General features: G+C 41.7%; 6 protein-coding genes across 6 annotated transcripts; 3 read left to right on the top strand and 3 right to left on the bottom strand.

The window, feature by feature from the left end:
• Nucleotides 1-321: 321 nt before the first annotated feature.
• On the top strand, nt 322-4,928 carry tada1 (transcriptional adaptor 1). Its single transcript, XM_033651183.2, has 8 exons — nt 322-442; nt 974-1,065; nt 1,162-1,227; nt 2,665-2,759; nt 2,970-3,182; nt 3,517-3,668; nt 3,793-3,949; nt 4,630-4,928. Exons 1-8 carry the CDS (start codon nt 360-362, stop codon nt 4,780-4,782), a joined length of 1,011 nt encoding a protein of 336 aa, XP_033507074.2. The 5' UTR covers nt 322-359; the 3' UTR covers nt 4,783-4,928.
• Nucleotides 4,929-9,589: 4,661 nt separating this feature from the next.
• LOC117271897 (transcription factor Jun-like) lies at nt 9,590-11,756 on the bottom strand. Its single transcript, XM_033650430.2, has one exon. It carries the CDS (start codon nt 11,359-11,361, stop codon nt 10,402-10,404), a length of 960 nt encoding a protein of 319 aa, XP_033506321.1. The 5' UTR covers nt 11,362-11,756; the 3' UTR covers nt 9,590-10,401.
• Nucleotides 11,757-17,310: 5,554 nt separating this feature from the next.
• fggy (FGGY carbohydrate kinase domain containing) lies at nt 17,311-33,384 on the top strand. Its single transcript, XM_033650429.2, has 16 exons — nt 17,311-17,460; nt 17,800-17,993; nt 20,258-20,369; nt 20,964-21,115; nt 22,156-22,244; nt 22,653-22,768; nt 22,933-23,061; nt 25,703-25,806; nt 27,153-27,260; nt 27,613-27,674; nt 28,015-28,177; nt 29,268-29,342; nt 29,441-29,561; nt 29,682-29,776; nt 30,900-30,961; nt 32,889-33,384. Exons 2-16 carry the CDS (start codon nt 17,811-17,813, stop codon nt 32,968-32,970), a joined length of 1,653 nt encoding a protein of 550 aa, XP_033506320.2. The 5' UTR covers nt 17,311-17,460; nt 17,800-17,810; the 3' UTR covers nt 32,971-33,384.
• Nucleotides 33,385-36,056: 2,672 nt separating this feature from the next.
• Nucleotides 36,057-38,398, bottom strand: LOC117272300 (peroxiredoxin-6-like). Its single transcript, XM_033651149.2, has 5 exons — nt 38,238-38,398; nt 37,498-37,654; nt 36,829-36,978; nt 36,557-36,703; nt 36,057-36,430 (listed from the first exon to the last, which is right to left on the bottom strand). The coding sequence occupies exons 1-5, from the start codon at nt 38,327-38,329 to the stop codon at nt 36,302-36,304; spliced, it is 675 nt and encodes a 224-aa protein (XP_033507040.1). The 5' UTR covers nt 38,330-38,398; the 3' UTR covers nt 36,057-36,301.
• Nucleotides 38,399-41,335: 2,937 nt separating this feature from the next.
• Nucleotides 41,336-47,101, top strand: LOC117272451 (polyisoprenoid diphosphate/phosphate phosphohydrolase PLPP6-like). The gene is made up of 3 exons (XM_033651387.2): nt 41,336-42,050; nt 46,297-46,718; nt 46,909-47,101. Exons 1-2 carry the CDS (start codon nt 41,672-41,674, stop codon nt 46,716-46,718), a joined length of 801 nt encoding a protein of 266 aa, XP_033507278.1. The 5' UTR covers nt 41,336-41,671; the 3' UTR covers nt 46,909-47,101.
• A 3,607-nt stretch (nt 47,102-50,708) lies between these two features.
• LOC117271595 (myocilin-like) lies at nt 50,709-55,580 on the bottom strand. The gene is made up of 3 exons (XM_033649877.2): nt 54,933-55,580; nt 54,276-54,380; nt 50,709-51,813 (listed from the first exon to the last, which is right to left on the bottom strand). Exons 1-3 carry the CDS (start codon nt 55,417-55,419, stop codon nt 51,011-51,013), a joined length of 1,395 nt encoding a protein of 464 aa, XP_033505768.1. The 5' UTR covers nt 55,420-55,580; the 3' UTR covers nt 50,709-51,010.
• Between the last annotated feature and the right edge of the window lie 14,916 nt (nt 55,581-70,496).

Genomic DNA, 70,496 nt, shown 5'->3' with positions numbered 1-70,496 from the left:
GAAAGACAAGTTGTTTTGTTTTAAATTGAGATAGTCCAGCTAAAATTAAAATGCGTATCTGTTAAGATTTAAGAACATGTCTGCTATGTATTTATTTGCGTTGCTTTAAGATTTGATAGAAATATACATCTATTATTCATCTAATATTATTCTTATATTATTATATTATCGTATTAGTAATATTTGAATATTGTTAGGTAAAGTTTGTGATAACATTATTTATGTAAAATTCATTGGCGGCTATTATTTTTCGTCCTGTTTAGGGTGGCGGTAATGCGCCTAAAAGCCGACCGCCATTAAACATCAGAAGAAGAGGAAGCAGTTGTCGTCGCCGGATGATGACGTCAGTGTAGGACTTCATGAACGCCATGGCAGCCCATGCTAGCGAGCTTGAGATAGCAAAGAAGAATTTAACGGATGCAATTGGTGATAATGTCAAACAGTGAGTAAAATGTTTTTTGTGTGTGAGTGGTTCGATGTTTGTGATGTTTTCTGTCTCGTTTCTGGGTTTGTCGCGGAAATGTTAAGTCATTTTTACCATTAGCTAGCTATGTGCAGATGAGCATCTTGCTAGCTCTTGCTAATGTTTCCAGCATCTCTCCTCAGCAACAGTTATCAGTGAGCCAATATTTGTGTATTGTTCAGTGTTTATTATGTTCATACGGGAAGAAGTGACACAGATAGCAAACGTGAAGTGTGACGTTGCTAGTTACGTTGAATTTAATCTGTTAAATCCATTTTAACGTGTGTGTAGGATGGTGTAAATACAGCTATCTTTATATATTTGGATATGTAAATTGAGTTAGCGTTAAACGAAAAAAAGATGATTTAAAAAAAGAGATAAAAGCTTGAGATGAAAGGCTGCATTATGTCTAGTAAAGGTTTGATTGTGAAATGATAACATTGTGAATGCATCTCATCTCTTGGAGTAGACTCTGCCCTGTATTGATGTTTTGTGTTTGTGTCCATACAGCTACTGGGCGAACCTGAAGCTGTGGTTCAAACAAAAGATCAGCAAAGAGGAGTTTGACATCGAGGCACGTCGCCTGTTAGCACAGGAGAATGGTTAGTAAGCAAGAATAATACTTTATATTGTTGAAAAGTTGATGCTGTCTGAGAAGGCGTTACTGATTATGTATTAACGTCCCTCTTCCTCTACAGTCCATGTCCACAATGATTTTCTCCTGGCCATTCTCACACGCTGTCAGATCATCGTCTCCACTCCAGGTAAGATTTTTAAGATAGCTTTTTTCCTCTGAAACTGCACATGAGCTTGCCTTTATCTTAAACAAACATTTTATTCTAACTTTAAGTACCATCATTTGTTGTAAAATAATCATCTTTGTTTATTATTTTTGTACATGTATTGATGTGATTTTCAGTTTCAGTTAAGTTTATACAAGAGAGGACAGCACAAATTAATAAATACATATGTTATAAACATGCCAGAATTAGCCTATTATTCATCTGTAGTCATCATCTTGGCCATGATGTTACAAAAAACAGGGTATACAGTTTAAAATGCTTATTTAAACACATCAATAAGAACAGGACATGCAATTTAAAAACTGGAAAAGGACGTACAATTTTTAAAGGCACTAGAGACAGTAGTGACAAATAGAACACTGCAAAGCAGGACATATAAATAGCAGCAGCAGAGAACAGTTTAGAGCTTATGTTTGTATGCGTTAATCATCCATTGTTTTAATTACTGAAAGATCTGTAAGTGTTTAGTTCTCTGATATGAATTGGATTTACATTCCACATTTTATTGTCTTTGGTGTTGGCGCAGTATAGTTTTCAGACACTTTGAAATAAGGATATCCTTGTTAAATTAACTACAGCAGTACCCATTCAAAATATACTTGTTTGGAACGATCTGATTGCTTCGCCTGTGTTTTTGCTGCTTACAAGTTTCTCAAGAACTGCAAACAACTCATTGCAAACAACTTCACACTCGATGCTGTGTGTCTTTCACCAGCCATGACATATTAGCATCACACACCCAAGTTGCAGCTACTCACGGTCAGGAAATGCCCTCTGGTTGACGGGAAAAAAACCCAAGAGCCGACTTTATCATCAGGCAAACAGGCAACTGCCCGGGGTCTCAAACAGCTATAGAGTTATAATGTTCAGATCTGAAAAAAATTGTGGGAGTGCACGATTACATCAGCACGTTATCTGTATTGGCCAATGTTGGCTTTAGAATGAACTAACAGAACTGGCCAGCTTTTTCTTAATTTGCATAGTTAATTAATATTTTATACACTGAAAAGTATTGTATGTCATGTCTCCATCTGCTGGTGAGCCATCAGGATAAGAGTATGCATCCCTAAAATATTGGCATATGTTACTATTAGTGGTCATTGTACCCTGGACAAAAGTCCCCAAAGCACTGAAAAAATATGCAACACAACGGTCCACCACTTACTTACTGTGCACTTATACCTCTACTTTAGAGGAGAACATTGTACAACTACATTAAAGCCCACCAGACACAGGTCTACCGCCCAAGACTTTTATTACCCACCCACTGCACACAAGCACGTTGTTTGTGATTTATTTTTCAAGAAAAATTTGTTGGGGAAATTATATTTTAAATGACATCTTCATTAGTGTTTCCTCACTGCATCTTGTGTTATGTGTTCTTCTACTGTCCTCTAGAGGGCGCAGGGCCATTACAGTGGCAAGGTGGCTCTGCTTCAAAGCCTGGAAAACCAAAAGGGAAGAAGAAATGTTCCTCTAGACAGAAATTTGATGTAAGTATTTATTCTCATATTCATTCATGAAGAAGCTGGGTGAGTTAACAGCAGCTCTGCCAAATTTTCAAACAAGATAATTGCTCAAGTAATGACTGGGTGAAAATGTTTTTTTAGAGGGTAGTGGCAACTAATTAAGCTCAAGATGCCTGAACAACTGCCTGTCTCTATCATGTTGATGTTTGTCGTATGTCTTGTTTGCACCCTCAGCATCGTTTCCAGCCACAGAACCCTCTGAGCGCCGCCCAGCCTTTTAGCCCACGGGAGGTCGGAGGTGAGGAGGAGGAACTGCGTCTCAGTGCACACACTCTGCTGTTGCCCACGCGGGGGCAGCTGGAGGCCCGCATGATGGTGACGGCCTTTGAGCTGGGGCTGGATAACATCACAGACGACGCCGTCAACAGCATGATCCATGCCGTTGAGGTTAGTAGCAACTGGAGGAAAGGCGTGTGTGTGTAACAGATCAGTGGGTCCACAGCTCTTTTGATAATGCTGAATTCGGTCATACTCTACCTGGATGGTCGAGTACTTTGTACCCCGCACATCACTGGACCAGATAGTATTCCTTTCGTTTCCTATATTGCCCAACCCAACATGGACCTGAACATTTTATTAGCAGTCTATATTTTAACATGCATGCAGAGACTTAAAATGAGCGGAGAGATTTATTTTCTATACAGCTTAATAAGTATGACTGACAGCTGTGTTTACCCAGAGGACTGAGCAAAGCTTGACTTACTGCCCTGATTTATTTCAGCACCACTTGAAAGACGTCCTGACCGCCGTCATCACCCGGAGGAAGGCGTACAGGTTACGAGATGGTCGCTTCCCCTACGCCTTCGGCAGTGATGTCACGCCGCAGCCTTATCTGAAAAACAGCCTTGCTGCTTATCACAGTGTTACTGAATGGTAGGGACAACTGTGTTAGCTCTTACTAGCTGATAAACATGGTCAGGTTTTATATAAGATCAGGAAGTCAATGTTGGTGTACGTTTTTCAGTCCATAATCATTTTTACCTTTTCCTCCTTTCAGTCCTCCTCCAAGCGCGTCCCTCGCAGCTGGCCCACCTCCTCAAGTGTCACCAGATGAGGCAGAGCAGCAAGCTGTTCACTTACTGGCTTGCTCTGCTGACAGTCTACCCGCACCCCTCCCTCCGATCAGCATGTTCGACCTCTTGGAAGCTTTACAGGTATAGGTACAGACACACCAAACTGTCATCAAAGAACTGGTGGCGATGAAGGCCAACTGTTGCGTCTCCTCACATGGCGTGTGTCTCGCTAAGTCACACTACCAGCACGTATATGTTCTGCACCTGCATGAGAGGAAATGATTCTCCATACCAGGAGGCGGCGGTAGTCTGTATATGTCATTAACAAATGGAAACCAGAAGACTGTCTGGGTAAATTCAAGATGCTAGAGTCACTTAGCACATTGATAACACAACGTTGGCAAACAATAACACAAATGGTTTCTGAACAGTTTCTGCTCAAGAGCTCAGTGGCTAAAAAAACTCTTGCCTAATATAATAAGTTTGTTTCAGTCTCCCTCTTGACTTCAGTATTTTGTTAGCTTTCCTCATTTCCATTTCTTGTCTCGTGCGCTGAGTTGAGTGATTTTTCTAATAGACCGGCTCCGATGCAAACTCCCTGCTGCTGTCAGGGGGTGACTAGTGCCAATGAAGTAAATATTTAAACAATATAAGTCATACTTTCTTGTTAATATTCTAAAATGTTTTAATTCATGTCATTAACTGTGCTTGGACCACTATGGTTACTGAATCTGTCCACATTAGTAATCCTGGCCTGCCCTCATGAAACCATCAGAGGTTTGTATTCTTAAATGTCTCCCTGTGATATTTGTCTGATTTAGGTTCACCACGGTGTGATGCCCTCCCACACTATGTACGCCCTAAACATGGAGCGCATCCTGTCACGGCTCTGGCACCCGAGCCACGAAGAACTAGAGCAGGACCACGTACACCGGCAGCGCCTCGCTGCAAAGGAAGGCATGCTCGTCAGCTGAGAGCCACTGACGCAGGACTTTATATGGACTGCAGATATCATCGGGAACAAACACAGAAGTAATCCCCACATGGAAACGGGTGATAGGAACAGTGTGTCCAGCTGGCTAATTATTTTAGTCTGTGCCACCAAGACATTTTGGCAGAAGACTAACTATCATTTGGTGGTAAAATAATGGAAGAATTTAATCTTAGGATACACCAGCAGCTACAAGCACCTGACAGGAACATAAGGTCCTGGGCCAGAGGTGTTAATTTTTCGGTGTCAGATATGCACCACAACTGTTAAAGGGACAGTTCACCCCAAAATCTAAAACACATATTTTTCCTCTTACCTGTAGTGCTACTTACCAGTCTAGATTGTTTTGGTGTGAGTTTCAGAGTGTTGGAGATATCGGTCGTAGAGATGTCTGCCTTCTCTCGAGTATAATGGAACTAGATGGCACTCAGCTTGTGGTGCTTCCAGAAATCATGACCCGGTTACTCAAGATAATCCACAGACCTTGTTGGGAGCAGTTTCATGTAGGAACTATTAGGTAGTAACTGCCGTACTAGCGTGCAGAAGGACGCAGGCATCTACACATGGACGAGAGGCTCATTACATTGTGAGATGTAGAAAATTAATGGCGTCCTTCTCAGCTGAGCTGTAACGTTAGCCAGCTCAGTGGTGCTAGGTGAGCTAGCAGTAGATGCACACTTTCTTCTGTGCCGTGATTCGGTTGACGGGTGTAGTTCAGTAGAAAGAAAATAGTTCCTACACGAAACTTCTCACAACAAGGTCTGTGGATTATCTTGAGTAACCAGGTCATGATTTCTGGAAAGACACATTGATGTTGAGTTTTTCAAATGTATTTTTTGGAGATTTGAGCACCACAAGCTGAGTGCCATCTAGTTCTGTTATATTGGAGAGAAGGCAGACATCTCTATGGCTGATAGGGTTTGGTATCATTTACATTTGAACCAGTACCTGAAATTCAGGACCAATACCATACAGTACAATGTTTTGGTCCCTTTTAGTAATAACATAAATGTAATTTTCGAACAAGTTTCAGGTGTGACGTATAAGACTAAGGGGCCGTACACATGCCGCATCTTTATCTGTCTGTTTAACATCTTCTTCTAAGTGCAGAGCTCTTCCAGGCGCTGCTCTGTAAGTGCTTATTGGGCCAAAAATATTGTCCATGGGACAGATGTAAAGCTCTGACAGCCCTGAACTAAAATGATCAACTTCTTCATATTTACCACAGTTTGATTTTTACAGAAGAAGGGAAAGATACCTGTCGGCTGTGATTGGTTGGTCCTCATCACGACATGTGGTGCATCCTGCTGCGTTCCAGAAGTTGAACTCCATTTATCTCAGGGCGCAGCCATTGTGCCCTGAAACATAGGTGTTCTGGAACACACGCGTGCCACAACGGCATTGCTCTGGCGTTTGAGCACGCGTGCCATGCATCTACATTGAAAACAATGAATTTGAGGGCTCAAAAAACGCAGCATGTGTACGGCTCCCGAGAGGCAGTTCTGCTCCTCTGATCTACTGTCTCTGTCTCTTTGTGGCGGCTTGTGATACTAGCCTACTATTACTAAAATACCATAGCAAGGAAAATAGATGCTCAAACTATTACAGTAACTTGGCAGTGCAGCGATGGTTTTTTGCTTGCTGGGAAGCCAACATAGCATTGGTGGAGCTCCATGGTGGGCTTCAAGAGGCTTCAGTCTCCTGTCTGAAGTTGAATCCGGTTGGCTTCCAGGCTCTGGGATGCTTCGTGGCACTTCTGCCTCTTATGTGCTCTCAGGTACGGATTTGGCACAGGTGGATTTAATGTACCAACTCGTTACCCTTGTAAGCACCAAGTTTGGTACCCAACTTTAATGGCTGATATCTCCAACGCTCAGCAACTCACACAAAAACAATCTAGACTGTTAAATAGCTCTACAGGCAAGAGGAAAGAATATGTATTTTTGATTTTGTGGTGGACTATCTCTTTAAAATATGTCCCAATAACACAGATCAATCAGTATCTAATCATGTAGCATTGTGTACATCAACAGGTCACAACATACTGCATATAGTCTTTAGGGCCCTGTTCTTGTTCCTGGCCTCATCTCGTCAGGTGCAGCGTTATGATGAGAATTATTTCATCTACAAGGAAGAATGATAAAGTTGGAAATCATCCCGCTCCAACAGGTACAACAGAAATGTCAATACAGCGCTGTCAGCACAGGATCCTGACAGAGGTCTAATCAAACATCAAGTGAAAGCACCTGTGTGTGTTTGCTGTGGGTGTGTAGGGTCCTTTAAAATGTGCCAGGCAGCTGTGTCCTGTGTCATCACGCCCGTCGTGAACTTGCCATCAAGTTGTCTGCGAAGTAATCCTGAAACATTTACTGGTGTCTGGTTTAAAGGCCAGCGAGCGTCCGTCAGTGTTGGTGGTCCTCCATGTGTGTACAGATTAAGCTAAAAGTTTTTTTTAACGTCTCAGTGCACTTGAATTTCATCTGTTTGCCATGTTTGTGTGCAGCATTTAGTTCAGGTTGAAATGTGTATAAAGTTGTACATTTTTTTTACGCAAACCTTTGTAAATTTGTAACTACAGACAGTAGTTTAGCAAATAAATAAAATGCATTTTTTACAAGTTACACACTCAAGTGCTGTACAAATTTGATGTACTTGTAATTTAATATTTTCTCCTCAGGCTGCTTTCTACTTCTATTCCACTACATCTCAGGGGTAAGTATTGTAGTTTTTACTTCTCTAGCTTTTAGTTATAATCCATCCTGTCAAACCTACTGTGACCAACAGAGATCAGCTGATGTGTTCAGTAGTCAAGTGGTAAGGTGGTTGATCTGAAATACAAAGGTTAAGAGTTTAAACACTGCTTTTGCCGTCCTGCAGGTGTCTGAATCTTTGCATTTTACAGGATAACTTAAGACACTTCTCACATAGTAGGACTGTTAGTGTACAAATTAACGGACATGGGATGCATTCCACATTTTGAACTAAATAAAAATTCAACATGGTTTCACAGGAGGTTATAAGCCATGTCAGATGTTTCTCAAAGTAGATTTATATACATCAGTAGAGCAACAGCATAAAGTAACAACGACCTAGAATAATTTTAAGGAAACATTTGTTAAAAAGTTTTTTGCGTCTTGAAACAAGAAACAAAAACAAGCATTTAAATATGTGCTGTCTGCTTGGACCCTGTTAAATGCTGCGTGTGGCTTTAATTGATTTAATTTGGTTTAACTTCAAACATACTTTAAAAAAAAAAGAAAAGAAAGAAATTACAATTAACTAATAATAACATAAAGTGAATAGTAATCCTAAAAAAAATTCAGAAAACAAATTCTCAAACAAAATAAATGAGCATTAAATACATTACATTATTAAATACATGTCCCAAAGGAGAAGGAAAAAGTATACACTATACAAAAAGTATACAAGTTATCAATAAATAATGGTAAAAACAAGTATTAATTTTTTTTTTGGTAGTAGTAGTAGTAGTAGTAGTGATAATAATAATAATAATAATAATAATAATAATAATAATAATAATATAGCATGACAGTCACAGGGAAAATTATTTTGAGTATTTTTACTTTCAATAATGTAAATATGCTCCTGACTAACTTGTAACATAGTATTTGGGTGGCATTTGTACTTAAAAAAAAAAAAAGGAATAAATAATTAGAAGAAATAGTAAAAATAAATAATAAAAATTGTTAATTGATGTTATTGTCAATAATGATAAATGACTAAATAAATAGTGGTTAATAAAAAATGTAAATTTTATTTTTATGATCATTAATGACAACAACAATAAGAAGAAATACTGATAATAACAGTCACAGGGGACATTATGTTGAGTAATTTTACTTTTAATACTGTAATTACTTTCCTAGTAATAAAGTATATTTTTACAGGGTGGCATTTGTACTTTTTAAAAATAATAATAGTAATAATTAGATATAAATGAAAATGGTTAATTGTTTCATTAGCAATAATAGGCCTAATAATACTAATATTTTATAAATAATGAATGAATTAATAATAATTGTAGATTGTATTTTTGTTACCATTAATGACAACAAAAATATTAATAATAATAATATAGCATAACAGTCACAGGGGAAATTATTTTGAGTACTTTTACTCAACACTGAGAATTTTTTTATTGTGCTTGATTGTACTTAAAAAATAATAATGAAAGTAATAATGATAATAATAATAATAATAAATGATTTTAAAAAAATACATAAAACAACAACAGCAATAATATAAAATAACAGTCACAGGGAACATTATTTTGAGTAATTTTACTTTTAATACTGTACGTTCCTGATTATATTTACATACTTAGGTTAAACTTTCAATACAGGACTTTACTTGTAACCGAGTAGTTTTAGTTTTAGTTTTTTTTTTTTTCTAAAGTAAAAGGTCTATACTTCCTCAACACAGTCCTAAAGTGTGTAAACAAATCTGCTATGCCTCCTAGGTCTCCTCTTTGAGTCACCAGCTGTAGTGGGGGGACGGTGATTCATACACACACACACACACACACACATACATATACACAGCCGTCCCACTGCGCATCGGAGACCTCTTGCCTTATTTGGCTACCTGCTGCTCACTTCCGACACCTCGCTGTCCAATGAGCGGCCGCGGAGCCTCACCAACCATGACACGCGCAACACGCTGCACTGGTGACTCAATATCCCGTCCGCCCCAGTTCCGTCAATAACAAACACTTGATGTAAAAGCTCTGTGAGACTGTATCGATGATTAATTATTCAGCAGACACAAAATTACTCACACGTCACGCGTGTCCAACAATTTTATTTCGTCATATTTACAGTCTGAAGTGCTCAAAATAAACAGCGTACAAATATTACAAAGTGTTATTTCAGGTCTAACATCAGTTACACCTTTATCACAAAGTTGTATGAACATAAGGGGTTAAGAAATAAGGCAGTTTCTTTGTCAGTAAACGCTACACACACGCACCAATAAGAGTCCTGGCGTAAAGGTGTGAGACTTATTTTGTTAGTGTTACTCTGTACATACTGTAAAGTCGCTGGTGGGATACTCAGTGCTGGACTCAAGTCTAAATGCACACACACTGCTACTTGACATAGTGGGAGATCTGCAGGGCAACGCCTCGTTCACATTGTGTTTCTGTCCATTTGCAATATGATCCCACGCAGGCTCTGGGTGTCTGTCAGGGCGCAGGGCTGCATGGGACTTAATCAATTTAAAATTAGCTGAAGGTGTGGATACATGCCATGCTACCTTGGCTCGACTCAATACACATTTCTTGTAGTTTCTGAGTGGAAAATAAACAAAGATAAAACTGACAGAAATATCTAACAAGTCCCATCAGAGGGGGTTTCCTCTGAGCTTTGTCCATCTGTGCAATAGTTTGGTGGCCTCTGCTCTGTTCATTCATCATCACAAGTCTTTTCAGTCTCTTTTCTTTGCTCTTTGTCTGCAGAAACTTAGTGGACACAGCCTGAGAGGATGATTTGGTGGAAAAGTCACGCAGGGATTCCCCCACATGGCTGAACAGGCCACTGTAAGCTGCATTTGGTCCCCAAGAAATGTCCCTTGGTTCTTGTCCCTAGTAAGCTTGGAGCTGCTGCGTCAAAATGAGCTGGCAGCCGCTGTTAACGTGGTCCATGACCTTTTGCTTGAGCAGAGCCAGCTCGTCCCGGAGGACGTTGGCGGAGGAAACCAACTCCGTGTTTTGGCTCTTCAGGTTTTTGACCCTGTCCTCCAGCCGGGAGATCCTCTCCAGCTTCCTTTTCCGGCACTTGGACGCGGCCACCCTGTTCCTCATGCGCTTCCTTTCCGCTTTGATGCGCTCCTGGTTCTCCATGTTGATGGGGGAGAGAGGCGGGGTGTCGCCGGACATCTCGGGCACCGTCTGCGGCTCCTCCTTGAGCGCGTGTAGCCGCGGGTGCTGCGCCGCCGCCGCCAGGTCCATGTGGGACGGCGGAGGGGCGGCTGGGTAACTCATAGGTGGGTGCCTGTCGCTGGCAGGTGCAGACGCAGAGCCCACACCCCGGCTGAAAGCCCCCAAGTTTGTGTACTCCGGTGGGTCGGCGCGCACCGTGCAGCTGTAGGGAATCCCGCCGCTCTCAGACGCAGCAGAGCCGGATGCCATGCTGGTGGCCGCGCCGGTCTGCGCGTCAGGGTGGACGGCGGGTGTCTGCTGGTGATAGTGCAGCTCCGCCAGTGCCCTCACAAACCCCTCCGCGAACCCCTCCTGCTCGTCGGTGATGTTCTTGGGACACACGAACTGGGTCGGGGTGGGAGTCGTCAGCCCGCTGCAGGACTGGATGATCAACCTCTCCAGTTCAGGCGAGGCCAGCTTCAGCAAGCCGACATCAGGGGACGTCAGGATGTCCAGGGCCTTGGCGCTCAGCTGGGGCTTGAAGTTTTTCGGGTCGTTTAGGTTTAGCGTCATGGTCTGTTTGAGGGTTTTGGGGTTGAAGCCATACACTGTCGGCCCGTCATGCTGAGAGCTGGAGGCATTCACGGCTTCGTCGTAGAAGGTCGCTTCCATTTTTCTGGACATAAAGTTTTTTTATTATCAGGCTCTTATTATCACCTTCAATAAAGTCTGTTCTCCTTTTCTAGATATAAAAAGTCCAGGATCAAGTGTTTACATGTGTCCTGTGACTCCCTGTCTCTCGACTGTCTTGTGATAGAGTCCGCCTATTGTTGAAGTTCAACTCACTTGACAACTTCGTGTCCTGAGAAAACTTTTCTCTCGTCAACCGCGCGATCATCCAACAAAAAGCCCCGGTTGTTCCGCCGCCGCCGAGCCTCCGTGTCTCCTCACCTCAAGTATCCGCTTTGATTGATCCTCCTCCCCCCAAAAAAAGCAGAAACAGTGCCTGGACGGGGATAATACTTTCTATCACTTCCAACGTGGAGACGAACTTTATCCACCTCTAAGCTGCAGCTCTACTGAAAATAACAATGATGTCATTTCTACGGCCTCTGATTGGCCCGGGGTGATTTAGTGGGTAGGGTTTGTTTAATGACATGCAGGTTGCTCTGACAACTGGCCATATCCCCGCCCCCCCGCGATGGTTTATGGGATTAGGTAATGCAGACGGTGGAGCAATGTACTCTGGGATTACGTAGTGTTTTTGAATATTTAGTTACCCGCTCGATTATTAGTTACCCATCCTGAGGAGAGGGCTGCTCCAGATGGCCTGTGCGGTTTCACCTCGATAAAGACAAATAAATGATATTTTAATAAGATGTTTCTGGTGAGGAACATTTATATAAAGTTACACAGATCACCAAATTAGAGCACATTAAAATGATAACTTACTATCAACATGAAGTTAGCTTTATAAATCTGGTTATAAATTCAGAAGGTCAGAGCTGATGGCTGGTGAAGGAGTTAAGGGTTAAAGACAGAAGACAGAAAATGAGGTCACACCTGCACCCAGAGCTCTTTTGTTGTAAACACCAGGGGCCGGTTGCACAAAACACCTTAAGTTAAGATTTTCCTTAAAGTCCTAGTTAAGGTGTCCTCAAATTGCACAAAACTTGAGTCTTCTCCTTAAGGTTTACTTAAATGCTCACCTAAGTATTTATGTTTTTCTCCTCATCTTATCTTGTCTCATACTTAAGGAGAACTGAGACCAGGGGTGTTAAACTCATTGTAGTTCAGGGGCCACATACAGCCCAGTTTGATCTCCAGTGGGCCAGACCACTAAAACCACCTCATTATAACCTATAAATATCAACCCTTTCAGATTTTTCCCTTGTCTTAAATGTAACAAACTTCATTCTGTCAACATTCATCCATTTACACAACAGATAAAGAACAGCTTGGATATCCTCCGAAAAATATGAGCAAATTTAACAGTATGTCTCAGTTTTTCAACATTCAGTCAGTCTACTATTCACTTTCATTATGTAGGCTATTAAGTCTGAGACAGATTCTTCTGCACTGAAACTGCTGGTTGACAATCTTTTGCACAATGTTCAGTATATTTAAATATGACCACAGTAAGTGTTCATTGTTATTTTTAGAAAGCTGTGTTCTGGTCAGGGTGAAAAGCCTCTGAAGCAGCATTTTACATTTTACATTGAGTATCTACTCACTGTTTAAACCTGACACCTCTTAGCCTTCATATGTGCATCAACATCTCGTGTATGAAGTCATACAGTGGGCCAGACTGGACCCTTTGGCGGGCCGGTTCTGGCCCCCGGGCTGTATGTTTGACCCCTAACTTAAGGCACCTCTGACATTATCTTAACTGCAACATGACCAAGTTTATGGTGATAAATGAAAAAACTAACACACCCTGAGAAGAGCGTTCTGCGACCAGGAGAACCCAACGGATACGCTTCTGATGTTGATGAATTTTCATTGCAATTTCTTCCTACAGTCATTTTCTGTCTTCTGTTATTTGTAGTTTGTGCTTTCTATGATTGTATTCCTCCAGGAGTATAATCTTTTCCTCCTCTGACCAGTACAGTTTTGTTGTCATCTTTTCTTCTGCCATTTTTTCACTATCTAACTATCAGCCAACTTTGTGAGACGATAACAGGCGTCACAAGTGTGAGTCCAAGCAAACAAACAATCTCCATGGAAACTTTTACTGTTGTAAAATCCCTTTCAATACAATAAATGAGTTTTCCTTAACAAAGCAATCCTTTTAAAGGATTCTGTGCGACTCTGTACGTCCCTCAGCTAAGGAGAAATTAGGCCTAAAGTGTCATACTTGCAGAGAAAACTTAAGATGTTTTGCGCAACCAGTCCCACATTTAAAAAAAAAAAAAGTCTTTCTGTTACAGTGCACGTTTGAAGTGCTTGTCTTTGCTCTTGCAAAGAGATGACGAGGAAGATACGTGACCACAGAAACACAATCAACTTTATCGGCCAAGTATAACAAGTACAAGAAACATGGGCGTATGATGAGACAATGGGGCCCTGGGCACAGGTATGCATGAGCACCCCTAACCTCTCCTACACCTTTGTGAGCATCCATACTTGTGCAGTGGTGTGTCTGTGTCACTCTGCAGTTACACCTCCAAAACACTAGTTGGCAGTGGTGTTTCTGTGAAGTGCTGTAAAGTTAAATTGATTAAAAACACACCTAAAACACATTAAACTCACATTAAACATGACTTAATAGCCACAATAATCCATATACAGTATATTACAAATAGCCCATGTCAGTCAAAACTCCCCTAGTTTGGAGAAGCACACTGGAGTCCGACATGGAAGCTAAGCTATCCACTGCTGTGGAGGGTGCAGAAACAAAATGTATTTTAGCCACCTAAAAAATCCAATGTAAAAAATCAATATCAATTTAAGTGTTTGCTATATTGAGAGTGTTTTCACTGCTTCACCTTAATGTCAGACAGTGATTTCCAACCGGAAAATGAAGCTGTTGCATTGTTTTCTTCAGAGCCAGACTCCATTGAGAAAAATGGTGATTTAACAATACTAAACACAGGAGCTGCTGGTGTAATGCTGGCTCGATTAGTTAGTTAGTTTGTGTAATTGAGTGACTTTGGTGTTTAAAAGGGTTAGTTTTGATTCACCAAAGTCACACAATAACACAAACTAACTAGCTGATTGAAACAGCAGTAGACCAGGAGCTCCTGTGTTCTGCGAGTTAAAATTACTGTTTTTCTCAGTGGCTTTGACAAGAGCATAGAACTGAGGCTGTTAAAGGCTTCCCTGTCGAAACAGGCTGTCTGATGGAAAGGTAAAGCAGTGAAAATACTCTCAATACAGCGTCCACTTAACCTGAAATTGATTTTTTTAGGAGGCTGTAATATGTTTTGTTGCTGCCCCTGTCCACAGCAGTACATTGCTTAGTGTCTGTGTTGGACTCCAGCCTGCTTCTCCAAACTAGGGGCATGCCAACCGCCATCTACTGTATGTAATACACTGACTATGGTAAGTACCGCATACAGCCGCAATAAAGATCTTTTAAAACTTAATCAATCAGTCACAGTATAGTCCAAGTTATTGTTATCAAAGGAAAATGACAAAGGTTGTAGCTCTGAAACCAAAATGCTATCGTGCGCTTACAATATGACAACTTGACAACTTCATATTCAAGTTGCACGTGCAGGAAATGTATTCATTGTATTCTAGGTAAATATGAAGCTGCACTAATGACTGAAGGCTCTGTACAGCTGCAGTCCAGTCTGTCTGGCCTCCCCCATTGTATTATTCAACATGTTCTCCTCAAGCCAACTATAAATAAGTTAACAGCCCCAGACAGCCTGGGAGAACCAGAGCTGCCTGAGGTCAACACTCTCGAGATGACATGACCTCACAACACGGCTGTGTAACACCCATTTGGAAGTATTTGACACCCTGAAGTAGAAATCCAGCGCTGGAATGCTTTAGAAACATTTGTCTCTCGTACCACAGCCGTAATGACGGCAAACAAGACCTCAACTCTTCCCTTCTGTCTCACAGTCTCCTGTGTAACAATAACTTTCTGAGACACTTTACTCTGTGTCTCTCTCTGAACACCTGTGTTAAGCCCCACCGAGGAGTATTTTCCTATCAAACCACCGCTGTGTCCTGGCTGTGCTTCCTGTTTCTCTGTCAGCTTTTCCCCTCTGCTGGCCTGACGGGGTCGCTTTTAGATAACAGCGCTTCCCTCCTCCCTGCCTGGGCCAGCTGTTTCCACTGCATGCAGTTTTCTAATCAGGAGCTGGTCCTGTCAGCCTCCCAACAGGCCTGCTTTTGTTGCACAGAGGTGGGACAGTCCAGGGTCCATGGAAACACTCCCCCCGCTTTCACGAGAGCAAAACACAGAGAAAGACTATATATGCATGTGTTGATGTATCAACAGAGCAAAGTTTTGATTACCTTCAGGCGTGGACCAGAGGGATACACACACACACACACACACACACACGCACACACACAGCAGTGAGAGAGACAGATGAGATTTCAAACACTGTCCGTGCAGTGTTTGTTGAAGACCATCTGTTTCTTCCTGTCCTGCTGCTTGGTTTTTCTCTGTACTCCATCTCTGATGATCATTCCTGGTCCAAACACGCTGATCACAGCCAGCAGCGCTTCCTTTGGACAGCTGTTGATCTCCTCTAAGAAAAGAACACAATAGAGGAAAGTGACCAGGCAGGATACAGACTAGAAAGTCTGACGATTCCTAGTAGGAGCCAGTGTTTTTGATGGCAGGTTAATGTCACTGTCCATTTTGCAGCCCTATCTATTACAGTATGTCCTTGAGTAACTCATGTGCACTGTCTGTACTCAAGTTTTCTCATAGACCTCACTGACAGAAGAGATTTCGACTCACAGGTATACTTCATAACATTAACGATGGCTGCATGCTATTTAGTTTGTGGAGTTCTTGCATTGCGCACGCTGGCTTAATTGCATGGCTTACTGTAACCCTTAAATATAGCAGAGTGAATGTTAATGTTATTAGTTACACCTGTGCTTCCCCTGCTAATCCACAGACTAGGTGAACTATCAAACTGACATAGCAAGAAGCTCATTTTTCTATACTGGTATCTCCTAATGAAAGAACCTGCCTCTGCATATTAAACAAAGCTATAGGATTTGTGGTGAGGGTTAATGGTTCACCTTTGAGGAAGGAAATTTGAACCAAGTTTTTGTGTCATGATACTCCTTTGAGTCGTCGTGTCTTTGAATACCTAAGCAAATTCATTAAAAATCAAATATGATGAGTCAAAATGTGTGTTGGCTTAATAATGAAATAATAATATCAGACGTGCAAGTGTCCTAAATGTTCTAAAAACATGCAAAAGAACATGTCATCTGAAAAAAACTCACAACAAAAGTAATTGGGGGTTACCAACGGGGCAACTGCCCAGAAGCCTCAGACTGTCAGGGGGTCAGAAAGCCTACAGTTATCCTACATAGGAACAAGACACACACACTTTGTAGTTGTTTAGCCTCTTTTTGTGTCATTGTTTTGCATCTCTTTGTAGTTTTAATGCATCTTTTTGTAGTTCCATTGCATCTCTTTGTGGTCGTTTTGAATCTCTTCCTTGTCAGTGTGTGTTCAGTGACATTTTGCAGGTGAAGGCCAGGGGACCCCCTTACACTCTGGGCCCCAGCAGGCCTGTTTATGAATCCTTCTAGGGTGATGACTTGGGTCTGCCTCCAACTTCAATCAGCAGTGTGAGCACACAGACAGTATTTTCAGTCTCATATTGTGATGCAGTTCCTTTAATTTCCACTGGGTGTCCACACCTTGCAGGCTCACTACAGGGCACATCTGTGACAACCAGTCACAACTTTTAGAAGAATGCATCAAACCTTGCAAAGGGGTCAGCAACACCTCATGCAGATTAAAGTGTTTGTCCTTTCTTAGTTAGTCCAGTTACTCTGAGAATTTTCCCAAGTTACCCCCAAGATAGAACTACTTGTTGGACATTTTTAAGCTAAGTTGGGAGCTTCCTGAAAGTATTAAGAGAATATTTGTGAATACGGCCCCTGTAGTAACCCCATTCAAGATACTTACCTGACTTGTTCGGTCTGTACACGGCTCAGCAGGCAAAACTCGACTTTGCCCTTTTTGTCCACTCTCGCGTTCCGTCGCAGCCACCGTCTCCAGCCCAAAGTACGCTCTTCAGAAACTCCAAAGTGATGTTTTCATCGCTGAAATAAGATTTAAATCCGCCGGTAGGTTCTGATATGTTACTCCAGCTGGTGTAGTAATGTCTTCTGTGTTTGATAGCGTCTGTGATGTGTGTTCAAAATGTGACTCTGTACAAATCATTGGTGGGAAAGCTGTTTTCCTGTACTGTTACGGGAGCCTGATCCCATTCATTATACTGTGTCAGTGTCTGATGCACCAAAACATAGAAAAGAAATTCTTGTGTAAAAGTAAATATTCAATATACCTGCGCCGATACTGTTTTAACTTCCATTTCGAAACAGTGTGTTAATTGTTGACTTTGACAGTGTAACCTGGTTAATAATCAACCCCTCTGTCCTCTGCTCCCCCTCCTCTACATTCAGCTCGCCTCATCATGGCAGAGGTTTATTTCATTGGTGTGGACGTGGGCACTGCCAGTGTGAGGGCTGCACTGGTGACCAGGGCTGGTCTGGTGAAGAGCACTGCAGAGGAGCCCATCAGTATCTGGGAGCCCCAGACTGACCACTATGTCCAGTCCTCCACTGAGATCTGGGAGAAATGCTGCACAGTTGTAAAGGTAGGCTGACCTCAGGGCACTGGTTGGTTCCCAAGCTTTGATTACCCCACTCTATCCAATCAGATAAACTCAACTAACATTGCCCAATCGAGACCCCACATGTCTTGTTCCAATGTGTTCATTTTAAATTATTTTAAAGTAGGTGCAAAGTTTAAAAATGGATGTTATAACATTATTTTTACAATACATGCAATTGATAAGCTGGTTTAGTCAAGCTTGTATTCCCACTACAGCCACTTGAGAGTGAAAGAAGCTGGACCCTGCAACCATTAATCCCTTACTTATAGATATTTGTTTCAACAGTTTATCCATCACTTTAAGCTAACTATCTAAATCAGTTTATTCATTAACATTACTTTACGCTAAGCTGGGTTAATTATTTCAACTGTTTGTCCATTAATTTTAGCTGTCTCCACTGTTTATCCACTACTATTAGTTAACTAACTTTATAAAGTGTATTCATTACTTTCAGCTAACATTAACATTTCAACTGTTTATCCATTAGGCTACTTAAAGCTAGCTAACATTAAACGGTTTATCCAGTAATTTACGCTACTTGTTTAACTATTTAAACTGTTTATCCATCGTTTCTAGCTAATATTTAACTGTTTATTCATTACTTTCAACCAATATTTAGTGTGACTATTGTTTTTAGCTAATATTTCAACTGTTTACCCATTACTTATCGCTAACTATGGATATGCAGTTTATTAATTACTTTTAGCTAACGTTAATATTTCAACTGTTTACCCATTACTTAAAGCTAACTAACATTACAGAGTTTATTTATTACGTTAGGCTACTTGTTAAACTATTTTAACTGTTTGTCCAGTACTTTTAGCTAACATTAATATTTCAACTGTTTATCCATTGTTTTTAGCTAATATTTAACTTTTTGTTCGTTACTTTCAACTAATAATTAGGTTATCCATTGCTTTAAGCTTTTCAACTGTTTATCCATTTCTTATAGCGAACTGATAGTATACAGTTTATCAATTACTTTTAGCTAATGTTAATATTTTAACTGTTTATTCATTACTTAAAGCTAACTAACATTTTACAGTTATCCATAACTTCACACTACCTGTCTAAATGTGTGTTACTTCAAGCTACGTTAGCTATTTTGAGTGTTTATTTTTTACTTTTAGCTAACTTTAATATTACTATTTTAACTATTTATCCTTTACTTTTAGCTAACTATCTCAATTGTTTATCCATTACTTTTAGCAAACATTAACATTACTATTTCAACTGTTTATCCATTACTTTTTTTGCAAACGTTAACATTACTATTTTAACTGTTCATCCAGTACTTTTAGCTAGCTATTTAAACTGTTTATCTATTACTTTTAGCTAACGCTAATATTTCAACTGTTTATTACTTTTAGCTAATGTTAACAATACTGTATAACTGTTTATCAAATACGTTTAGCTAACATGAATATTTCAAATTATTTATTATTTTTAGCTAACATAAACATTACTATTTTTACTGTTTTTCATTACGTTTAGCTAACACTAATATTTCAACTCACTTATTACTTTTAAATAGTGTTAACACTTCTGTTTTAACTGTTTATCCAGTACTTTTAGCTAACATGAATATTTCAACTGTTTAGCCATTGCTTTCAGCTAATATTTCAATTAGGCAGTCTATCCATTACTTTAGCTCACATTAATGTACTGAACAGTCAGCATATTTGGTTGCTTTCTGGTTTTTGTGACAATACATTTCAGTATCACACCAATTTGTAATTATGATGTTTTGTTTTTTTGTTGTTTTTTTAAGTTTAGTTTACTTTATTTGATAAATTAAAATACAGAAGTGATAATTGTACAAGAAACTGTCAGGGATAACAGGACAAAGTCCAGGATTTATTTCTATTATGGTCAATGTAGTAATAATGTGGATTTATTTTTTATTTTTTTCATTCATTCAATCATTCTTTATATTTTCAATTTATTTGAGTTGCCTCACAATTTTTCTGCATAGTCCCTGGCAGCTGCAAAGGTAGTGTCCTAATTTCACCTGGTTGGGAATAACTGATTTAAAGGACAAGATACACCTATGTCAGGGTTATTTAAACAAATAAATTAATTCCAGTTACTGTTAATTTGTCATTGTAACACACACCATATGTTGAACTGTGCAGTGCCTCTAATGTATTTATGCTATACATACCCTCTTACAATTTCTCTATAGATATTACTTATGTGTAAAAGCATTGACCTAATGTCTCAGACCATATTTATATCTATTCCAGAGAGTTACCCAAAGTGTAGAGAGGAGTCAGGTTCGAGGGATCGGCTTTGATGCCACCTGCTCACTAGTGGTTTTGGACCAGAGCTTCCAGCCTGTGCCAGTCTGTCAGGATGGTAAGTGAAGCATTTCTGTCCTGAACTTTGAACTTTATACATCTCTAATATTGTTTGCTTCAGGAAAACTTTGCAAAGCACCTTTTAAGTACATCTTGTACACATTATGGGTTATCAAGGGGGGAATAAATATGTTTTTGAGATGTGGACTGAAGATTTTCAGGTCGCAAAAAGTGCATTTTGATACGAAACCTTTCACTTGTTGAGATTTGCGGAGACAAGTTGATGCAGTCTAATGTAATGGGATACTTTATTGATCCCTGACGGTAAAACCTCCTCATCCACAGCGAGGTCAGAGATCAGGGTCACCTAGAAAACAAAACTCCTGGAGTCAGGAGGGATTCTTTTGTTTGTTTTGCTTTTTCATTTTCAAGATGGACTGAGGTCAGGACCCAGATACTCAGGTTAAATGACTGTTGCCTAGACACTACACATATATCGCATTCAGACCTTTGTTTATCATCTCCTAATAGACTAATTTAATCTTAGAAACACATGTGGGATATTCAGTCAACACAATATTAATTATTTGGTATATTACATTTTGCTTTTACTAAAACCTTCTATACCCCCTTCCTCTCCTGGTTTTCCCAGGTGACAGACACAGGAACATAGTGATGTGGATGGACCATCGTGCTGAGGAGCAGGCCGCTCGTATAACCAACACCGGCCACAGGGTCCTGAGCAGGGTGGGAGGGGTCATGTCACCAGAGATGCAACCCCCTAAGCTGCTCTGGCTCAAAGAGGTGAGAGGTGAGCAAGGTCAGCATAGGACCACTGACCTCTAGATGTTTTATTGTCGCTGTGTGTATTGGCTGGTCAGCATGTGTGTGGTGTTGTTTCAGTTTCTCTGCCTTTTTCTTGGAAGGTATCTGATAGATGGAAACCTCTTGAAAGTGATTTGTTGTCAAAGGGATAATACAGATTTTTTGGTTGGGTTGCATGAGGTGCTTATCCATAGTCAGTGTATTACCTACAGTAGATGGTGGTCAGGAAACTCCTAGTGTGGAGAGGTGAAGTACTGCTGTGGATTGGGGAAGCAGCAAAATGTATTTTAGCCACCTAAAGAAAAATAATATCAGTTAAGTTGTATGCTGTATTTTGGATATTTTCACCATTTTATTTTGCTGTCAGACACCCCTTTCCAATGGGGAACTAAAGCTGGTATCTATGCTGTCTTCAAAGCCAGCAGACTCCTTTGGCAGAACCAGTAATTTTACCTAGCAGAACACAGGAATTGCTGGTCTACCGCTGCCTCGATCAGTTAGTTAGTTTGTGTTATTGTGCGACTTTGGTGTTACAAAGGGTTAGTTCGGATTCCTCAAAGTCACACAATAGCACAAATAAAGTAACCGATGGAGGCAGCAGCTCCTGTGTTCAGCAAGCTAAAATTACTGTTTTTGTCAATGTCTGGTGACTTTGACCATCTGGTGACTTGACGAGAGCGTTGATGGATATGAGAGCTTCAGCTTCTTTTGGAACAGGCTGTTTGACGCAAAGGTAAAGCAGTGAAAATATTCAAAATGTCATGTACACTTGTTCTGATATTTTTAAGGTGGCTAAAATACATTTTGCTGCTGCCCCTGTCCACAGCAATACATTGCATAGATTAGCTTTTGTACTCCAGTCTGCTTCTCCAAACTTGGGGCGTACTGACCGCCATCGACTGTAGGTAATACACTGACTCTGGGTAAGTACCTCATACTGAACTACTCATTTAAGGTCTGTTGTAATTACTCACTAATCAGGGATTCATTACCACACATGTCTCTTGTCTTTTAATCAGAATCTAAAAGAAAGCTGCTGGGACAAAGCTGCACACTTTTTCGACCTTCCAGACTTCCTGTCTTGGAAGGCAACGGGCTGTTTGACACGGTGAGCTTTGTTCGATGATTGTCACGTTGACTTTATGATAATTTAAACCTTCATCTGTTAACTATTTACATGTGTAATATGTGTTTAATACATTTTGTGAGTTTCAGATTAGTATTAAAATGGTTCACCTTTTTCAGTGACCTACAACTTGTAAGTGGCTACAGTGTTATAATAAGGTGTGAGCTGATGGGCTGCTGTGCTGCCCTGTTGAAACTTTATCCTTGTATCAAATATCTGTTTAAGAAAAAGAACTGGGTTGTCCTCTAAAGCAGGGGAATTCCAATAGATGTGTCTTTTATTTTGGATGAACTGTCTTTTGATCCTGTGGCCTTCACCTGTGATCCCATGTTGTACTTAAATGAGTATATTATAAGACATGTTACACGACTATTCTGCAATGTTTCACAGGTCTTTATGCACTCTGGTGTGTAAATGGACGTATTGCCCCCCAGAGGGATGGGATGCTGGTTTCTGGACTAGCATTGGACTGGAAGATCTTCTGGAAAACAAGTTTTCAAAAATAGGTAAAAGACATTAACGAACAAAATTTCACTGTAACACTTATAAGAAGATCAGAAAATACTGATAAGGAATTTCATGGTTCATTGTCTGATCTTTTCAAGCACAAATTTGACTCAAGAGTTCTTTAATTATTTACATGTAAGCTGTGTTGTTTTCTGTCATCCAGGCAATGCGACGTGTTCTCCAGGGAGCTCGCTGGGAGACGGCCTTACTCAGGAGGCAGCAGCAGATCTGGGTTTGGAGCCAGGAACTGCAGTTGGTGCTTCTCTCGTTGATGCTCATGCAGGAGGTCTTGGTATGACACCCTAAACCATTATTTTTTTCCAAATATATCTAATTTTCTAAGGTGTATTAGGTAATTCTGCATGTTCCATGTAGCTTTAAAGTTAATTGTTTTTATAATATGAACTCCTAAACTGTAAAAATTGAGATATCCTGCCACACCTTGAGACTTCAAAAGACACCAAAGAAAGGAGGAAGGCAGAAGATTACATGCTTATGTCAAAAGTTGACATTCTGGTTCAGGGCGGGTGTGGATTGTTCATACACCACAGAGCAAAAAATAAACTCAAAACTTCACAATTAGGTAAATTATGATATTTTTCTGTGCACAAGCATGAAGTGTAGCATAACTGTGGCAATGGAGAAGGTCAGAGGCTGATTAGGCAAAAGCTTATCCAAATCTGGAGAATCATGTTCATGGAATTACAGCCAATAGTTTTCAGTATCTTGTGCACAGAGTTGAAAGTTTTCACCTGAGGGAAGCCTTTCAAGTGTTCCAAAAGCAAAAAGTTCATTGTCTGGGGTAAATGCAGCCCAGTTGCCGTAACAAAATGTTGTTCATTTCTGCAAACCGTGAATATGTTACATTTGCATGTTTCATACGTATCAGATCAGCATTTCTAAAGTGACGTAGTATATGAGCTAACTTTGTCACTGGGAGGTGAAGAGGATGGTGGATGTCATCTAGGTGAGATGCCTGCCAAGCTGCTGACCACTGTTTCAGATCCCCAACAAAAACAGGTGTTTTCTAGTGAGTCATGTTGTGTGTCCAGTGGCTTTTTAGCCCCCAAACATGGGTGTCTTTCTGCAACCCGTGGCCTTTTTTCCAGCAGCTTTATAGGCACCAAATGCTGGTGTTTTTTGTTTTTGATTTATTAAAACTCATTTTTTTTTATCTCAGCATCAGCATTATGTACAATCAATACAGTTTTTACATAACTCACAAAGCATATAGTGCTTTGATAAGTGTACAAAGTTTTCAGCTGCCATAGCATCTATCCAGGTTTGAGACGAGTAATAAAGAGAATAAAAAAGAAGGGAAAAGCAAGAGAAGAGAGGAATAAGAGGGGGCTGTGGATTTTAGAGCTCCCTTACTGCATTAACACACTCATTACAGGGTTCAACCTCTTTATAAATTTTGGTCTTTGCAACCTCAATGCATATGTAATTTGTTCCATCTCATACAGTTCCCATATTTTTTTAATCCAGATGTTGTACATTGGAGGTTCAGGATTCAACCATCTAACTGTAAATGCTGGTGTTTTTAAGCAACCCATCGATGTTTTTCTGTGTGGGGATAGCACCACTAAAAGCCATTGTTCCTTACAGAGACATTGCTGCTTTTCTTGCGAGGATTGTGCCCCCAAAAACGGGTTTTTCAAGCCAAAACCAAGTGGTTTTTGTGCCTTAACCTTACCACAGGTTAATCACAGCATAAAGTTTCAATGTACGTCCACTACATAATAATGTGCAAGTGCAAAGTCTTCATAGTTTGCAGAAACGTACAATGCTTATGCTAATTTATATGGTGATTGGGTGGGTAAATAATGGTGTTCAGTAAATGTCAAAGCAAACTGTCCAGTAGATTTGTAGATTTATTCTGCTTAAATATACATTTTGGCATCATGGTGGAGCTACATTAAAGGCCCAGGGTACACCAAAAATAATTAAGAATCATCCTCTGGGGAACATGAATAGGCTCTAGTTTATTTAATTTCTTTATTTATTTATTAACAGGGACAGCGTGCATTAATCAACATTTTAACAAATGTAAATGCACCTGAATTAGCTGAAGGGCTAGTTTTCATCGGCAGTCCCTTCACCAGCTGTAAAAAGGTATGCTAGAAAAATTAAAAACAATAAAATACAGCATGTAAAATGGGTCAAAACATATTGCATTATAGCAATTAACACGTCACATATAATACATGTTATATCACATGTTATAGTTAGATATTACATGTAAACTTAAATGAGTGATAATATGGAGACACTAATTCTTTGTGATACTTGTTTGTTGCTTTGTTAGGTATCGGACAGACTGCCAGCCCACCAAACTCTACCAGCTTTAATATTTTTGGCAAAAAATAAATAAAATATAACAATAAAGTGAATAAAGTGACTAAATAATGCTGTTGTATACTGTATGTGTGAGCACTTTACTAGCTTCAGAGCAGCAGCAGACAGTTCCTCTAGTTCAGAATTTCAAACCATCTGGTTTTGTTCTGGGAGATAAACTGCTCATGAACTCTGACCTCTAACCTCCGGCTGCGACCTCTGCCTATCACACATTGTTGTATCAGTCAGAGGCTAAAACACGCTGCACTTTTAGTTGTCGTGCGTGTCACAGTGAGGCACACCCCCTGACCTGTGTGCACAGATGAACCTTCCACCTTAAACTCAAACCAGCTTGACAAACATTATTCCAGCAGTTAGTGTCACCGCTGAATTCTGTGTGAAGGTCAGAGAAGCACTTCAAAAGGATTTTAAGCTTTTCTACTGCAAGTCATGATGTGATTTGTCGCTGATGGGGCTCAAATGGGAGTTTTGTGAACATTGTATCAGACAACACCTAAAAATATTCATGTGTTTTTTCCAATATAAATTCTGATGTTAATAAAATCTGATTAAAATGTGTAATTTGTGCTTTTCAGGTGTGATAGGTGCAGACGTAAAAGGCTTTAACTTGCCCTGTGAGGACCAGCCCATCACCTCACGCATGGCCATGATCTGTGGGACGTCAACCTGTCACATGGCGGTGAGCGGTTTACAGCGACATTTCACCTGCTATGTGACTTAAACTTGCATCATATTTGTAGGGAATTTTTATTGTATGAGGATTTACAGGTCGACTCCTTCTGCATTTTTTGTGGCAAACAGAAACACCACCTCAGCCGTTAGCAAAAAGCAGTAAGTGCTGATATAATAATAACTGAAATGACCACGCAAAAAAAAGTCAATATCCATTTAAGTATACGCTATATGTAGAATATTTTCACCACTTTACCTTGCTGTCAGACAACACTGTCCGGCAGGGAACTGAAGCTGCTTTAACGCAATCTCTTTAAAGCCACCAGACTTCCCTCTGTAGTTAATTTTGAAGATCAGTAACACGCACTTGACCCTTCCTTAGTCCCATCCCATTTTGTTCTGTGCTCCAGTAACTCTTATGCAAGCTTGGAACCTGGCAGAACCTCAACTTTACTGACACAGTATGTTGTATATAGTCACATCTTAAGTTAGTTCAGTCAGAGAAAACTTTTTAACGGTATTATATTTGGCGGTATGGCTGCTTTCTGGGGCCTCTCTCCCCTTTCTCAGGCCTACACAGAAAGCCTAAGGCAGAGAGCACGCCTCTCTGCCCTTCCATTCGTATATAAGGGAAGCCTGAGGCAGAGAGGGCACACCTCTCTGCCCTTCCACGCACTTAGGTGGAAAGCCTGAGGCAGAGAGAGCACACCTCTCTGCCCTTCCACGCACTTACGTGGAAAGCCTGAGGCAGAGAGAGCAAACCTCCCTGCGCTTCCATGTGCCTACATAGAAAGCCTGAGGCAGGGAGAGCAGCAGCAAAGACCCCCCAGGAACAGAACAGAGCAGCATCAATGACAAACGGAAATGACATTGATAAGTCAGTAGGCAGTAGGCAGGCCAGAGCAGTTTAAATAGGGTGCCCTGAACGAGATTTGCCAACTGGTTGCATAGAAAGGAATCATGTGATCTATCAGCTGACTCCCTTCCATCAATCAGCTGCTCCATCAGTTGATTGGCTGTTTGAGATCAGGGATGAGAGCTGAGCTTGATATCGTGTCCTGCCTGAACTAACGCCAGGCTCAATTTCATGCAGGCAAAGCGTTAGCTAACTAGCTAGCTAACATATAAATACATTAAGAGGAGTTAGCTTAATGTCAGTATTATCAGTATTATCAGTATCATCATCCAGGTTTGCTTCCTCCTCATTTCTGTTGCAACATTAAAGAGGTTTGCTCAAGAACAGATAGGATCATTGCTGACATAATTTTAAGATGACATGAATTTTTGTTATCCAGTTCAAGGCTAACCTTCCTTCCTAACTAAAATATTTGATTTCTCATTCATGTGCATCAGATCAGCGAGCAGCCTCTGTTTGTGCCCGGAGTGTGGGGGCCCTGCCTGTCCGCCATGGTGCCCGGCCTGTGGCTCAACGAGGGAGGACAGAGTGCGACAGGACGGCTGGTCAGTTCACTGTCGAGCTTTATGCAGGATTTTACTGAGCTGCTTTTTGCTGAGCAGCAACAGAAAACTGTGGAGACAAAATGTAAACAGTCCATGTGTAAATGGACCCAAATGACACCCAGATGTGAACAACTCATCCAGCCACATAAACAACGTTTGAAAGCAGTGTGGTTATCTCACAACATCACTTAAAGCTCTAGTAACTTCACGTGGGAATTTGTAAATATTTTGTGGACTTAATGTTTAACCAGTCATCAAAAATAACTGATAAACAATAATAATCAGCAGTTGCATCTTCACAAGCCTTTTTGTCATCAGATGTGTTAAACTGTGTTGCTCTCTACTCCCTCAGATCGACCACATGGTGAAAGGCCACGCCGTCTACACCCAGCTCCAGGAAGAGGCACGGCAGAGGTCAGCTGATGCTTCTAGTGCTGCTGCACCTCCCAAAAAATGTTCAGGCACAGCTGTCATCCCTGTTCAGCTGTTTAGTAAGCTTTGGAAAATTAAGAAGCTTAGTAAGATTGAGTTTTCCATGCAACTTGATGATTCTGTGGAAGCTGCAATTGAAGGAATTTATTATTTAATTGTCCATGTTTGCCCACAGACATAGCCGACTGGAACGCTTAACGAGCCACTGTTAATGTTATTAGTGACACCTTTGCTTTTCCTTTCTGTGAAAAAATCCTGCAGCATTAATGTAACTTTAATGCCATTTAATTAGACTGGGTTCTTCATTTGTTATTTGTCCCAGATGTCCTGTTACAGGTGAGAACATCTACAGCTACCTGAACAGCCACTTGAGTTCAATGGCTAACTCCCGCTCTGCTGTTGACCTGCTTGGCTCCAGTCTTCATGTTTGGCCGGACTTCCATGGGAACAGGTCGCCCCTAGCTGACCCCTCTTTGAAGGGCATGGTGAGGGAACATGAGTCAAGGCTTCACGTGACACATGACACAACATATTATTGATCAAATCATGGGTTTATAAGTTTACTTACTGAACTACCCTACAGAGGTGGAAAGGTCATTGCAGACCATCTTATAACTTTTTAAATATGCTTAAGTGGTCCAATTTAGTTACGTCTAATAATTTTGGTATATAAATCTATATTTCCAACACACCAAAACAATCTAGACTGACACATAGCACTACAGGTGAGAGGAAACGTATGTATTTTTGATTTTTGGGTGAACTGTCCCTTTCATAAAGTACATGTGTCAGGTAAAATGAGTACACAGACATGGCAGTAGCATTGTTTGCTCTCATTAGGTCATCCTGTGTGCAACTAGCACCATAAACCACTTCCTGTGGCATGGATCCAAAAGGTGCATGTGTAAACAACACATGATCTTTTGACTATGTGTGTAGAGTTTTTTCAAATGTATTTTTGGCACTTTGAGCACCACAAGCTGAGTGACATCTAGTCCCATTATACTGAAGAGAAGGCAGACATCTCTACGGCCGATATCTCCAACACTCTGCGAAAGGAAGTGTGCATCTACTGCTAGCTCACCTAGCACCACTGAGCTAGCTAACATTACAACTCAGCTGAGGAGGATGCCATCAGTGTTCACATCTCATGTTGTTGCAAGCATGATGCTTTTGTACATTAGTAGATGCACACTTCTGTTTACTCCATCCTCCACTTGCTAAGATAAGATAAGCTAAGCTAAGCTAATCACCCACTGGCTCCAGCATCAGAAATAAATAACTGTATTTCCCAAAATGTTGATGATGCTGCTAACTTCACAAAGCACCACAAAGTGCGTCACAGCAGAGCCACTGCCATGATTTCTGTGTTCAGTAAGCTGATTATTATTTCCGAGCTGTATCTGTAGACCCAGAGAACTGTTGAATATTGTTTTGACTGAATCACTGGATACCAGACCCTCAATTACAGCTGTGCTTTCACCAACCCTCTCATTCATGAATGCACCCCTCTGGTGACTCTTCTTATTCAGCACTGAGCCATTTTTGCATGAATGACTCGTTACTGTTTTGCAGGTGATCGGACTGCCACTCTCACAAACCTTGGACGACTTGGCCCTGCTTTATTTGGCCACTATACAAGCCCTCGCTGTGAGTCTACTGTGTTTGATTTGTTACTCAGCAAGCCACATTAAAGTGTGAAGATACTTGTAACCTCACCTCCCTTTTATTTTCGTATGCGGTTTCAGCTTGGTACGCTTCATATTCTGGAGGCCATGAAAGAAGCAGGACATGACATCAGAACCCTCTTCCTGTGTGGCGGGTTGAGCAAAAACGCCCTGTTTGTCCAGATCCATGCCAACGCTACAGGTATGATGACAGCTCTAATACTGTGAATGACAGTTTAGCTAAGTAGACATTTTGCCCCAAAATATAAATTAATGGTAACCCAAAAACTTTACGTTCAGTTTTCAATGTTGTCCTCCTCAGGTTTGCCTGTGGTGCTGCCTGACCAGACGGAGGCTGTGTTAATAGGAGCAGCAGTCCTGGGTGCATGTGCATCACAGGACTACAGCACCATACAGGTGAAGTCACACACAGACTCATACTGTATATAAACTAAGGTCGTAAAATTGACAGAGGCTGAGGCAGAAAAGGCGTTTGACACTTAATTTTGGGGATTTTTTCATTTTGTTTCTATACATTAACCAGTATCTTCATGCTGTATATTGAGAGAGGAGGCACTGTGTGTTGTTTTGTACCTCTGAGTGAGCAGCTTTGTGTGTGTCGCATTAAATAGCTTGGTTCCAAAAAGCATTAAGATGTTTGTATATATACAAAAACACTGGATTCTACATTTCCTAACTGGTTAATATTTTATCAGACTGCCCCTGCCATCGAAATACCCACTTTTTGCAAACCACACACCTCCAGTTTGCAGTGCAGGCTTACTGTTAAAATATTTAAATCTCAAGCCAAACCTGAAATAACATTTTTTCTCCTGAGCCACAGAAGACATTAAACAAATGTTTCCACAGTCTGAGTAGTGCTCCCATGAAGTGTAAACTGAACTTAATGGGTGATGTGCTCCTTTAAAAAGTGTTTATTTTTCAATATATTTAGCAGTTTGCATCCAATTTTTTTATTTTGTAGTCTAATAACATTGACCTCAAGCCATATGCATGCAGCAAAAATCTCATCATCACTGACTCGATGCCTCCATCTGCTGGGTGGAAGCAAAACACAAAGTGCACAGCTCTGCTTGCTTCAGCTACAGACAAAATTTGTGCTCAATGTGTTGAAGATATAAAGTGATTATTAAATATTTTTTGCTTGGTAAATCTATCATCCCTCTGTGTCTCAGTCCCAGACCTCGGAGCACAGGAGAACGGCAAGCCTTTAAGCCAGTTATACTAAAAATAAGACGTTATTGTTTGGACTAGGCTGCACCTGTCAGCCCATTTTCAGCCATAACTACTGCAGGCAGTTGTTGTGTCTGATCCTCTGAGCTGCACACAGTCAACTGGCTGGATTTGGTCGGTTCAGACAGCAGAGAGGCCCTACGCTGCATTAGTCATAAACTCGGCCACACCAAAACCACTGCAGTTGGCTGGTGTTATTACTATAACTGGGTCACGGTTGGCCTCAGACTGAATGTGTGTAGCATGATTTATTGAGTGATGTTTGTCTTTGCCATCTGTGTTTTAGGAGGCGATGGAGAGAATGGCGAAAGTGGGGAAAGTTGTTCGGCCTGATCGTGAACTCCAGAGGTGAGAAGGATTTAGGTGAAAGTCATGGGTGCTGTAATGGTCTGTGGGATAGTAACATAAATGGATCCAGTACATATGATGCTCAATTCAATAAAAATGCAACATATCTGCAATTATTATAAAGAAAAAAATTTGGCTTCTTCAACAACTTGCCTTTCCGCAGAAACCATTTCCGTGTCTCAGTTTAATACTGATGCCCCTATATGACCTACATAAGCAAACAAGGCCATCAGTAAGAAGGTTATTTCAATATAGTTATACTTATGTCTGTTCCTGAGTCACATTCCCTTTGACATCAGACGAACCAGTTTACATAACACAGACCAGAAAAACCTACATTTACATTTTCCCAGGCAAAGTTTAGCAGTGCGACTTACATTAACCAATCGACCGGAAGCAGGAGGAGATTTGTCTTTTAGAGAATTTTATTTGTGATGTTATATTTTGTGTTTTTGGCCAGTACTGGGGCGGGATCAGCAGGGAGAAAAGAAATGAAAAATAGATAAATACAAATACATATATAAAACCATCAGCATAAACCACCGCACACTGAACTGAATTACGTGTGCGGTGGTTTATGTTGATGGTAAAAGTTGCTTCTTTCTGTCACTCGTTTCCAAACCAAATGCACACGCTTGCCGGTGTAAGATCTTTGCGACATGTGGTGACAAGTGGTGATACTCATTGAAACACCCTTTTCCTATTCCCGCTGCCTCTAATGACATTTACCAGAACAGTGGATCCCAATTGGTGGGTCGTGGTCCAAAAGTAGGTCGCAGGTCCACTCTGAATGGACCACAGTTTACTCACAAATGTGTCAAGTTTGTAAAAAACACACTTAATTTTAAAGAACAGTGAATTTCCAGCACAGAGCTTTCATTTTGAAGTGCTGTTTCCTGCTGTAGAGTGAGTGAATAACGGACAGCTACTTGACAGAGACAGCAAACTAGCTCAACAACATGGCCAAACGCAAGTATGACGCTGAATAATTAAGCTGTGTTGACCTTGAACTAATGACTAAGAGGAAATCTGGACCCCATGGCTGGACCAGTTGGGATCCATTGTGCTAGAATCTACCATCGCTTACTCAAAACAACCAATCAGAGCCCAGGAGTCTCTAACGCAGCAGTCTATTTCTCTCTGCTTGTGAACTGTGGTCAAACTGTCAAACTCTACAGTGCTGGTCAAATATCAATGAAGATTCTGTTAGTGCTTTGCTTATTTCTCACCTCAGATGTTTTCATAGTCATATTTTGGTGTACTGTTTAGCTGTAAAATAAGAAAGAAAGTGCTCCAGCTGGTGGGTGGTGTTTTGTTTTGGCTTCACTGTTTCCAACATGGCAGCCAGGTCACAATCTTTCTCATTTTACAGCTAAACAGTAAACTAAAATATGTTTCTTAGTAAATCTGAGGGGAGAAATAGGCAAAGCAGTAACAGAATCTTTATTCATATTTGATCAGTGCTGCCTTGTTTGACAGTTTGGCCGAAGTTCACAAGCAGTGACTGACATGATGACAGCTGTGCTAGAGACTACTCGGCTCTGATTGGTTGTTTCACATGCGTTAAGTCCAGTAGAGGAACATGACTTTTGTCTCATTTAGTGCTGTGTGGATATAGTGACAGTTTGAGCAAAGATGACATGCGTACATGTATGCAATTTGAAAATATATATTTTAAGCTTTTATTTTTATTTCTTATGTGAAGAAAATTGTATTGTTATTTAAATATGTAATGGTGCAAAACAACCCATATAGATATATAGATTGATTGAGTTAGGAGTAACCAAAATGTATAATACTGACCTTGCAGCACAGTCAGGGTCACTATGTTATGAAGTCTTCATGTTTTATTACAGTGAAAACTGAAACATACAGTTCTGTGTGTCACATTTGTGTAATCATTTTCTGCATTTCATACTTTCCTCAGCTTCTATGAGAGAAAGTACAAAGTGTTCCTGCGACTGTTCGCCCACCAGAGGGAGTACCAGGCCATCATGAACCAGAGATGATGACACTGCTGCTGGGAGGCAGCCGAGCTGGAAGTGACTCTCTAGTGACGTAATAGTGATGACAAATCCGACACGCTGGAAACGTGAACAGAAGTCTTAACCTTGCTGCTTCTCCTGATATTTTTAAAGGTCCAGTTTTCATTTTCTTAATAACCTGGAGGACAGCAGCTTTCTGAGGTTTAATATCTGTGGTTTAGTAACACATGCAGGGGTTCAGACCACAGTAGATAAGACCTCTATGGAGACTTCATGCAGCTGTCTGCCCTTTAGATGCTGCAGTTTCACCCAAACTGTCAAGGAGGATGCAACAGATTTTACGGTCGTTGACTTGCCAGCGGCCCCTCAGCTCCATCCAAAGTCAAATATCATCAAGTCTACTGTCACCATCAAATGTATTTTAATAAATAATTAAAATGATAGAACTGTGCCCATGCCTTTCACTGTCACTCCAACCCAGTGTGTTTTAATATATAATTTAGTGTGCTTCATCTCATTCATTTTTAAGCACCCTGTCCTTTGTTCTGTCTCCGCCGTATTCTCATTCCTCCACTTCCTGTTTGTAACACCTTCACTGTCCTTACTCTCTCCCGTCTGCTGGTCACAGAGAGGAGCCTGTCGCCAGCATTTCCCAGGATCAGAGTTGATAAGCTCTTCACTGATGCCGTCGACACAGTGAGGGGGGAACGCCAAATCCTGCACAGCTGAGTTAACAGCCGCCTTCAAACAGAACCACCATATGATAGAGAGGAAAGAGGGGGTCGAAGCTTTACAAACTCTTGCAGGTGCTTCTGAACAGTAGTGTCCAGAAGTTACGACAGAACGATTTCAGTGTTTGATAGTCATTCTTTAGGCTTAAAATTTACCTTAAGGCTTTTATTGTCCCACACAGGTGACATATGTACATAAACCATTAGAGTATAGATACAGTAAATCCATAAGACGTTAAGTGAAATATGTAGTCCATCCTGCCAAGAACAATTCAAGTGATAGTAATCAGTTACGTAAAAGTAGACAATCAGACGTGTACTGAACACTTTGTAACTCACTGTGTTTAGAGGTACATTTCTCCCTGAATTCAAACACAAATATTCCTCATAAGGTTCTTTATACTCCCTTTGTGTACAAAAACAGATCCGTTCATTTCAACCACTGTAACCGTCAATGCCCACAAACCTTGCGTCCAGATTGCACAAGAGGGCAGAGTCAAATTTCTGACAACAGCTAACATGGCGACGGCGGCGGAGGAGGTCATAATATTGTATCTTTTATCTTCCTACCTGTAGTGCTACTTATCAAGCTCAATTGTTTTGGTGTGAGTTGCTGAGTGTTGGAGATATCGGCTGTAGAGATGTCTGCCTGCTCTCCAACATACTGGAACTAGATAGCACTTGGCTTGTGGTGCTCAACACGCCCGGTTACTCAAGATAATCCAAACCTTTTTTGTAAGCAGTTTCATGTAGGGACTGTTTTCTTTCTACTGAACTTAACCCATTAACGGTATCACCCCACAGAAGGAAGCGTGCATCTACTCATGGACGAGAGACTAGTGCTGTAATGTTAGCTAGCTCGGTGGTGCTAGGTGAGCTAGCAGATTCACACTCAGGTGTAGTTTGGTAGAAAGAAAATAGTTCCTATTTTTCCTCTTATCTGTAGTTATATTTATCAGTGTAAATAGTTTTGGTGCGAGTTGCTGAGTGTTGGGAGATATCGGAGATGTCTGCCTTCTCTCCAATATAATGGAACTAGATGGCACTCAGCTTGTGGTGCTTAAAGTGCCAAACAATACATTTGAAAAACTCAACATCAGTGTCTCTTTCCAGAAATCATGACCTGGTTACTCAAGATAATCCACAGATCTTGTTGTGAGCAGTTTCATGTAGGAACTATTTTCTTTCTACCAAACTACACCTGCCAACTGTATCACTGCACAGAAGGAAGTGTGTATCCTCTGCTAGCTCACCTAGCACCACTGAGCTAGCTAACGTTACAGCTCAGCTGAGGGGGACACCATACATTTTTACATCTTGTGCTGTCACGAGCACAAGCCTCTCATCCATGAGTCGATAAGTGCTTTCTTCTGCGCAGTGATACAGTTGGCGGGTGTAGTTTGGTACAAAGAAAATAGTTCCTACATGAAACTGCTCACAACAAGGTCTGTGGATTATCTTGAGTAACCAGGTCATGATTTCTGGAAAGAGACATTGTTGTTGAGTTTTTCAAATGTATTTTTTTGGCGCTTTGAGCACCACAAGCTGAGTGCCATCTAGTTCCCTTATATTAGAGAGAAGGCAGACGTCTCTACAGCTGATATCTCCAACACTCTGCAACTCACACCAAAACAATCTAGACTGATTCACAGCACTACAGGTAAGAGGACACATGTATTTTTGATTTTTGGGGTGGACTGACCCTCTAATAAGATACACTTGCCAGATAAATTGAGTACAAAGGCATGGCAGTAGCAATGTTTGCTCTCATTAGGTCATAATCCACTTCCTCTTGCATAGTCCAAAAAAAGAGATGCACATGTAGACAATGAACACACGACCTTTTGATCATGTGTGTATTTTTTTAACCCTGATAGTATCACTCAACTCTTTAATAATTAAAAATATATGTTCTCATCTGAACCCTGAAGAAGAGCTTGGTGCTTAAAACGTCGCCTGGTGGTTGTTTAAGGTCCAGTGTGTAGGATTTTGCGGATCTAGTGGTGAGGTTGCAGAACTGAAACTTCTCCTGTTTGCCAAGCATGCAGGAGAACTACGGTGGCCAAAGTGAAAGGGCGAATGGCCCGATGTAGAGTAGGTGTTTGGTTTGTCCCTTCTGGGTTACTGTAGAAACAACATGGCAGACTGTGGAAGAGGACCCGCTCCATACGTAGATATAAACGGCTCATTCTAAGGTAACAAAAACACGATTTAGTTTCCTGTGATTATAAACAAATGAAAACATAGTCATGAATATTACATTCTTTATCTGTCAATAGAGGCCCCTAAACTCTTTCCTCTGTCCAGCTCCTGATATTTAGCGTCTGGATGTGCGTGCATTTGTAAATGCCTGCCTTTCCAAAAACAACCCCCCTTAAGAAAAGTAGACCAAGCACTGCAGCTTTTATTTCTGGAGTTATATATATTGTAACATTTAGTAAAGTCCCACATATTCCTTAAGGCACTGGTTTTTATTCCTTCCATTTTGTCACAACTGGCCTGCTGACTTGTTTATCTACCTGGTAGGGACAGAAACCAGCCGTACTCAAAGTCCTTCAGATCCAATATTAAGAGCTGCTGTGACATGAGTGAGTGTTGAATATCAGTGCTGTCTCTGCCTGCGCTCATTTGTGGGGTGTGTAGCGCAGGTACTTCTTGCCAGAGGGCAGGTCTTTGCTGTAGACGCCAGCTGGGAACAAAGACGCAGCCTCCTCCTCAGACATGGCGGGAGGGACCATCACACAGTCTCCGGGCTGGAGGAAGAAAAGAAACTGGGTTATTCTGCTTGGCAGCAGGTCACTTCCTGTTTCTATAATCTCTGTAGTCAGCTGCTGAACCGATTGGTACAAACTGAGGTCACTTTCAAAGGTGTGACTTACCCTCCAGTCAGCAGGTGTGGCAACTCGTTTCCCCGCCGTGAGCTGGAGTGAGTCCACCACTCGCAGAATCTCATCAAAGTTGCGTCCGGTGGTGGCTGGGTAGAGGAGCGACAGCTTCAGCCTTTTGTCAGGGCCAATGATGAACACCTACACACAAACAGAGGGATGGATCCTAACAATAACTCACCAACGCTCATGCCTATGGAATAATTATTAACCTTAATGCTGTCTATAAAACAGGGAAATCATACTGTGATTGTGAAAGCTCTTACACAGCGGGCAGTGAGCGGCAGGCCGTCTTTGTCCTTCTCATCTGGGTCCAACATGCCCAGGGCCACTGCCAGCTCCCGTTTACCGTCCGCTATGATGGGAAAGGGCAGCGAGCAGCAAGAAGCCTCCTCACAGTTGTACGCCACAATGTCCTGGTTAGTACAGAGACACAACCCCTTAGTTAGATGTTTAAGCCAAATCAGTTTTAGACTGATGGAGCTCTGTTGTCTCTTAGAAACATCTAGTAGTATTACAGTTGGTGCTGCTGTCGCTAAGGGAACCAGATCGCTTTCTGTTTCCCTCAGAGTCTAGCAATCACCACAGCTTCCACAGTTACTTAAGTGGTTCCATCATCCTCCATGTCCAGTCTACTATAGTTACTGCAAAGAACTTACATTGATAGTCTTTGGTAACTGGAGAAAACAAAAGCACTGTCTTCTTCCTGTTTTGGTCGTGCAATAGTTGATGCACTTCCTTTGTGCTGTAAATGCTCATTTAGATCTATTAGAAATGTTGAGAGGCAAAATTTGACCTAAAAGGCTGTGTTACCTGCATTATGAGGCTAAAATATGTTTTGCGGCTCCACCAAAAATGGCTCTTTTGATAGTAAAGGTTGCCGACCCCTACACTGTGATGCCTAGTACGTCCTAAACACCCTGTTACTATCACACCTTGGTCCAGCCGTGGTGATCCTCCAGGCAGTCGACGGACAGGGCGATCAGTTTAACGCCGCGTTCACTGAACTCACTGCTCAGCCTGGCAGCCCGACCCAGCTCTGTGGTGCACACCGGGGTGTAGTCTCTGGGGTGGGAGAACAGGATTCCCCACCTGGAAATGAAAGGGAGACACCAGTGAGTTTACTGTCAGGTGTTTGTCAGGGTCAGCACCTCTGAAATGAGGAGATGTAACATGAGGGTTTACAAACAGGTTTCAGTCTGACTCTGTTTCCTCTCATCAGACATAAATATCTCCAATATTGCGGTTGCTGCTTATTGTTGGTTTGCACAATACGATGGAGCTGAGAGATGCAAGAATCTGACAGGATGTGACAACTGTGTCACAGACGGGAGTTTTTTCATGAGATCATCAGCGTGATTGTGCACCATGGACAGGTTTAGGTTTGACCTCTGACCTGCATGCTCTGCTTCCTTTGATTTGGATCATGTCATTATCTGAACAAGAGCCAGATGATCTGCTCATAAAGAGATTAATTTATCCACGTTATATGTTTTAATGACATATGCACACAGTGGCCACAATGCTGTATGTATCACAGTCGAAGGTCTAAAGCAGAAGTCAGAGAGCAGTAACAGGAACTAGAGGCAATCTCTCTCCCTCTCTGAGGTGAGGTCAGTTCTCGATAAGCCTTCATAAATCACCACAGATAACAACATTCAAGAAGCCTACTTACGAATCACCGAGAAATTCGTGGAGTTTAATTTTCCCAGTGGTGGTCTCCGCCTCGAAATCAGGAAACACATCTCCGAGCAGCAGTCCCGGCATATTCAGTGTGAGCGTGGAGCGAGCGTGTTGCGTCTGTGCAGCAGCAGCAGCTCTGGTGACAGATGCGCACTATGAAGAGGAGGCGGAAACTTCCCCCTCAACAGGCTACTCTATTTACACAAGCGTGCATTGTAAACTGCACAGGACAACACACAAAGGACCGCGGTGTGACTCATATAGTGGTGCGTTCAGGTTCCGTTTTGATTGATGGCTACAGTTGTATCAAGGTCTCCAAATGACCAATTTACGCACGCTGACGGCCCGGTTTCCCAAAGGTTTAACTTTGGTTTGAGAGGTGTATGTGGAGGGGAGGTGGACACAATAAAGTCCAGAGATAAAAAATAGATTTTAATCCCATTTCCTGCATTTCTACATGTAGCCTACATTTAGTGGTCATGGTAACCAAAACAAAATCCAGGAAATAGATAAATGGGTCATAATGCTAAATAGGTCCAGTCAATCTGTGGTTTGACCCAGGGAAAACTGCAATAGTACTAATTACATTTTTGTGATCTCTTGGGACATCCAAATAAGGTACTAAATAGGTGATTACAGCCCTGCTATTCAAAGAAATGCACTGCTTCTCTAAATATGGAAATGCTGAATTTATGACTGGATTGCTCAATAAAACAAAAGCACATTCTCGAGGACACACACACACACACACACACACACACACACACACACACTTTCAAAATCGTATTATTTCTGTGTACCAGTAAAATCATGCTTAATATGCTACTGTTTGGCAAACTGTCAGATTCTGTCTGAGAATGTGAGTTAAGCTGCTGTTTTTGCTCTGATGCCACGGAGGACAAGCATAGTCGGCATATTCAGCTCAACTCAACTTTATTTATAAAGCACCTTTCATACAAACATGCAGCCCAAAGTGCTTCACATGGCAAAATTGGAGTGACACAGACACTATTTGAAGGATAACACAAACACCTGAACATAAAGTTTGGCAAGAATAGACAATTACAACATAAAATATTTAAAAAGCAAACCAAACAAAACAGATCAAGCTAACAAGAAAGATGATTAAAAGTCCATAGAATAAAGAGAAATTAAATAAATAAAAGTGAATTAAAATAAACAGGACGACTAAAATAAGGTAGAAATCAATGGTTAAAACTTATAAATCAAGACTGTGATGTTACTTCACATTAAAAAGCCAGATTAAAGAGATAGACCTTTGATTTACTTTTAAGAGTACTGAGAGAGTTTGTCAATATCCAGAAGCAGTGAATTCCACAATTTAGGGGCATAAAAACAGGAGGTGCTCTCACCAGTAGTAGTAATAGTCCAGTCGATCTAACTCAAAAATGGGCCCAACCTAGGAGAAATTGCAGTAGTAACGTTTCATAGTTTCACCCACCTGCATCATATATTCAGTGGAACATTATTTTTTTTATGGTCAACAGCAAAGTTTAACATTTTACAGAGACATTGTCTGAGTGAAATGATGATAATATTGGAGGGTCTATGTACACCTATCCAACATATTTGGTTTCTTTTACTAAGTTTTGGGGGTCAATAATTTCAATAAAACACTTTATTAGAGGATATTCTGACTTATCATACCTATATTTGGGGCACTACCACCCAGCAACCAAATTTATTTTGCCAAATTTTCCACTTAGAGTTTGTGCCACACTGCTGCAATAGTTGTATCCACATCTAACCTGGATATAAATTATTCCTTATGTATTTAGAGTCTGTAACATCAAATCCTAGTTTGGTATAAAAAAAAAAAAAAACTCTTTATCTCTAGATGATATTTCAAAATAACAACCTGTCACAGATATCAGCCTTCAATGGCACCAAGAGTTAAACCAAAGGATCAAAAAAACCAAGGCATGTTTCAAGTTTAAGGTCATAGTCTGCTGATATGCATCATGGCTTTCATGGAAAAACAAATTTCTATGTCAGAAAACTGAATGATATAATATGCTTTGTAACCTAATTTTACTTTTTTTACTTTGTTTGGAATTTTTTTTAAAGGTCATTTTGGGGTAAGGGTACTGCCTAATTGCACATATACATTAACCCATTGAAACCTGGAGTAACATCCCTTTTCTTGTGCTGCTTTTGGACGCATTTCGCAAGTATTTAAACATTTGAATCTCGAGCAAATATGTTTTTTACAAAATTATTTTTTAAAAATGGTGCCATTTGCAATGGGCTATATGCCCTCAAAAATGCAAACCCATCGCTGTCATGATTTACTCCTCTTTTCTTTTCTTTTCTTTTTTTTTTTTTGGTTAAAATTGTCAGTAGCAATAACAAAATTCTATGCTTATTCTACATAAACCCTAAAAACCATTAATATACTAAATAAAACTATTAAATTAAATGAATAATTTCATATTTTCTTTGATATTTTTGTCATATACAGGTAGTGATTATTGATGCATATGTTAATAATGTCATCTAAGTGTCAATTTGATCATGTGACAAGATAATACAATCTGGCAGCTAGTTTAGCCATAAAGTCTGTCAAGACTTGACAAGCTGAGCACATCTACACGTCCAGCGAGCAAACGTGCCTTTAAAACATAAAAGCAGGAGTAAGAAAGGATAAGAGAGAAACAAACAGGAGGAAAAAGTTGCAAAGCTCCCTAAATTAGATTCCTTTGGCTTTTTCTCTTAACAGCTGGCAGTAGTGTGTGCCCCTGGTCACTACCTTATGCCACTGGGACAGCAGTCGAGCCATGGCTTCTGCAGGGGTACAGTAACACCACTTGCACAAACCACATGCAGAACTGCAGTATATCACAATACTAGGACCAGTATAATAATGGCAATTTTGGTTGGACATTTTAAGCATATTTAAGTATTGGGGAGTGGCCGTTTCCTCAGGGGACTCATCTCCCTCAGTATTTAGAACATAAAAGCAGCAGAGGACTTTTATTTTGACAAAATGAAAGATAATTACTGCATAAATTGATGCAGAAAAGGCACAAATTGGTGCATAAAAATGTATAACAATGATCCCCACATTTCCTGGTGGAGGACCCCCTGGTTCTTATGTGGGCCCCCCAGTGTTGAACAAAACCTACCCCTTGTTATTATTATAGTTGAGAAGTTACACTTCAAAAAACTGAAACCACACACTGAAAATCCCATGCTATTTTAATTACGCATGAATTGAAAGGGTGATGTAGCCACGTGACCAGAGCAGTCCAGTTCTGAACTGGTCAGATTTTAACCCCTGTATCCGGACTCTCCAGTTTGCAGGATGTTTTGCGTCTGAGTGCAGCAGGATTAAAGTGTTAACTGGACACAGGTGGTCGATAGAGAAGGGCGGATACATTACTGTGGACACTTGGTCAAACGAAAATGTCCTCACCACCGTTCAGACGGAATAGTTGCCGTGGAGCTGCGTGTGGAAGCCGGGCATCATTTGAGTGCCATGTCCGCCGCCGGGGCTCCAGCTGTTCCTACTTTTCCCCCGGAGCGCAGTCTGAGGACTTTTCCGTCAGTCTGAGCCAGCCGATATTCACTATAACGCTCCGGTTTCTGCTGGCGATAGACCTGTGGCTGTCCAAGAGGCTCGGGATGTGCGCCTGTGAGGAGTCTCCATGGGGCAGCATACGGCCCCTGGTGCGGCTGCTGGAGTTCTCCGGGCATGTCATCCCGTGGCTCATCGGCACTATATACACCCTGCTCCACGGAGAGAGTGTGGAGGAGCAGGAGATCATGCTGAATCTGGCCCTGGGTGAGTGTTGTTTTAGATTTGGGTTATCACGAATGACTCCAGTGGGCCTCTAGGTTTGGATTCCTGCAATCCAATAATGTTATGCTTTATTTTGTTTGTTTATTTTTTAAAGATCCGCTTCTTAAAACTGTCCCCCATGACCAACAGATGACATTTTGATTTATTTAATGTGCACATCTTTGCCATAAGAAAATTATCAAAATTATTACTAAGTCGTGCATTTGGCACGCCAGTTTGGACACTTTAAGTCTGCATAGGAGCACGTCTTTTTTGCGAAATAACCTTTACTGAATAGAGCAGTGATTTATAGAATATAAAATACACACTCTAAGTTGAACCTGTGATGCTTTAGATGTCCGTTTATCCACCTTTATCACCACTTTAAATGCGGGTAAAGCCGGTGCGTTTTTACGCACACTGTGCCAACTCCAACCAAGTGAACCCGGTGGTATTCATCTGTGGTTTGCTGAGCTAAATAATTTGAATTGCTATTGAAATAGCACAACATAACAGTCTAAATCCGCATCAGTCCACCCAAGTATCAAATAATGCATTAGTGGGCTGTTCGTGCGTCCCCGTGACCGAGCGAGAAACCGCATCAGCAGCCATGGAAAGTTTTCTCCTTTGGGCCGCAGCTGGTAGCACCTGTGCCCACTGAGAGACATGCACGTGACAGGGTTGGTGCTTTATTCGCTTGCGCAGATTTTGTGTGTTGACTGACAGCTTTGAGATCAGGTCCTGTGCTGTTGCAGCCTACTGTATTGTGCCTTGGAGAAATTCCACAAGAGCTATTTTGGGCGCATAATAATGCCACTGTGCTCTGGAAATACAGGGGCTGAGGAATGAGAAATTAATGAGGTCAAATGTTTCATGTAATTATTTTTATAGGGGGAGATAACTAATTAGACAATTAAATGATTGTGGCATTGTCACATACAAATCCAGTCACATACACAGAACAGAAATATATACAGTACAGGCCAAAAGTTTGGACACACCTTCTCATTCAATGCGTTTTCTTTATTTTCATGACTATTTGCATTGTAGATTCTCACTGAAGGCATCAAAACTATGAATGAACACATGTGGAGTTATGTACTTAACAAAAAAAGGTGAAATAACTGAAAACATGTTTTATATTCTAGTTTCTTCAAAATAGCCACCCTTTGCTCTGATTACTGCTTTGCACACTCTTGGCATTCTCTCCATGAGCTTCAAGAGGTAGTCACCTGAAATGGTTTCCACTTCACAGGTGTGCCTTATCAGGGTTAATTAGTGGAATTTCTTGCTTTATCAATGGGGTTGGGACCATCAGTTGTGTTGTGCAGAAGTCAGGTTAATACACAGCCGACAGCCCTATTGGACAACTGTTAAAATTCATATTATGGCAAGAACCAATCAGCTAACTAAAGAAAAACGAGTGGCCATCATTACTTTAAGAAATGAAGGTCAGTCAGTCCGGAAAATTGCAAAAACTTTAAATGTGTCCCCAAGTGGAGTTGCAAAAACCATCAAGCGCTACAACGAAACTGGCACACATGAGGACCGACCCAGGAAAGGAAGACCAAGAGTCACCTCTGCTTCTGAGGATAAGTTCATCCGAGTCACCAGCCTCAGAAATTGCAAGTTAACAGCAGCTCAGATCAGAGACCAGATGAATGCCACACAGAGTTCTAGCAGCAGACCCATCTCTAGAACAACTGTTAAGAGGAGACTGCGCCAATCAGGCCTTCATGGTCAAATAGCTGCTAGGAAACCACTGCTAAGGAGAGGCAACAAGCAGAAGAGATTTGTTTGGGCCAAGAAACACAAGGAATGGACATTAGACCAGTGGAAATCTGTGCTTTGGTCTGATGAGTCCAAATTTGAGATCTTTGGTTCCAACCGCCGTGTCTTTGTGAGACGCAGAAAAGGTGAACGGATGGATTCCACATGCCTGGTTCCCACTGTGAAGCATGGAGGAGGAGGTGTGATGGTGTGGGGGTGTTTTGCTGGTGAAACTGTTGGGGATTTATTCAAAATTGAAGGCACACTGAACCAGCATGGCTACCACAGCATCCTGCAGCGACATGCCATCCCATCCAGTTTGCGTTTAGTTGGACGATCATTTATTTTTCAACAGGACAATGACCCCAAACACACCTCCAGGCTGTGTAAGGGCTATTTGACCAAGAAGGAGAGTGATGGAGTGTTGCGGCAGATGACCTGGCCTCCACAGTCACCGGACCTGAACCCAATCGAGATGGTTTGGGGTGAGCTGGACCGCAGAGTGAAGGCAAAGGGGCCAACAAGTGCTAAACACCTCTGGGAACTCCTTCAAGACTGTTGGAAAACCATTTCAGGTGACTACCTCTTGAAGCTCATGGAGAGAATGCCAAGAGTGTGCAAAGCAGTAATCAGAGCAAAGGGTGGCTATTTTGAAGAAACTAGAATATAAAACATGTTTTCAGTTATTTCACCTTTTTTTGTTAAGTACATAACTCCACATGTGTTCATTCATAGTTTTGATGCCTTCAGTGAGAATCTACAATGTAAATAGTCATGAAAATAAAGAAAACGCATTGAATGAGAAGGTGTGTCCAAACTTTTGGCCTGTACTGTATGTAACACCTTTGTTTGCACTCACATCTCTCATGAGTTCAAATGAAAGATCTGAGAGTCTATGCACACAAAAGGCTTATTTCTCTCAAATGCTGTGCGCAAATTTGTCAGTGTTAGTGAGCACTTCTCCCTCGGCAAGAGGATCCATCCACCTGATAGGTGTGGCATAAACAGCATGACTATTGGGATGGTCGCAATGAAAGGTCACGCTCAAATCTACAGTTTGATCACACAACACCGCAGATGTTGCAAGTTCTGAGGGAGCGTGCCACTGGTATACTGACTGCAGGAGGGTCCACCAGTGCTGAATGTTCATTTCAATGCCATAAGCTTTCCTTAGTGTCCAACAGACCTCGTCACATATTGACGTTTGGTCATGGACTTTCCACATCTACATTTGATGTGCAAGGTACCCTGGGTGTGTTGGTTGTAGACGCTCTGAGACACCGTGTCAAGTTCTGCCTGTTACATGCATTGTAACCTTTCAAAATACACTTCTGTTTTCACAGGAAGTTTAACGTTTACATACAGTCTCTTTCAAAATAAATGCACAATGTCAGTACAATAACGCAAATTGACATTTTTTTCCCCGCCAACAACAAACACACAAGGTTGGGTTTAGGAGTTTAGGAAAAATGATCAGGGTTTTGCTTAAGAATCTTAGGGAACACGAACACCACTCTCCCAGGTGAAAGTCCCACCCACCCCTGTTGGACTTTTGCCGCCTTAACTTTCGTCCTTGTCCCGCTGCATTTCCCCCCAACGCCACTGGGCGCTGTTAAACTATAAAGACAACTGGCCGCCTATCGTGCCGACATTAAAGAATGCCTTTTTTGTTGGTTTCTGACGCTGCAAGTCACTGTCCCAGCGCTGTACTTCCATGACTTCAAAGTGAGAACAGGCTCTAGTGTCATTTTCATGATTTCGTTGGTTCATCCAATGGACCCCACAACCGCATACCACCAAAACTCTGAAATGTGTAGATTTATCTTATTTTTATTTTTGGCTTTTAACCAGAACCAAGAAACGTGATTACATCATTCCAGTTTTAGCCTCTTTACACCGGCTCCCAGTATGTTTTAGAATAGATTTTAAGATTTTACTGATTACTTTTAAGACTCTTCATGGTATCTCTTCCAGCTGTATCTCCGACCTCTTAGTACCGTACACGCCAGGACGTACTTTGAGGTCCTCGGGCAGAGGTCTTTTGTCTGTTCCAGAGGCCCAGCTGAAAACTAAAAGGCCCCGAGGTTCTGGAACAATCTGTCCGAGAAAATCAGGTCGGCCGAGTCAGTGATCTCTTAAGTCACATTCCTCAGGCCGTTCCTGAACAGTTTTTGCAGTTTGGCATGTTGCATTGTCCTGCTTGGGGGGCCACTGCCATCAGGGAGTGCTGTTGCCATGATGGGCTGTACTCGGTGTGCAACTGTGTTTGGGTGGGTGAAGCGTGTCAAGTGGTATCCACATGAATGCCATGAGCCAAAGTTTCCCAGCAGGACATTGCACTGAGACAGACAGACAGACAGACAGACAGACAGACAGACAGACAGACAGATAGATAGATAGATAGATAGATAGATAGATAGATAGATAGAACTGAAATAAAATACAAACTGACACCACTGTTGTATCTCTCTCCTCACAGCTCTGTTATTGGACCTGCTGTTAGTTAGAGCTGTGAAGACTGTGGTCAGACGGCGCAGACCCGCCCAGAACCGCTCTGACATCCTCTCCGCCTTCTTCGTGGAGCGCTACTCCTTCCCCTCGGGCCATGCCACACGGGCGGCCATGTGTGCCCGCTTCCTCCTCGCCCAGCTAGTGGACACAGCCTCCATGCGGGTCCTAGTAGTGGGTTGGGCCGCTCTGGTGAGCCTGTCCCGGCTGCTGCTCGCCAGACACTATGTGACAGACGTGGGCTTTGGCTTGGCTATGGGTTACTGCCAGTATAGTCTAGTGGAGAGGTTGTGGGTGACCTGGGACTGCCTGCAGGACCTGCTGCTCCTGCGACTGACGGAGAGATTCAACAGGGCTTATGATGGACTCTGGATGGCAGATTGGAAACATTAGGTTCAGTGGACTCTGTCTGTGTCAGCCTTTATGTACATTAAGTTGTGGGGGGAATGTGTAGCATGAGTGTGTGTGTTTCAGATATTCCCTGCTGTTATTTTTAATATTTGATAATATAAAAAAATACTTCGATATGCTTATATTTTGTGTACATGTATGTGTTTTTATGTACATTTGTGTTTTGTTTCAGAGAGAATGAAGAGGACATTTTGAAATGGATGGCTCGGATAGTCACTGGCAGGTTGTAGCATATCCCATTAAGATGCACATGTAGCGTGTTTGCACAGTGTTGATGATGCGTGGACGAGTTCTTACAATGCTGAAACCAAAGTTGAATTCAATTGGAGCCTTTTTTTCTTAATAAAAAGACAGTTATTTTACTGACATGGTGAGTACGTTTGTGGCTGAGCATACACGCTTAAACCACTTTATGAAAACACCACTGGCACACTGTTTCATGGTAAAGTGAGAAATTCGTCTCAGTATGTGGTGACACAACGTCTCATAGGAGGTATGTGGTTTTGTATTGAGCTTAAACAATCCACAGTGGGTTTACTGTATTTGTGTGAACACTGGTGGGGGGAAGTCCGCTCACACTCACCCAAGTTTCCATCAGCTGCTGCAGAGTCTCCTGCCTGTCATTATAATGCATCCCATCTCCTCTTACACTGTTTCTAAACTGTGCCACCATCGTTAACACAGCATTGCAATATACTGGCTGAACTATGCAAATATGGGGTTGTGGTTTGTTTGTGGTTTCGCCTTTAAACTGAGACACTGGAAAGCAAACAAGTGTTTTTGCAAGTGCATGACTGAAGTAGGATAAACTCTGGCAGGTTCAAACAGTTGTCCACAGAGGGCAGTGCATAACATGGTTGGTGTTGCAAATGGCAACATGGGGGCTTGTGCACAAGGTTGTAGCTGGTTCAGGGGTTTTTCACCAACACAGGGTGAGGGGTCAGGACGCAGAGATTGAACATGTGCTTACGCCGAGTTTTAAAGCATCAGGTACACAGGCACACATTGCTCAATAAAGCTAATCCATCTGTCTGACACACTGCAGGTAAGGCGTGGGTGTGTAATAAGCAAGAAATAGAAGCCCAAATAGAGTCCTGCAGGAATGGAAATGAGTTTTTGCACTTACAGTCCCCCCTGTTCCCCCCTTCACCCTGAGAGCTATGCTGGGGTGGGGGGGTCTGGGGCTCATGGTAGGTTCAACCTCATCAGATTGGTCTCAGGTGAGGAGCCAGAGGAAAATCAGCACACTAGCCCTTCAGGCTTGGGGATTGGGTGTGGCGCAGAAACTGCCAGCCCTTAAAAAACACACTGTTACAGAAACTACAATGAGCAAAACTATTGACACCAGGTACGTAGTAGACCACAGCCACCAAAACAGTGGCAGGATGACCACTCCTGATGAAAGCCAAAAGGAAATCAGGAGTACGTATGAGACCACCAAGACAAACAAGTCCTCAGTGAGATGAAGAGATACCACCTGGACATCCTGGGGATAAATGAAAGTCACTGGACTGGCTTTGGATGCCAAGTGCTGCATGATGGATCTGTCATCCTCCATGCAGACAAGACTGGAACAGGGCCGGATCATGAGAGTCGCTAAAATACACCTGGCTCAGAACTGTGACGCACGAGTTGGAAAAGATGAACCTGTCGTGGGGATAGGTGCAACATGCTGCCAAAGATCAAATGCAATGGAAAGAGCTCACTGAAGCCATATGGCCCATAGAGGATGAAGAGGAGAAAGCCTGTATGACAGAAATCCATTATTTTTTTCCCAAACAATTTACCTAACCTTAACCAGAAATCCCTTTCTGGTAGAGAGCCCTCTAGGCAAACTTCTTCCAGCTGTGTTTCCTTGTCTCAGAGTCAGTGGGTTTTTTGATTGGGTTTTTGGATAGATGCCTTAATAAGGTCTTTAAAAGACTTTCATGTTTTGTTTTACAGCAAAAATATGTCAGTAAATACCCCACTTGTGAATTTCTAAGGTTTCATGTGTCTTAGAAACACAGCTTTACAGCCTCGCTGTTGTGGCAACATTGAAGTAATGTGACTGTAGACTAGTTAGTTTATAACCTAACGTTAGCTTTCTACCTCTGGCAGTTACATGTACATTTCAAAAATCATGAAAGTGGTGTTATTTTTGTGAAGATGACCTTGCTGAGCAAAATGTTTATGAATATCATAAAAGTTTGTTTGCCACAGAGCTTCTTTTCTGCAGTAATCCAAATTTCAGTGACTAAATCCCATTGGCTTTTCGTTGAGAGAACCAGGGCAACTCTAAAATCTGTGTCAGTGGAGAAAAAAAAGTCATCCCTGCAGCACTTTATATAAACTTCCACAGTAAAAACTGATTTTCAACCAACTTTCAGTAGTTAACAGAGGCTAAAAATGTCACACATGCTGAAGAAATATCCCATTAACAATACTAGGTGTGCAGAGCTAGCAACTACTATACAGCGTAAATGGTAGCATTTTAAAGAAGTATTTCACTGTTGGAAAGATGGTGAGTGACCTCATGCAAGTTTGACCTTCTATATATATATTTGTTTTATATCATTCATTATTATGAATCTATGGTTTTTCCATATGAAACAATATGGTGACTGGCGATTACAGTTAAGACTTACTAAATGTAGTGCCTTTTAACAAAACAAAGTTTCTAAACAAGCCACTGAGGGGCAAACGGATGAACTTGCTCTGGATGTGTGCTCTGGGCTAAGAATAAACCAATGCCCAGTGCGTGTTATATCTTTGGATATGGCAATCCATTTATTCTCAATATAATACACACATGCTCACCATAACATAGAAGGGCGACAGGATTGTCTGTATTTAATCATTCATTATTCCATTCAGTCAATTCAGTCTTCCATGCCGATACTTCATGCTTACACAACATGCTTTCATAACACAATCAAAAACTGTTTGCTTCCGTCCCCACACACCTGAATCCACTACCTATATCCACATCACACATGAATGCTCCACCATGTGTTCAGTTTCATAACTGCATATGTATATTTACATCTACCTTGTGTACAGATAAGGATAAAATAAACAAACAAAAACTATATTATAGCTCCAACACCAAGCACTGCTTAGTTTTTTGGTTTTATTTCAGTATTTTAGCCTCCATTTTTAGAATACAGGAAACAGTATGGCGCCCACTTCCTGTTCCCAAAACTTGTATTACAACCAAACAGTGCACTGAAATATGTTCCTGAATATATTTTAGGCAAAAATAGAAAACTAACTGAGTATTAGTTTATATTTGATCATCACTGCTTAGTTTTACAGTTTAATCTGAGTTTTGAATGATGTTTGTAAGAAAAAGGGGCGGGTCCTTCTCTTGATCCACTTCTACTCTTTGTGTCCGTGTTGGCGGGCATACGAAAATGCGGAAGTACAATTTGTAGTTCCAGCAACAGCCAAAGCACCGAAAAACGACAGTTAGAGCTGAGAAAGGAGCAGGAAGATGTGGGTGCTGGCAAGATGGAGGTAAGTTTAACACAGTTCATTAAACACACTAGCCACATTGCTATGGTACAAAACTGGCTGAAAACCAGTATCTCTTTCACAAGGCACTGTAGCATCAGCCAGAGTTAGCATAACGTTAGCCTAGCTAACCACCAAACGGGCAATAAGGTGATACCATAAAATATAGGCACAACATTAATATAACCACATAACAGCCTCGAAAACAGTTTATCTAATAGTCCACCTGGGACACATCCCCCTAATATCTAAATTATGTGCATTTGTACCCCCCAATAATAACATGACAGAAGCAGGGGACTGACAAAATGAAAGACATTTACATAATAAATTACTGCTTTAAAGGCACAAATTGCTGCATAAAAAGTAACCAGAATGCAAGAAATCAAGTGTTTAATGCTCAACGTCTCTCATTTGTAAAAAGATTTGTTGCTGTGAATATTTTTTAAATTTAAAAGTATGACACAGACAAGCAAGTGTAATTTTAATGTTTTTATTGAGAACTTAAATAACATGATAAACGGATAACAAAAATATTTCTGCTACATTACTGTTTGTAATAACCACTGAAATCATCAAGGACACTATCATGGCTACATTAATCTGCTCTACGAATATATTTTTACCATCTTATTTACAATACTAATAGAAAAAAATAGATTTTAATGAAGCAAAAACATATAGCTTTGCAATAACCTCAGTAAAATGCAAATTATTGTCATTCCTTTGCTCTTGCATCAGCACAGTCCTGTAAATAGCAGTGTCTGTCTGTGTTGTCTTTAGCTGCTGCCGGTTCTTGCCCTGCCCAGTGTGACGTCATAGGTGACCATGTGGAAGTTGTCCCAAGCGTACAACTTCCTCTGGGCGTGGTTGTAGTCTATCATGCTGTTGTAACGATACTTGTTCTTGAAGGGCACAGCGACAGCCTGCCCCACGCTGGTGGCTGTGTCAAACATATAGTTGATGGTGGTGTTGGGTGCGGTGTAGCTGGCCACCGTGTATAGGCGTCCACACACCATGAAGGCGTTGGCCACTGTGTTCTTCCTGATGTTGGTCTCCCAGCTCTTCTTCACCACCAGGCTCTGGGGGTCCAGCTGGGAAATCACAATCGCACCCTTTGCCTTGCTTGTGCTGTAGATCGCCCACAGGCCCTGTTCATCCGCCGTCAGGTCGATGTCAGTGTAGCCGCCCCATGAGTAAGGATGTTGGCCATGGAAGCCGGCGTGAGGCAGATCTCGGCGTGATGCCAAGTTCTCAGAGGCCACGTCGAAACGAATCAGGGTGCGGCTACGTTTGCGCTGGTAGTAAAGGGAGCCGCGGTACATGGTTGCCCCTGTGCTCTCCATAGGCTCTGGCAGGACCAGGACCTTCATAGGGAAGCCTTGGGTTAATTGATGCATGTCTTCATATGCAAAGAGCTGACGGACGTCTTTACCGACTGTGTCAATGCGCCACACAGTCTTGTTGGTATAATAATGTCCCTGAGGCTCAGGATCCTGCAGCCACACTCCATATTTCCCTGTGATGGTGTCAGCCTTCCTGTGCAGCACAGGGTCTCCCACTGACTGCAGCTCTCCACAGCCTGGAGACAAAAACAGAGAGATAAAGGAACAGTTCACCCCAAAATAGTCAGCTCCTACTGGCTGTAGAGATGTCTGCCTTCTCTCTTATATAACAGAACTAGATAGCACTCAGCTTGTGGTGCTCAAAGTGCCAAAAAACTACATTTGAAAAACTCAACAGCAATGTCTCCTTACAGAAATCATGACCTGGTTACTCAAGATAATCCACAGACCTTGTGTGAACAGTTTCATGTAGGAACTATTTTCTTTTTACCAAGCTGCATGCACCAACCACATCAGTGTGTAGAACGAAGGAAGTGTGCATCTACTCATGGACAAGTGGCTCATCCTTGTGAGGTCTGTGGATTATCCTGAGTAACTACATCAAAGCAGTGGTGATCCTAGACTCTGAGGGGGCCCCTAGACAAAGAAGCCCATTGAGGCCCCCATCATCCCCTAGTACAGGGGTAGGCAACCTGTGGCTCTGGAGCCACATGTGGCTCTTTAGCTCCTGTCCAGTGGCTCCTTGAGCCTTTGAGAAAAGAATTCTATGGAAATTCCTTCTATGAATCCAAATGTTGCTGAACCTCGATAGCAGTGGCTGGTTAGCTATGGATGCCAAATCCAAAGAAGTAAATTGAATAAAATAGAGAATGTAGTAGTGCGTGGACAGATTTGTTTGCTGTCACTGCCAGCTCTGCAAAATTTAAGTACAAGATAATTATTAATAGTGCCCTGCACAGTGTCCACCTTGTGTTAAACATATTAATGAATGCTTATTTAGACCATAAGTATACGCTAATTTAGACATAATAGGCTATTTACCTTGATTATAAGGTATAATAAACATGTTTTGCGGCTCCACACAGATTTTTTTTCAAATTATTTTTGGTCAAAAATGGCTCTTTTAATGGCAAAGGTTGCAGACCCCTGCCCTAGTGTCATTTTTTTGTTCCTCTTCTTCTTCTTTTTCTTGTATTTGTTTTCATTTCTGGTGACCAGGAAGGTATGCTTGTTTGTGGTGACGGTTACACCTAACGTATGTATGAAAATCACAGGTAGCTAGCTAACTGTCCTAACGGTATCCAGCTGTCTTATGGTAACTAGAGGGAGCCCCACTTAGGTTGTGTTCACACCAAACGTGATGCAAATTCTCACATCACATTAGTCGCCCGAGTTAGAAAGCTAGTATATTTTGTGTGAACTCGCTTCATATGCGCGAGTAACTCGTGAAACTGCTGAATCAATGAATGAACTTCAGCAAGTACGTCCTTGGCATCATACGTCCCCAGAGGATCTCAACGTTGATTGGTTATCGCGGAAAGAATTGGTCTCTGAAGTTCAGATTTTTCAATCGTATGATGCAAAATTGCACTATTTGCTTAATTTGCGCCTCTTAATTTGTGTATTTTCCATATTTCGCATCATTTGTGTTGCGTCTAATGCGCACCCTGGTGGGAATTTGCATCTTATCGCATCTTTACTTTGATTTTACATGTAATTCACTTCCGCAAATTGTTTTATTCGCAGCCGTTGTGAAGACAGCGTTAGGATTTTTTGGTGCAGCAGCGGTACACTGTAGAGTGCCTTTATGGGAGGTTTAAGGGGATTTATAATTGTCACTGCAAAGTTTGCCAATATGAGTGGCATATCAGGGATTTTGGCGGGGGCCCAAACATTTGCGTGGTTTGCCTTTCCTTAAAGGGATAGTGCACCCAAAATGAAAATTCAGCCACTATCTACTCACCCATACGCAGAGGGAGGCTCAGGTGAAGTTTTAGAGTCCTCACGTGAGCGCGGTGCACCGAGAGGCAGTTAGAGCTACAGGCTACAGTGAGGCTAAAAACAAAGTTCAAATGACGTTTTTCCAAACAACTTTTTATGTTGGGGCTTCAGGACACTTGGATCACTACGGACGAGCAGTATGGAGATATTTTGTGGTTTCAATTATGTGTTTTTGGACGTTTGAATCTGGGGCGCTGTAAGCCTCCATTAGGTGGCGTTGTGTTGCTACCCCCTCTCCCCTTGGATCTCTGCAAGCGATGTGAAGACTCTAAAACTTCACCTGAGCCTCCATCACCATATGGGTGAGTAGATAATGGCTGAATTTTCATTTTTGTGTGCACTATCCCTTTAAGGTGTACCCCTACTGGATAGAGACATTGCTGTTGAGTTTTTCAAATGTATTTTTTTGGCGATTTAATCACCACAAGCTGAGTGCCATCTAGTTCCATTATATTGGAGAGAAGGCAGACATCTCTATGGCTGATATCCCCAACACTCTCAAACAATATAGACTGATAGATAGTACAACGGGTAAGAGGAAAAATATTTTTATTTTGGGGTGAGCTGACCCTTTAACCTTAATGGAATTTGTTACGTCACAGTGCTTTCAGTGAGATTTATTTACACCAACACTCCGCCACAAGGCTGGGCAGCTACATCAGGGGTTTTACCGGCATTGGTAAAACCCAGACTTTACCTGTGAAGCTGTGATTTCCCTCAGGAATGAGGCGGGATGCTGGAAACGCCGAAACCTCAGCCTTCATCTCCTGGTAAGCACCATTCCCAAAATCATATGCACGGTCTGGGAGAGACGGAACGAAGGAGAAATACATATAAGAAAGCAAAATATTACACCAAAATACAGACTGGTAAAGAATGTTGGGTACAACTTGACAAAAAATGTTTATATTGATATTAATCAAACACAGTCCCAACACACAGACAACATCAAAGTCATTTTTTGCCTCAGAGCTTTGCAGGTTCACCCTATAACCCTGCTACTGCTCTCCTGAAAATGATCACACGCACATAAACAGACAGGCATGAGTGACAAAGCTGTAAAAAAAGAGTCTGTGTTGTAAATTCCAATCCCCTTACTCAACCTGAGCCAGCTAACTGCAACCTGACCTGTTGCCTCAAGGGACTTTTCATAGCCTATGTCAATCACAGATATATGTATCAAGAATAAAGCATTAACTAAGAAGAGAAGCAGAAAAGTTTTGTTGTCTTATTAGGAACTGATTGAATGATAATGTTAACTGATAATGTTAACTGATAATGTGCTCTTCAGAACATGCAAGTCAACAGAGTTCAGACTCTGATTTGTGTGTTTTCCCTTCACTGATGTACATACCACTGGCAGGTCGGTTTTCACGCTGTGTCCCCCCTGAGGTGTGCGTCTGCTGGCAGGGTTTCTGCCTGAGGCTCTCTGCCTCCCGACTCAGCTCGGCCAGCCTCCTCTGCAGCTCCTGGACCTGCCCGTTCAGACGCTCTTTGTCCTGCTGCAGCTGGTTTCTTTCCCTTGTTACCTGGGAGTAAGCTTCCTGGAGACTGTCTTCTCCACCGCTAGCCCTTACCCCTGTCCCGGTGCCTCCATCTGCTCCCGCTATGAGACGGCTGACTAAAGCCTCCAGCAGGGTGAGTCGGGATGAGACTCCATCCATCTCTGGATTGATGCTGCTTCCGGAGCAGCTGGACTCCTCTGGACTGGCCACGGTGAAGGTGTAGTGGCAGTGCCCGCCTTGGTCGTTGGAGCGGCGGAGGGAGGCTCGGTCTTGGGCTTGGCTTCGGCTGGGTAGAGTGAAGCAGGACAGACAGAGGAGAGACACCTGGAGCCACATTCTGGAGGATAAGAGTGAGTAGATGATCTTCTGGTTTGGGGAAATTGTCAAGGATGCAACTGTTTATCTTCCTCTGTTCAGCAGAGTTTCTCCACTTTATTTTTATATTTATTTAGCTGGTCTCTTCCCACCTGGGTGTCCCTGGTCGAAGTCTGGATCCCAGCAGGGCTGAGAGTAGGATATTTATACAGTTAACTGTCAGGGAGTGGGAGGGGACCAGGAGTGTGGCAGGGAGGGAAATAGCTGGAGGGGTGTGGAGTGTTTGTGTGTAAAGGTCCATGTACATCTCTTTTTCATGGTAGTGGGGTTTGGTGAGCTGAAAACAACAAAAACAATGTGAAAATCACACAGCATCAGTGGAAAAATACACATTTTGTTTTTGTTTTTTCCTGTGGAGGATTCTTTGTGTCTCTGCAGGTTGTTTTGACTGGACAGCATCTTTTTATGTGTCTACCTGCTGTCTGCTGCAGAGCTGTTTACTTCCTGATAGATTGACTATTAAACCACTATGTGATTAACAGTAAACTCAGTTTATAAGATGGGTATGTGGTGAAATCTGGGCTCCAGGGCAAACTGGTCCTTCAGAGGACCTGAGAGCACACTGGTATTCATCTCTCCTCTCTACATCTGGGTTGGATGTGTGGTACAGGAGGATAGGCTGACAGTATGGACAGGAATGCAGCTGTGATGTGGTAGCTCTTTCTTTCTTCTTACCACACCCACCTAAACACCCTCATGCTGACATCCCCACATGGGGGTGTTTACTAGTACACTATGTTAACTTACAATTTTACTTGAGTGTTCTCAGTGTATAATTGATCCACTAGTGCCCTTTAAAATTCCACAATAAATGAAAAAAGTGTCCATGGCATGTACACTACTTTCTGCTACCAATCCCACAATGCAATGTGCTGCAGAACACGAATGTCTGTACCGAATTTCCTGGCAATCCTTATAGGGTTCATCATCCGGGAACCATAAATGTCGGGACAAAATTAGGTGTACCGTAAGAAATGTCTTGATAAGATAGACAAAAAGGCTTTGCAGAGGTGAATTTGATGTGTGGAATTGTTCCTTTTTTCTTTGAGCAGACGAGTACAAATGAACACTGAGACACTGAAATAAACTTAACTGTCTTTATTCAACACTTCTCTTTTGCACCGGTAGAGTAAAAATGATTCAAAGTGATACTGGCACCTTTAAAAATTGGTGGTGAGACTGTAGATTGTATAAATTATGAACGTAGCTACCATAACGTCGCACATTATTTGTGGGCTCCTGTTTTGAAGCTTTAGGCCAAAACACACCAGCGGCGTCATATGACGGCGGCGTCATTGATGCGAGTCAAGTGCCAACCCCAACACACACAAAAAGCGTCGCGCTGCGGGGCGTCAACCTGATTTCTATTGCACACTCCAGTCCTCGGGAGCTGGGAAGTACAAAATAGCGTTTTCTCAAGGGCGGCGACGCTGGAAAAATAGACAATAGCGTAAAGTGCCATGGTGCGGCATGTTGACGCGCGTCGAGCCGCCACTGGTGTGGGTTTGTAAATAGAAAATAATGGGGGCGGCTGTTTTGACGCGTGTCGTACGGCGCCGGTGTGTTTTGGCCTTTTGAGTTCGGCATTTCAGCCATCGCCATCTTGGTTTTTTAGAACCAGAAGTGACCATATTTGGATGAGAGGATGGAGCTATGGAGGATCTGACTCATAGACTTTGGTGATGCCTCACAGACAGTCTGTCAATCAAGCGGCTCCCGCCCTTAAAAATGTGTAACTTTGGGCTTTAATAAAATGTAAATGAGTGGGATAAATAAAAATCCACAGTTGTCATAAAAGTTGAAATTAGCTACAGAGACTAAACTAGTTTTTTGTATCAGGCTGTAAACATGTTTATTTCTGCTGTAAAGTTGGGCATTTTAACATGGGGGCCTATGGGGATTTACTCTGTTTCGGAGCCAGCCTCAGGTGGCCATTAGAGGCAACTGCAGTTTGTGGCACTTTTGCACTGACTTCATTTTTCAGCCTCGAAGGTTACCGCCTGCTTGAGGCAAAGGCCGATATCAAGTACAACAACGCTATGTAGCGTTATAAGTCAGCTGCTCACCAGGGTCGTTAAGAATCATTCTCTGGACACTATGGATATCTGTACGAAATTTCGTGTCTCATACACTGTTTGTAAGTATACCTACAAAAAGCAATGCACCTGAATTTGTATATAACCCACTAATTGGGATGGCTGTGATAATGTGACCTATACACTGAAGGGAGAAAAAAAGAAAGTAGGATAATGAGCAAAAGTCCGCATTAAGATGTGGGTTGGGTGGTAGAATTGTAGAACAAAACACAAGACTAGAGACTGGAGTTCGTGTCCCAGGTGACACAAAGTGATATCAAGGTTATTCTAAGGTACAACGTAGCCATGTTTCTTTCCCTAAACCTAACCTACGTAAAGTACGTAACAAGATGATGCTGTTTTTGGGTCGCTAATTGTTGTTAGATATCATATGAACTGTTGTATGATATATTGAACATTTCATAGCACTCATCCATTGCTGATATATTTCAGTTTGGACCAAAGTGGTGGACTGATGTCCGACTGACAAACAGATGGACATTACCAACCCCCCTTAGAGCTGTGCCGCTTGCTTAAGGCATGGCTTAAAAAGCTGAGCATAAAAGCCAGTGATCTTTATTTGACTGGACACATTATAGTGGAAACTAAACCTTTTCATAATGAAAACCATTCCCTCCGGATTTCTTTCTCCATTTTACAGGAGGCATGTGGCCCACCTGTGTTCCAACTGTCTCTATGTGATACGTCTGGGACTTGGTGCTGAACGGAGAGAAGGCGAAAAGCAAAAACATCCCCACAGGAGTCCAACACAAGTGTGTCCATTGTAAGTGTGCAAAAAACCCATTATTCTGGTCTCTTAGGGTGATAAGTTATGAACTGGTACCTCTTCCTCTCAGTTCTTGTCCACCGTCTTTTTAATTTGTCTTCTTTAATCAACATGTTGTGACTGCCCCCCGTGACAAAATATTTCATAAAAATACCACAGTGGACCAGTTTCACCCTGAAAAGCAGCTTGCAGGGCACATCTGTGTTTGGTTCCACAAGATCAAACTGCTGCCAGTTAACCTGTCCGTTTTACGGCCCGTGGAAAGTCACCAGTATTCCACAAAGTTTTTACCACTGAGGCGCATTTTTCTTATGTAACATAATGACTCGGACAACCTGTGAAAAGAGAACAGAGGATCGTAACGTGCACAGAATCTCTTTCACAGGGAGCTGAGGTAGCTCTTCTCAGAGCTAGACTCAGTGTTTGTCTGCTGAAATGCTCAACATGCATGGCTTGAGCTAAGAATACACTTTCAAATGATGATAGTTCCTACAGGGCTATAGTGCTTTCGACAAAATGCTTTTCTTTCTGAAATACTGGACCTCCAATGTTACAGCCCAGAGGCCAGAAGACAATGTTGGCATTTTATGTATCTGCAAACCACTAATATGCTACATTTGCAAACACTTTCGGTGTAGTACCCCAGAACTAACCCTTCAGACATGGTACCTAGACCCAAGGTCTACAGTACCCTTAAATGTGGGCGGGGTTGTTGTCACTTACTGCTCCGTCCAGCACTCATTGTACTTCCTTATAAATGGAACATCTGCATCTCGTTTATTGTCCGCAGAAGAAGGTTGCATGCCGACATTTTCAGAACAAAATAAAACAGGCTGCAGTGAGAGTCTCTAGGTGGGATATTTAAAAGTAACAGGTTTGTGCATTTAGTCCTTCTCAGGCAATCTCAGCTGGCAGGAGCCCAGAGGAACAACGCTCCACAATGCTTTTTTTTTGTCAGAGTGACAATTGGGATTTATGCAGTTCACATAATCCGGTCAAAATTAATACATATATTATTAAACGTTTGAAGATCTACTCATTACTTAAAGTCTGTGTCATCCAAGAGAGACAAAAATACAGTGGTCAAAGGTGTCATATTAAAATTTAAGATGTGCCGATGGATTCATGTCGTCAGCTCATTAATTCAGTGACATCACAAGTAAACGCACCACCTTAAAAGTCACCGGCAGGCGGCCCAGTGAATTGAGATTTTTTTTCTCATTCTACAGCTGCTGCGAGAGGCAGCAAAACATGCTTTGATTTTTTAGTTATAGTTATAGTAGTCCTGAGCAGAGTGACCGTCCTCTATTGACCAATCAACAGACTGCAGTGTTCACAGCTCCACCTTTTAGTACCAGATCTGTGTGCTAGGTACCCCAACAGAGGGGCGACCAAAAATGGGGACGGTACAGAACGGTTCCATTGGCACCATCCACAACTTTTCACAGTGGAAACGGAAAAAAAGTGTACGGAATTGATCTGAATAGTACTGTACTGCTCGGGGGAAATGGGGCTGAAGCGAGATGCCTGCCAGGCTGCAAACCACTGTTTGAGATCAACAAACAACAAAACCAATTGTGATTTGATGAGACATTGCTGTTTTTCCAGCAGCTTTTCAACCCCCAAACACGGATGTTTTATAGCAACCTGTCACTGCTCTTACAGCCGGAATGAAACCGTTTTAGAACGTTGCAGAGAAAAGTTGCAGCGATGTGAACTGGCCGGTCTGAGCTTGACTCAAGTCGACTAGTGGTGTCACCTGCAGCTCAGCTCGTCAAATCGCCGGCGGCTGGTTTTAGAACGTAAAGCTGTCACCTGTTTCAAAAGCCAATCGGCTTGTAGTGAAGTCCGCTAGTCAGGGCAGGTGCTTCGTCACCGCCGAGCCCTCTGTTTCCATCCTCAGTGTGCCGGTGTTGGACGGTGGATCGCTACTGCTGCTTGCTGTGTGTGCTTATGCCCCCTCACACACATACTTCCTCATTGACTAACTAATTGGCGCTGGTTGTTTATGTTATTGTGGCATATTGATTATGAATACAGTCCATCTGATGCTTGTTTTGTTTCTGTTTTTCTCCGTTTCATTACTACTACACATCCAACTGTAGCCAGTATCTCACTATCACTATCCTCATTCATATTTTAAGAAGCTACAAATTATATTCAGCCACAAAATAAACCTGAAAATCTGGAAATCAGAACAGAAGTACAGAGAGTTGTTGCATAGAGATGATGCACCGTCTCATCTAGTTGCATTGGTGTGAACCGGTTTTGGGAACTTTGCAGAACAGCGCATTGCAAGTACTTGACGTTTCAACTTGTCTTGTTGCAAATCTTTGGTCTGAACTGGGCATTAGGGCCCTTTTGGAGTCCTGTAGCAGACACACTGTAGCATACTGTTCTCAGAAAAATAGCACATTTGCAGCTGCTAGTTAATGAAAAAATGATGAATAAAAATGAGTAAAATAATCAGACGGAAAAATGAGTGAAAAATAGTCGACATCATTGTTATTTTGGCAGATATTTGAAAAATCCCTTCAAAGTACAATCCCAGAATTCTTGGCAGTCTAGGATTTCCACCGTTTCGATCTGCAGGGATATTTTACTGCTGCATTTATTTGAATATGAATTATATAATATTATGCAATAGGAAGCCGGGAGGAGGGAGCACTGGAGGTAAAAACAAAACAGATGAGAGAAACAGTGTGACTGCTGAATCAGGACAGACATGTGGAAAACGAAAAGCTCCCCATCAGAGTTGTTTACAGAGGCCACTTCAGTCCGAGCAGCGATTTAGAGGAATCAGGTAGAAGGAATTTTACAGAGCAGGAAAGTGGGTTTGGTACATGACGTGCCGGTGCTCTCCCACTGACTCATTAAGACCCTGACAACATAAGTTTCCATTGGCTGATGAATAACAAATCTGAGTAACACTGTCGCACTAACAATCATTGGCTCGCCGGCCAGACATGCATTTACAGGTGTGAGGTGTTGCGTAACATGCGTTTACATGGGTGCCAGTCTGACTTGTTGATTTGTAATGTCATTTAGACTTGAAGCATTGAGCACTGAGCTGGAACACAACCTCTTACCTCAACGTGTAGGTGACATTTTAACAACCTGCCTCAGCCAGTGCTCGAGCTTGAACTGAACTTTACGAGACACAACGGGACAGAGTGAGACAGGCTCTACCCGTGTTGTGATGTGAGCTGCCGAAGCTCAAATGACTCATTGTGTTCAATTCATAGCAAGCAATCAATGGCGTAGAATGAAAATGAGTGTTTATAGTTGCATTGTGTGCACTGAGTGGGCCCACAGGGGGTCAGGGTGAAATGTTTCTGAGAAAAGCATTAAAAATTGCGGGCTGTCTGCTGTGCTTGCGAGGGTATAATCACAGTGGATCTCACGCCCACACACACGAAACCTCAGCCTCGCAGCAGCACAGTGGGTGTTGTTTGGTCTTTGACGGCTCAATACAGGTGTTAACACCAGAAGTTTTCATTACTGATACAGACAGGGCACCAGCATGAAAACGCAGATAGTTGCACCAGCAAACAAATTAGATGCAACTGACATAACGCAGCAGTGACGCAACCGACTTAACACTTGCTGTCTGCTGTGGGTCTTTGCAAGAAGTCCTCTGCCTCAAGGGATGTGGTTCTTAAAGGTCTCATGAAATGGTATCACTTCCTTAAAGGGGACCTATAATGCTGTCCCTTATTTTCTGTCATATATATATATACAGTACAGGCCAAAAGTTTGGACACACCTTCTCATTCAATGCGTTTTCTTTATTTTCATGACTATTTACATTGTAGATTCTCACTGAAGGCATCAAAACTATGAATGAACACATGTGGAGTTATGTACTTAACAAAAAAAGGTGAAATAACTGAAAACATGTTTTATATTCTAGTTTCTTCAAAATAGCCACCCTTTGCTCTGATTACTGCTTTGCACACTCTTGGCATTCTCTCGATGAGCTTCAAGAGGTAGTCACCTGAAATGGTTTTCCAACAGTCTTGAAGGAGTTCCCAGAGGTGTTTAGCACTTGTTGGCCCCTTTGCCTTCACTCTGCGGTCCAGCTCACCCCAAACCATCTCGATTGGGTTCAGGTCCGGTGACTGTGGAGGCCAGGTCATCTGCCGCAGCACTCCATCACTCTCCTTCTTGGTCAAATAGCCCTTACACAGCCTGGAGGTGTGTTTGGGGTCATTGTCCTGTTGAAAAATAAATGATCGTCCAACTAAACGCAAACCGGATGGGATGGCATGTCGCTGCAGGATGCTGTGGTAGCCATGCTGGTTCAGTGTGCCTTCAATTTTGAATAAATCCCCAACAGTGTCACCAGCAAAACACCCCCACACCATCACACCTCCTCCTCCATGCTTCACAGTGAAAACCAGGCATGTGGAATCCATCCGTTCACCTTTTCTGCGTCTCACAAAGACACGGCGGTTGGAACCAAAGATCTCAAATTTGGACTCATCAGACCAAAGCACAGATTTCCACTGGTCTAATGTCCATTCCTTGTGTTTCTTGGCCCAAACAAATCTCTTCTGCTTGTTGCCTCTCCTTAGCAGTGGTTTCCTAGCAGCTATTTGACTATGAAGGCCTGATTGGCGCAGTCTCCTCTTAACAGTTGTTCTAGAGATGGGTCTGCTGCTAGAACTCTGTGTGGCATTCATCTGGTCTCTGATCTGAGCTGCTGTTAACTTGCGATTTCTGAGGCTGGTGACTCAGATGAACTTATCCTCAGAAGCAGAGGTGACTCTTGGTCTTCCTTTCCTGGGTCGTTCCTGGTGGTTTTTGCGACTCCACTTGGGGACACATTTAAATTTTTTGCAATTTTCCGGACTGACTGACCTTCATTTCTTAAAGTAATGATGGCCACTCGTTTTTCTTTAGTTAGCTGATTGGTTCTTGCCATAATATGAATTTTAACAGTTGTTCAATAGGGCTGTCGGCTGTGTATTAACCTGACTTCTGCACAACACAACTGATGGTCCCAACCCCATTGATAAAGCAAGAAATTCCACTAATTAACCCTGATAAGGCACACCTGTGAAGTGGAAACCATTTCAGGTGACTACCTCTTGAAGCTCATGGAGAGAATGCCAAGAGTGTGCAAAGCAGTAATCAGAGCAAAGGGTGGCTATTTTGAAGAAACTAGAATATAAAACATGTTTTCAGTCATTTCACCTTTTTTTGTTAAGTACATAACTCCACATGTGTTCATTCATAGTTTTGATGCCTTCAGTGAGAATCTACAATGTAAATAGTCATGAAAATAAAGAAAACGCATTGAATGAGAAGGTGTGTCCAAACTTTTGGCCTGTACTGTATATAAAATGTTACAATGTTCGATGTTCATATTAAGCATGGCCAAAGGTTCAGATAGTGAGATAAATGTATTTAAAAGTAATCCCTGTGAGCAAAAACCTCAGACTGTTCTCAATACACCAAACTGAAAACTCAAAGTACACATCATATATATTGGAAGGGGTCCAGTTTGGGAACCTTAGAATTGGATCTCTGCTGTTTGCAAATGATGTGGTTATGTTGGCTTCATCACACCATAACCTCCAGCATGCACTAAGGCGGTTTGCAGCAGAGCGTGAAGCTGTTGGGATGAGAGTCAGCACCTCCAAGTCTGAGGCCATTGTTCTCTGCTGGAAACTGGTGGAGTTCAAGTATCTTGGGGTCTTGTTCAGGAGTGAGGGCAGAATGGAGCGTGAGATGGATCGGTAGTTTGGCGTGGCATCTGCAGTGATACAAGTGCTGTGCCGAACCCATCGTGGTGAAGAGAGAGCTGAGCCGGGAGGCAAAGCTTTCGATTTACTGGTCCATCTACGTCCCAACCCTCAACTATGGTCATGAGCTCTGTAGTGACCGAAAGAATAACATCGCGGATACAAGTGGCCGAAATGAGTTTCCTCAGAAGAGTGGCTGGGCTCAGCCTTAGAGATAGGGTAAGGAGCTGAGACATCCGGAGGGAGCTCGGAGTAGAGCCGCTGCTCCTTTGCGTCGAAAGGGGTCAGTTGAGGTGGTTTGGGCATCTGATCAGGATTTCTCCTGGGTGCCTCCTGTTAGAGGTGTTCTGAGCACATCCAACTGGTAGGAGGCCCCAGGGTAGACCCAGAACACGCTGGAGGGATTACATATCTCATCTGGCCTGGGAACACCTTAGGGTACCCCAGGAGGAGCTGGAAAGCATTGCTGGGGAATGGGACGTCTGGGGTGCTTTGCTCGGCCTGCTGGTCCTGCGACCTGGCTTCGGATAAGCGGTTGAAAATGGATGGATGGATGGAAAGTACTGCCTTGTTAAACTGTCCATAGCTAATGTTTGTGTCTGTCTTTGGTGGCATTGCGTCATCTAAACACAGTGTAAAAACCATGGCACCCCGGCTCATTATAATTCCAGCAATATTTGTTGGAGCTTCAGCCTCCAGGCACGTTGTTTTTTTAAGTACGGGTTTACGGGATTCCTCTGGTTCTAATGTGCACATTCAACAGTTTCAGTAAATTCCTCTTTTCCTACCAACAACACTAACTGTCATTCCATCTGTGTGTGCTGTACAGTAAGTGACTGAGCTGTTTAAAGCTGTGCGTTACGTAATGGGGCCACTGGTTTTCCCCCAATGATGACAGTTTAACGACAGGGCCTTTTCCACTGTGATGCAAGTCAAGCTAACATTTAGCAATTCTTACACCAAGCACTGAGAAGTGGAAAATTAAAAAAAAAAAAAAGTGAGTCTTTTCATTAAGATTTTCCATCAAACAATTGAGCTATGAATATTTTGGAACTGTGCACAGGTCAAACACTGGTCTGTTTTGATCTTGAAATGACAGGAGCTCACATATTTCTCCTTAGTTCGTCTCAGTGGCCTTGTAATCTCATTTAAGAAAGGAAGAAGGGGCAAGGTCAAGTGAATTTCTTCCTGTAAACAGATTTAGATTGAAGGCTGTATCAAATTCAACAGCCATGTCTGCAGGACTGTCTGGACTCTGCTGAAAAGAAAACAGTGGCCGTATTTGCAAACAGCAGCTCATGTCCTGGTATCACTCAGACCGGACGCAGTAAGGTCATTTAGTGGGCTCAGACATGGTGAGCAGCAGACGGCACTGTCCTGTCCAAACACAGCGCTGCAATGACGCATGGGTAATGGATGATTCAGGGCGATGATGGAGTGGTGCATTGAGACCAACATGTTGATGACTGCTCTCCCGGGCCTCTCTTTGACATGACGCCAATAATATGGTTTCCACCATCTGTCTCAAAAGCACGTACAATGACAAACACACACACACACACACAAGCACAATGTCTTGTATTTCATTTAGTGGATGTTCATTTTTAACCTTTGTACATCCTCCTGATGAAACCTACAGCAGACTGTACATCTGTTAATGCTGTTGGATCTGTTGCTCTGTACATGAGCCAGTGCAGACAAAGGAAAGGTTTTAAATTCTGAAATAATATATTTATATGCAATAACAAACACTCATAGGTGAAAAAACAATTAGTCATGTTTGTTTTCAAAGCCAGACAAGACAACTAATACGTGCTAAATCATATCAAATAGCGGATATGTATGGCTATATGGACAGGGGTTAAACTGAATAGGCTATTTGAATGAGATGAGTTTTAGATGCCAATGGGAACCAATTATTGATACTAAAGGGGCAGTTCACCCTAAAATTGAAAATACATATCTTTCATCTTACCTGTGGTGCTGTTTATCAGTCTGGATTGTTTTGGTGTGAATTTCTGAGTGTTGGAGATATCAGCTGTAGAGATGTCTGCCTTCTCTCAAATTTAATGGAAGTAGATGGCACTCAGATTGTGGTGCTCAAACAAGTGGTAAAACAACTTAAATATATAAAAACCATAAAGACAGGTGGGAGAAATGTAAAAGAAATATCAAATCGTAACAATTAACACCAAGATAGTCGGGGGACTCAGTTCGATTGGGCAGGGAATTGGTTCGGTTCACTTTCACACTGCACTTTTTAAAGCAGACCAAACCACCTGGACAATGTCATGCAGTTACAACAGCTGCTCGTCAGGGGGCGGTATTGCCCGAAATGACCACTGACCAAGAAGAAAAAAAGCGCGAGGAAGAAGAAAATCCAGCACATCGATTGGCTAGGACCGAAAACAGAAATCCATCTGCTTCAGCCGGCTTGGTCACCACAAAAACAATGGAGCGACTCCAATTTTATGCAGTCTTGGGGTTTCTGTTTTTACTTCGGTGTTCAAACCTAATTATTTTATCACAAGAAGCTGCCCAGTATGAGCAGCAGGTGAGGCAGCGAGCTATCTAGCATGTTGCTCTGTACATGAGTCGAATACAGCTTCCTCTCTTTGGTTCACTGGATAGTCCGTTTGCATTTCCCACTGTAAGCGAACCGCACCATGGTTCACTTGCAAGTGAACCTAGACCCCCAGTTTTCAAGCAGACCAGGGTTCGCTCATTTGGTCTGCACCAGAGTTCGAATGAGCATTCATACCACTCCAAACCAACCGAACTATCCGTGGAAGCGGACCAGGGTTTGTTTAAAGTGGACCAAATAGCGCCAGTGTGAATGCGTCCTAAGTTAGAACTAGAAATACTGCCTCATGGTTGTATGCCTCCGTGAACCCGTCAAGTTTCTCTTAAAGTTTACAACCATACCTGTGAAACCATAGATGCTTGATACTAGGGCTGCAGCTATTGATTCTTCTAGTAATTGGGTATTCTATCGATTATTCTGGCAATTAATCGAGTAATCGGATAAGAAACACTGCATGTTTAGATTAGATTACTCTAGCTTTATTTAGGGGAAGAGTTATACATAAAAGAGAAAATACTGAAGATAGAAATGTAGGTGTCCACAGAGTATTTACCCCCTGAAAACATTTGTCTAACACAATAAGCAATTCCTGGAACGACCTGGTGACCCCGTCCAGCCCTGAGGCCCCTGAATCATCCAGGGCCTCATTTTAACGGTGTGTTCCTGCTGTAGGTGGACAGGTCATCGCTGAAGTGACCGTTAAGGTCCTGTTCTAAAAACAGGCTCACTTATATTTTCAAGTCTTAAATACTGACCTGGAGATGAACTCTCGTGTTACCCCAGATACCTCAGGAAACAGGATCTTTGGCAGGAGATGAAAGGGATGGTTCAGTGAGACAGAGAGAGGGAGAGGTGTTGGATTGATGTTGATGTTACCGGATACCTTTGCTCACACATCCTGTCACTGTCAGGTTGGGTCAAGGGGGGGCTGAGTGGTCCAGTCAGACAGTTTTTATGTCAGTGTAACTCTTCTTAATATCCTAATAACAGATGTGTTTGCTTCTGTTCCTGTTTTCTGAAAACTCTGGACATATGAAGACCATCAGGCACTTCATAGCAGAATTTACTTTGGCCTAACAACGATTCATAGATGGTTTTTTAATCATTCAAGAAATATTACAAGAGTTAGACCCTGCCTCTCTTTGGAAGATGCTGAAAAGCCTGAGCCGTTCCTTTGTCTTTACTGTAGTGCACTTTAAAAACACTGATAGGCTGCAACTTGTTCAAAGTGCAGCAGCGAGATTTATTTAAACAAATACCAGAAGAAAACATGTTACACCAGTCCTAGCATCATTACCTGTCATTACCTGTAACCCTTAGGATTGGTTTCAAAATTCTTTGACTTGTTTTTAAGGCCCTAAATGGTTAAGCACTTTAATATCGGTCCAAATGCGAATCTGAGTATGCTCTGAACCGCTCCTGAGGTCGATTAGTGCTGGCTTGCTTAATGTAGAAAAAAGGAATGCCAAAAAACTATGGTGAAGCTGCTTTCTGTTATCAAAGGTTTGGAACAAAATCCAGTCATAAACAGCTCCAAACTTATTTATTTTTGATTCTGCTTTTATTTAATTCCACATTTTTTTATGCCTCTATAGCTGTGACCGGAGACCTTATGCTCATGGGTTATCTGTCCATCACATTCTTGTGAACGCGATATCTCAAGAAAGACCTTGAGGGAGCTCCTTCAAATTTGACACAAACATCCACTTGGACTTAACAATGAACTGAATCGATTTTGGTGGTCAAAGGTCAAGGTCACTGTGACCTTGTTTGTCTCATTCTCGTAAACATGATTCTTTAAGGATGCCTTGAGGACATTTTTTCCCAAGTTTGGCACACAGTTTACTTATAGTCAAGGATGATATGATTAGATTTTGGTGGTCAAAGATCAAGGTCACTGTGACCTTGCATCTGTCTCATTCTTAAGAACCTGATATGTCAAGAAGGCCTTTAGGGAATTCCTCAAATTTGGCACAAACGTACACTTGGGCTCAAGAATGAACTTATTGGGGCGTCAGTGACTTAGTGGTAGAGCAGGCGCCCCATGTACAAGGCTGTTGCCGCAGCGGCCCGGGTTCGAATCCAGCCTGTGGCCCTTTGCTGCATGTCATACCCTCTCTCTCTCCCCCTTCACCATTACCTGTCCTATCCATTAAAGGTAAAAAAATGGCCCAAAAAAAAAAGAATGAACTTATTAGAATTTGGTAGTCAAAGGTCAGTGTGACCTCCCAAAACATGGTCTTGGCCATAACTCAAAAGAATTTTAAGCATGGCTGTATCCATAGTTCAGGTTTTTGTTCTGGAAATGGCGTATTTAATTCAGATCAATTCAATTCAGTGGAACTTTATTTATCACTAAGGAAATTGTTGTGCCAGAGAATGCTTCAAATTACAGTAACACAAATTAATGTTCACAAACCAGTAACAGCCAGTGGGTTCCGTGGGGTCAGGGGTCACACACTGAGCCTAGTTTTTAAAACAATAGAATATTAACTATCAGTCAAAATGTTCAAAATATACAAAATAGAAAGTGTTTAAGGAGCAAAAGGCAAAACCCAGTGCCTAATAGAGTAACAATAGGAGTAAGATAGGTACAAGAGTTACTAAAAATGAACTACACTGGTGGAAAAATCCAGATTGTGCCTGATAATCAGTGTTATATTGTGTATTATATAACAAATGAGAAGTAGTATTGCACATGATTTTTATTTCAAGAAAATTATATTGCACTACCATTAACAAGTGATCAATATATTAAAAATAATATTGCACATAATGTTGAGAAAATATTGCACAAGATATTGAAAAGAAGGGATAATGGTAATTATTAATGGGTAATAGTGACTATTAATAGTATTAATAGTGATTTAAACATACAATACAGAAACATACAGAAAAACATACAGAAAACTTGCAATATAAATAATTGTCCTAATGTAAGTAATGAACTGGGTAAGTTTCATGGTGATATTTATTAGTTGATTTTTTTTTATCATATTCACCTGTAGTTTTTCCCCTTTCTGCATAAAACTACCCAAATATTTATTTATTTCTGTTTCAAATGTGTAGCATTTATTTATTTTCTGCATAAAGCTACCCAGATATTTACTTATTCATATATGTATTTTGATTTCATATGTGTGGCATTCATTTTTTTTTCTGTATAAAACTACCCAATATTTATTTATTTCTTTATTACTTCAAATATGTAGTATTTACTCTTATTTTCTGCTTAAAACTACCCAACTTTTATTTATTTATATTTTGTTTCAAATGTGTAGCATTTATTCGTTTTTTTGTCAGTATAAAACAACCCAGTATCTGTTTATTTATTTTTTGTTTCAAATGTGTAGTATTTATTATTTTTCTGCCTAAAACTACCCAACCTTTATTTATTTATTTTTTGTTTTAAATGTAGAATCTATTATTTTTTTCCCATATAAAACTATCCAATATCTATTTATTTATTGTTTCAGATGTGTAGCATGTATTCTTTTTTCTGTTTAAAACTACATTATATTTATTCATTTATTTATTTATTGTTTCAAATGTGTAGGATTTATTATTTTACTCTGCATGGAACTACCCAACTCGTTTGATTTATTTATTTATTTATTATTCATTGTTTCAAATGTGTAGCATTCATTCATTTTTTATGCATAAAACTTCCTAAATTATTGTAAGGATTTCGGTCTAAAATTATTTTTTGCAAAGTAATGGCAGGTATCAGCTGGGCCCAAACGCAGAGCTGCATTGGTTGGGTCGTTACTGCCACCTAGTGTTGCCCCAGCTCACTACATGATGTAGATCCATCTCCAGAGGCCTGACCATAATGAAAAGGG

This window comes from Epinephelus lanceolatus, chromosome 12 (genome assembly GCF_041903045.1).
Source record: "Epinephelus lanceolatus isolate andai-2023 chromosome 12, ASM4190304v1, whole genome shotgun sequence".
NCBI lineage: Eukaryota > Metazoa > Chordata > Actinopteri > Perciformes > Serranidae > Epinephelus > Epinephelus lanceolatus.
Note: the sequence above shows the minus strand (reverse complement) of the source record. Positions and strands in the feature narration are given on the sequence as shown.

Coding starts and splice junctions, on each gene's coding strand:
- LOC117272300 (XM_033651149.2), bottom strand. CDS start 38,329: ATGCCGGGACTGCTGCTCGGAGATGTGTTTCCTGATTTCGAGGCGGAG. Junction 37,655..38,237: donor CACGAATTTCTCGGTGATTC/GTAAGTAGGCTT, acceptor TTTCATTTCCAG/GTGGGGAATCCTGTTCTCCC. Junction 36,704..36,828: donor TGCCGCTCACTGCCCGCTGT/GTAAGAGCTTTC, acceptor GTTTGTGTGTAG/GTGTTCATCATTGGCCCTGA.
- LOC117272451 (XM_033651387.2), top strand. CDS start 41,672: ATGTCCTCACCACCGTTCAGACGGAATAGTTGCCGTGGAGCTGCGTGT. Junction 42,051..46,296: donor CATGCTGAATCTGGCCCTGG/GTGAGTGTTGTT, acceptor CTCTCCTCACAG/CTCTGTTATTGGACCTGCTG.
- tada1 (XM_033651183.2), top strand. CDS start 360: ATGAACGCCATGGCAGCCCATGCTAGCGAGCTTGAGATAGCAAAGAAG. Junction 1,066..1,161: donor CCTGTTAGCACAGGAGAATG/GTTAGTAAGCAA, acceptor CTTCCTCTACAG/TCCATGTCCACAATGATTTT. Junction 3,669..3,792: donor TATCACAGTGTTACTGAATG/GTAGGGACAACT, acceptor TCCTCCTTTCAG/TCCTCCTCCAAGCGCGTCCC.
- LOC117271595 (XM_033649877.2), bottom strand. CDS start 55,419: ATGTGGCTCCAGGTGTCTCTCCTCTGTCTGTCCTGCTTCACTCTACCC. Junction 54,381..54,932: donor TGAAAACCGACCTGCCAGTG/GTATGTACATCA, acceptor CGTCTCTCCCAG/ACCGTGCATATGATTTTGGG. Junction 51,814..54,275: donor GGGAAATCACAGCTTCACAG/GTAAAGTCTGGG, acceptor TTTTGTCTCCAG/GCTGTGGAGAGCTGCAGTCA.
- LOC117271897 (XM_033650430.2), bottom strand. CDS start 11,361: ATGTCCAGAAAAATGGAAGCGACCTTCTACGACGAAGCCGTGAATGCC.
- fggy (XM_033650429.2), top strand. CDS start 17,811: ATGGCAGAGGTTTATTTCATTGGTGTGGACGTGGGCACTGCCAGTGTG. Junction 22,769..22,932: donor AAACAAGTTTTCAAAAATAG/GTAAAAGACATT, acceptor TCTGTCATCCAG/GCAATGCGACGTGTTCTCCA. Junction 27,261..27,612: donor AGAGTGCGACAGGACGGCTG/GTCAGTTCACTG, acceptor CTACTCCCTCAG/ATCGACCACATGGTGAAAGG.